Raw genomic sequence first — 71,529 nt, 5'->3', positions numbered from 1 at the left:
TGCTCATTAGAGAAGCCCTTCCCTCTCCATTGGTTTTTAGAGGCAGCCTAGGGAGATTATGTGCTTAAGTTAGTCATTTAAATTTAGATACCCAGAACAAACATTGCAGACTCCCCCTCCTCCCTTCCCAGAGCAAACACTTCATGACGACACAAGAACCATTCTCTTTTTAAAAAAGAACCGGCACCGCAACAAAGAAGTTGATGAGAAAAGAAGAAGTATTTCACTCACTCTTCAGTGTGGAGGTTGTTTGTTTGTTCTTCTCATGTCAATTGTGCCTAATAACTGCACAGGAACCGATGCAAATTAAGCAAGGGCATTTCTGATCACTGGCTGAGCATTCGCTTTGTGCTAACGAGAAACTGAACTGTAAAATCAAGTCAAAATATTTTTACTGTAGTTCCCAGTGGAAGTCAAAGCCAACACACATTTGTACTTCCGCCTGCTCTGCAGGCGGCTTGGCGCCCTTTCCACTGACATCGAGTCCTGCCAGAAAAGCCCATCAGGTCTTTCAGGTTCCCACTGGCAGGAAAAGTGCCCCTCTCGTGACACCAACTTTTGGAAAACAGAGAATGTGCTGAGTCTCAATGTCCTTCAAGCTTCCATAAATCACTCATAGAAAAGAGCGGAGATTAGTTGGGCAGCGCTTTGTATGCCCAAAAACCAGAGCTGAAGTGGGACCTCCAGAGTCGCTATAGAGGGATTTCATCACGAGGGAGAGAGGCTGAGCAAACAGCAAGGATGCCTTGTCACAACAACATCCTGTCCTTGCAAAGAGGAGAAAGGCTTTTGAGGGAATGACAGAGCTTTGGATCTCAGCTGCCCGAGGCAAGTTCAGGCAAGTTCAGACTCATTACTTTCATGCAATGGATGGTTTGGGTTTATTATTAGATCAAACACAAAGGAGCCTTGCCAAGTTTGAAAGTTCATGATGTTTCAAGCGAAGAAAGGAAATGTCTTTACCTCTTAGAGAGGCCAGTCTCTCCGTTATGGAACAGGCCGGGAGTTACTTAGCTCCCATTCCGAGAGATGAATGGAAGATGACTGAAGAACAGTCTGCTGAAACCTGGAGGCAGATCTGCCCTTCAAAGCTTGTGAGTGAGGGCACCGCAGCGTTCCAACTCTGGCTGAAATTCCCATTTCCCAGGTTTGCATTTTCTACTGTGAATGAGATAAACATTGATATAGTGCAGAGCAAACAGAGTCCGCTGTGAGGCTCATCAAGGGATTGCTGGCTACTCAAACAGAAGAAGATAGGGTGGGAATTAAACATGTATAACTTCAAGTCTTGCCCCCTTGCTTACAGTTCTTTCTCACCCTCTGCAAAATCCATCTTCATGACAGCTGGGCATTTGCCTCTGTCTGAAGGCTGTCCCAGAGCCTCACTGCTCTCAAGCTGGAGACATATTCTCATTTCCAGCCTTAGTTAACAGCAGACACTTCAGACATATTTGTTTTTGTGTCAACCATCTGCCCAGCTTAAATCATTTGTATCCCTCCTTTGGGGTTACCTGCATTAGTTCAATAGACAGCAACCATAACTACTCACAGCCACAGTTTTGCTAAGGAAAACAAGCCAAATATTTTACTTACCTTTCATCAATTAGGTAATTTTTTTCCCCTTAACCCAGTTTTGTATCTTTATCTGCAGTTGATTTCAGTAAAATATCTCTCTCCTGAAAGTGAGTTGTATAATTCAGGGCTTGCCAGTGCCTTTGTTAGGACTCTGTATGTCCCTCCTCCATGCTATCTTTTGCACCTATTCGGTCTGCTTTGCATTTTCACGGCCACCTTGCTTTTGTTCTCCATGGTCTCTCCAGGCCAGATGCTTTTCAATGGACAAATTTCCCAGAGCATAGCACAACATTTCCTTTGTGCATCACTTTGCAGTTCTGTGTTACCCCATCTCACCTTCCATATACTAGCCCCCTCCTCAAACTCAGCCAGTTCTTCACCAAAACTGCCCTGATCCTGCTCTGTAGTCACAGTGAAATAAAGAAGGGTTCACCAGGGTGCTCCCACTTGTCTGTGCCAAAAGCAGTCCTGTGAGTATTTCAGAAAAGCAAATCGAGGACCAATGCGTAAGGAATGCCAGTGGCAGGTTCCCTCCAGCTTGATGCTCCCCTAAAACACAAGAGCTGTTTCTCACTGTGAGCCATACCTTTACCTATCTCATCATTCTTACACTAATGCCCATCTTCTTCAACTTCCCTGATAATTTTCCAGGTATCTACACATCAAAATCATCTGTTGAAATTCAGCTGTATTAGGTCTATTTAATCTCTCCTGCCTAGAAAATCAATTTTATATCAATTACCTACCCATCTATTGTTTGTCATTCAGACTAGGCTAGCTTGAGCCACCCCTGCTAACCCTAGTCTGAATTTTTTCAGACTGAGGTAGGGTTTTTTTCACCCTGAACACACTTTTAATTTTTATTTGCCCTTCAAATTTTGTTGTAGGCCTTTTGTAACATCAAGGCAACAGTGGCCAGCTGGCTAGGAATAATCTCCCATTTTATGTGGGTTAGCACCTCTGACTGAGTAGGTTTACCGAAAAAGTAGTTAATGTTGGATTAAAGATTTCATGCGATCTAGTGAATGAGGCTTTAGGGGTTCTGGCATGGAGATGATTTTATCTCTGTGGTAAGGTGCACTGACTGGCTTTGTTTTTACCCATGGTGTGTGTCCCTGAATTTTCAGGCCCTAATTCCTAAAATTTTCCCTGATTTTACCCCAAGTATTTAACATCTGCTTGTAGAAAACTGAATTATAATGGGTTTTTAACTTGATGGACTACCTGAACACCTCCTGCCTCTTCCCTCACTGCTCCTTATTCACCTCTTGTTTGCTTTCTCTTTATACCACAGAAAGAACTTAGATTCTTGCTGCATTTGCAAGGTCTAACTCAGCTTGATTTACAGCAGCTTCCTTTTTTATCAGTCCATGGAGACTCCTTTCATTTTCCCAACTTATTTTTGGTCCTTCTTCTTCACCAGTGTCCCTCTGTTGCTTGTCCAGGTAGGTCTGAAGTTTTCCCTTGCTAAGTCCATTCCAGCTGAAAACTGGAATGCGTGACACACAGCTTCTGGCACATCTTGTTTTACAAAAAGCGATGTCAATGTCAACCCTAGACCAGGGGTGGAGTGTCCGAGAGGCTGAGCACATGGCCTCTCCCCAGATGGGGAGGTGCCACCTCCTTCCTGTCCCAGCACAGGAACAGCCTGCACCCCTGTGCTCCCCCAAATGGGCTTTTCTGGCTCTCCAGCATCTCTGGCTCATCTTAACCACAGAGTGGCCCCCGTGCAGGCATTAAAGCAAAGTGTGGAATGTATCTCCCTGCTCAGCTCTTCCAGGTTTACCTGCTCGACAAGGTGCATCATTCACTGGAATGGCTCTTCATCCCCACAGCTCCCAGACTTGGCTGTAGAAAAGGGGAGCAGCTGTGCGTGTACCCAAAGCCCAGGGAAGTGGAAGTTGCTTTTCCTTGTTGTTTTGACAGCACTTACCGGTGGCAGCATAACTCCAAGAGAGGTGGCTGGGAACAAGGGTCAGCTAGAGAAGACTGAAGAAGTTCAATCCTCCTGTTGCAAACTGGGATGCTCAGAACAGTCAACAGAGACTGACACAATGCTGTGCCATTTGTTTTGTGGACATTCTTCTCATCTCCTGTGTATAGGAAGCTCTGACCTAAAATGCCTACTGAATTAATGAGGCCTGACTCAAATAATGCAAGATTTTACATAGAAAAGCTTGTGCCATTGCCATCAGCCCCCTTTTATCTCAGCTGCAGTTGCCCCTCCCTTTTTTCCGTGGCTACTCCTGCAAACTGCAAAGTTGTTTTTTTTTTTCCTGAGGGCCCCTCTCTATCTGCTGTCCTGGATCCAGGGAATGCTCCTGCTTGGAGCATCCTTCTCTGTGGTGCTGTATCTGCGGCACTGTCCCACAACAATGTCCTGTTCTGGGGGGGGGCTGAGCAGCAATTGGGTCTCTGCTGGTGTCTCCTTTCCGGCATGCTAACTCTGAATAATGATGTGGCAGCAGCGCTGATGTTACATGCCAGACCAAATGAATGGGAAAGAAATATTTTCATTATTTTGAAGTGCCAGATTGATTTCACATCCAGCTGGCACTACTTATATATCCTCCTTTCTCCCCCACTTCTTTTTTTTTTTTTAAATACTGCCCTGATTTCCCAGGCAGTGATTGTTTCTGCAGCCCCTTCTCAGGCCAGAGCTTTTGAGAGAAAAAAGAAAACAAACACGCTTTGGGTTTTTTCCTACACTGACATCATTAGCTGCCCATCACTTTCACAATGAATGTGCTAGTGCTGTCATAAGGCATATGCTGTCAGTGGGGTTTTCTTCCCACCCCTGCTCTTCAAACACAGCAGAAGTTCCCTTTTCTCTGTAATAAGAAGCTGAAAAAAAACCAGCCAGTACTGACACCAGCACAGGCACCAGATACATCCTCACTCGATAAGAAGCGAGCAAGCAGGCTCAGATAAGCTCAAACCCTTGGAAATCAGACCCTGACTGTCCTTATTTGGTGCATCCATCTGTCCTGTGTCCTAAACAGGGTTGATGTTGGGTTTATCTGATGTTGGTTATCTTGGCCCTGGCTCCTTCCTGTGAAATGCAGTGGGCGTCCTGCCAGCCTCCTGCCCGTGTGTCCCTTGGGAACAGGAGAGGCTAAAGGCAATGAAGAAGTGCTGGGAAGGGAAGCAAGTCACCGTACACCAGCTGGAGCCCACAGCCCCTCACCTTCCTCCCGTGCCACCATGCTGCCAACACCATACTTGGGGAGAGTTTATCTCATCTTGCCTTGAAGAAATCTCCTGTTTGAATCATAATTACCTTGCTAGGCAGAGTGCTCTGTTATCTGATGTCCTTCTGGTGGGCATTTTTTCCCAGCAACATGAAGTTAGTTGGGCTTCAGTTATTTATTCCTCTTTCTGCTTGTGGTATCCAGCACTAGTAGTTGCTTTTTCTTCCACTCAAGTATTGCCCACCCAGTAACTGTTATGATCCACCCCAGCGTATCAATGCAGGGGAAAAAACTGAATTTGTAACTATTTTACAAGCTTTTGCAGCTGCATGTCTTTTATTCAAACAAGAAATTTCCAAATTTAAAAGCTGTAGAAAGGACTGCACATGAAAATGGAGTTAAGTCTTTCAAATGTGTAAAGGCAGCTGATTTTGGATATGCGGACAACAACCTTTAAAATAAAGTGCACTCACATACTTTCAGAAACTATTCAACACCCATCCCAAGCTGGAACTTCAGAAAAAAATGACTAGAAGGAAACAGAGTAAGAACAAGAACACCAAATATCTCTCTCAAATAATTTCTGAGGTTTCAAGCTAATGCTGTTAGAGCCCTCAGAAGCAAGCAGGAATGCCCTAAAATTAATAGGAAATTTCATAACTAACCAATGAAGAGATTTCAAAGCCAAAGTAATCTGATTAAATTATCTGAATCCAGCTGGCATCCTCCCATATCACTCTGTATCAGCTGCAATCTTTTAATAGCACAGGCTGTGAGGTACAAAAATAATGCAGCAAAATGGCATACAGTTCCCTGAAATATAATTAAATTTTCATTAGTCAAATTATCCCATAAGAATAGTAACTTTTGGATGACCATAGTCATATTCCTTAGCCTTTTTTATAAGCCTGATCTAAAATATCTTACATGGTAGAAAAAGTTATAGAGAGAGTAAGAAAACCCCAAATACAGTGGTTATGAAAATCAGACTTTTCTTGAGGATGTGAGAAGGTGAAGGGAAATTACCCATAAAAAGTGTTTGGAAATTCAGCACCTTGGCTTCAGATTGAGTGGCTTAAGCAATCACGGAAGCAAAACTGTGGCTCACTTGCCTTTTTTTTTTCTCCCATTTTCCTTTTTTTTTTTTTTAATTTTGATAAAAACCAGCTCTGTTTAAAGGGAATGAGCACTCCTATGTGCTGGTGTACTGGAACCTCTGATGTGAGAACAGAACTGTTTTCATAGTTCAGGCATGATTTCTACACGTCCCCCAGATCCTAACCAGAAGGCGTACGCAGAGGACGTTGCCTGGCTTGTCAGAACCTGGCATTTGGCACAGCAGAAACCAGATCTTCCTCTGAAAACACCAGCCATAGAGTTCCCACTGCAGGAAGCAGCTCCCCTTGTGCTCATGTGGGAAGGGCAGAGCTCAGTACATCCTGCCACAAGATAGGAGCCTGGGGGGGTTTCAGCTCCAGCCAGCCCCCTCCTCTTTCATGGCTGCAATAAATCCCAATAAACTAGATTTGCCCTGGAACTTTGCAGTTTTACTTATTTTTGGGTGCCTTACACAGTTTCAGCAGCAGCTGAAGGCACCTGTCATGGCTGGAATTGCACAGACCCTATTGATGCAGTGATCCTCTGAGAAAAATATATAGAAACAAGTACGCCATGCCGTAGAATAAAATTAGAAAAAAAAGTAAGGGCATCTAGGCTTGGTGTGGGAAAACATCAGGAATGGAAACTGAACCACACCGTGTGTTTGTGAGTGCTGTAGAAGGAGCAATGTGCTCATTGGAGCTGGGGAGCAGCTTACTCATCCAGGGTATTTCCTGCCACGTTTAAGGACCTGAAACACATTCTTAGGCCAGCAATAAGGGAAACTGTGGAGGTACTACTAATGGGAGGACTATTTTTTTCCAGACCAAGCCGTTGGGGTTAAGTGCCCCTCAGTGCATCCAGTTGTGCTGGAGGCAGCCATGAGATTCTTCCTTGCCTACACACCTGAAAAGACTCATGGATCCTCCATTTGCAATAATTATGCATACATAAAGGGTTTTTTTCTCTCTCAAGGCCCATATCTGCCCTCCTTTTTTGTGAACAATTGCAGTTCCTTAGGAGTACATGACAACTGTGTGCAAGGTAGCCAAGAAAAGGTCTGAGCCTAACCCCAGACCCATGGCCCTGGACACCCAGAATCCATTAGAGTGAACCAAAACCTTAGTTGCTGTCTCACCCCCAGAGCACCCAATAAGCCCCTGTTTGCCTTCCAAGAAGCCTGGCATCCTATTCCTCTTGCATATGACTCCAAGGAGCCCCGCCATGAGCAAGTCGGGGCTTAGCTCCACCTAAGCAGGAGGTGAGTTCAGCTTTGCCACAGCTTCCAGGGCTGCCCAAGCATTTCCTATTGAACACTCCTATTCTGCCTGCAAAATACTTACAGCACATTTCTGCATGGATAGGAAAGATACTTGTTTTAATTAAATATCAAAAGTCCTATTATTTTGCCATGCACAGAACATTCAAAATATCCAGGACCTAAAGCATGTCTTTGCCCTCAGTACTCCTGACAGAGGCTGGTTACCATGGACTTCAGGACTCCAGCATTAAGTCTGGTAGCTCACAACTGCTCAACATCACTTCCATAAACCCTCCTGTAACAAATCACACACGATTTTGTAAGTGCTTGGGAGAAAATAAGGAGATTAATAACAACCAGCATGCATCAAACAGATCTAATTGTATTGAGTTCTGCCAGACCAATCTAAATGTTTTTTTCATGACAAGTTAGGGGGAGAGTCAGTAAATGTCACACATCTTAACTTTTCACAGCTGGGAAAGTATTGTGTAGATTAAATTATTTGAGGTGGTTGCAAAAGTGTCTGGAAAACCATAGCTGGAGACGAGTTCTCAGTGCCATAGTCTCATCTCACAGGCTGAAAGGGTGCTCAGGCACATCTGTGGTCTGTGCCAAGTCTGATGGCACTTCACATATTCAGTGACAACCTGGGAATAGAAAAGAAGGAACTTTTGCTAGTGACATGAAGCTAGAAGAGGTTGCATGTAGGTTAATGCATAGACTAAGAATTTAAAAAAATAATAGTTTAGGAAACATCCAGACTCACATTTGACTGGTCAAACACAAAATTCTGTATTGCACAGCAAAAAACACCTTTGCACAATCACACCAGGGAATTACCAGGAGGAGTTTTGGGGAAGTGGGTTACAGGCTGAACATAACTCAATGGTATCTTGTTGCTGTAAACAAGGTAAGTCTTGTACTGGATGTATGAACATGTGTCCCAGTGTGGAAACACGAGGTAATTCTGCACTTCTCCACTTGATGGTCTTCTCTCAAAGCGCTCAGTGGGACTGAACTGTGCAATTTGGGCAAGAGTACTGCAAAGACAAGCTGTAAGATGGATGGACCAAAAGGGCAGTCAGGGAAGGGTAGTCAAGTCTAGTGGAAAATTATTTAATGGTAAAAGTGAGAAATTAGACGATAAGGCATGGAAGACTTTTAAAAGTGAATATAAGGAAACACTGGAGAAGACCAAGAAAGCTGTGGTTTCTCCATCACTGAAGGTCCCCACCATTGACAGGGGGCAAACACCTGCCAGGAACAATGTTGCCCTTGTGCAGAAGACGGACCAGAGACCCTCCCCCTGCACAGCAGGTGCATGTCCTGGGAAAGGCAGCATTTCAGAGAGACCAGTGCATGAAGCCAGAGTCTGGGTTCAAGGGAACCAGAATGCTAGCCTTAGAAATGTGGCAGATGCGCTCCATCCCTGCCTGCAGATGTGCTGCAGATGTAGCCTACTGCAGCTGCATGCTCGACGCACAGCAGATGGACCACCTCCAGAAGGTAACTGCTGATGGAGAAGAAGGGCTGTTAGCAGGACAAACTAAAGCTGTAGGTAATCTCCAGGGAAACAGATAATTGGTTCACCTCTCCCAGCATGTAAAGTTGGGGAGGATTGTAATGTCCCATAAAGCTGTGTTGACAACAAACCTGTAGCTCTTGCCTGGCAGCGTGGAGGCTGGCTGATTCAACTACAAAGCACATGCACCAAGAGCTTGGTGATGCCAAATCTGGCAGTGCAGAGTAGGGCTGAGGCTCCCCAGGCAGGGATAAAACAAGGGCTGATGTCTCTCCAGCTCAGCTGCAGACCTTTTGGCCAATGATTTTTCTCCATGACAAGGTTTTTATTGTGCAGCTAATCACTGCATTTCACCACTTCTCAGCACACATCCAGGGACAATGTCTGCAGGCCAGTGAAGATGGGATTAGCTCTACATCTGGATTGAGGATGGTCACCTGCAGCCAGCTCTGTGTTCAGACAACATGGCCCTTGTCTCAAAGCCCATCCACCTCCATCCCTCCTGTGAGGCACATACATTTTTTGGCTCAGATTTCAGACCAGGTACCCGTTGTCCCAAAACCCTCTGAGGATCACTTGTTGCACGAGGTGGTGGTGGCCAGGTAGAGGTCCTGCCCTTGCAGGGAGCTCTGGTGAGACTTCCTCAAAATAATATGCATCACTGTGGTCTTTGCAATTCAAGCTGCAACAAGTACAGAGGACACAGGTGGGCAGAGATGGACAGAAACCTTTTTTTAGCCTTCTTTAGCAAACACATTATGAAAGATGCAGAGAAACCCACATGCCTGCATCCAGACATATTTTTCATCCTGAAGGAAAAAGTTCAGCTGGTTCCAGTTTGGAAGGTGAAAACCATGTGGTAGCTAGTTAAAGAGCACATGTGATTAATAATTTACCCCAGCTATTTAGGAACTGAAGCCTTTACACAGGTGATAGTGGGAAGGAGTGAAAGGGAGCCATGCAAGCCATGCATGCTGCCCTGGGACCCAGGGATAATGCTTTGCCTGGGTCAGAGCAGGAAATGATTTCCAGCTGTTTCAAGATGGAATACCAAGTTTGGAAGGAGTGGCAAACCTTGCTAACTACCATCTTTCTTCTCTCCTATCTCTTGCATTAGTCTCTAATTTTAAAAGTCAGTTTGTTTTAAGAGCCATCATTAGGTTTTCAATCTCCAAACCTTTCAGTTTCTCTGGAGAAACAAACGAGGAAAGAAACCCCAGCTTTTCAGAGCTCATGAAGAAATGATGGGTTTAGTGTGATAATTTCCTTCTAGGAGGTGGGTTGGTAAAGGATTCCCAAGAACAGAATCAAATTGGTGTGTGCTTTGTGTTCAGCAGTATTGCTGGGGAATTTACACACATGTCACCTAATTGCCACTTCCTTTGTAAAACAGAAATGACAAGCTCAAGTCATTTACTTTTATTGTGGGGTTGGTTTTATTTTTCTTTATAGCAAAGTGCTCGACACCCTTTTGAAAAGAAACAGCAGATTTCCTCCACGCTTTGTGATTCAGCACAGGCTGCAGTCTTCAAGGTGTAAGCAGAGTGAGTTTCCTTTGGTATCAGACAGTGCAATGTATTATTAAAATCCAATTTAAACTTCCTAGTCTCAGGTGCCAGATGGCCAAACTATGTTTGCAGTCCTGGAGGAAAGCTAGCATGGGCCTCTCACATGCCTCTGCCGTTGTCACATCTATCTAAATAGAAATTTCTAAAGTCACTTTGGTTTTTAAATAGTTGGAAGCCTGTTGGTCATTTCAGCTTTAGCACATCTAAGTGCTTTGTGGGTCTCCATCACAATGCTCAAACATTCCTGAAACTGTAGAGATCCTGCTTCCTTCTTGCAAAACTGAGGTTGTCCTTAGCCAAATGGAGACACCATTAATATTTCTGTATTAATATTAATTTGTATATTGCGCTGGACCTTGATATTTGTACCTTGTTCCACTACAAAGCCATGAGAAAACAGAGATTCGACATACACAAAGAGACTACATTTCCAAGGTCTGACCACCTTGAAACCAAACATGAGGGTGGGGACTACTTGTTAAACAATAAAAAGAGAGAGAAGTCCAGGAGAGAAGTTTCTTATACCTCCAGGGTTCAGGAGATTTCTCCCAGGAAAGTTTTCTTATTTTTTTCATCTGAATGTATTTCTCACTGGTGTTTTCCATGCTCCATTACATTCCTCATTGCTTTGTAATTGAGGTTTTTAGAAGATGGGACAATTTTTGAGCTGGCAGGGTAAGAAGGACTAGAAAATTGTATAAGATGTGGCTTGGATGAAATTTAGTCCAATGGCATCCTGGCTGCATTACAACCCCTTCCAAAAAAAAAAGAAATAGCCTCCAGATCCATATGGAGCAGGGCATCCTCTCTGGAAAACTATCCTGTGGTTGTCCCTGGGACAAATGGGATGGGGCAGATGCAGCTGCAACCTGATTACAGGGGAGATGGGCTTGGAATTACAGTCCTGTGGCTGGAGCTCCTTCACTGTGCTCAGCTGCGCTCCTGTCTCCTCTGGGGAGGGATGCTCTGCTGCTTTGAGCCCATAAAGAGCTCACAGGCTCTTCACCACTGAAGGCTCCATCACCTCTTAGTACTGTCTGCATCTTTCTCAGAGAAAAGGGCCAAAAAACTCTGCCCCATGAGGGTGTCTCATGAAGCCTCTCGCAGGTTTTCTCCACGTACTTCCTGCAGAATAAAACACAGATCAAACTGTATTTCTCATCTGTATTTGGGGGAAAGGCAATCCCCTGTGGGAAGGAGAAATAAGGAGAACTGCAATCTTAGACAGCAATCATCATACGAGGATTGGGAAGCACTCAAACGTTTTGGGGGCACAATCTGCCCCTCTCACAGCTAGCTCAGTGTGTTCAGCAGCACAACAACACGACCAAGTCATCCTTCTTGAAGCTAATACCACATGGGGGGATTAACTGTAAGCAAGCAGGCAACAATAATGAGCTCATTGAAATTCAGGGAGAGCTCCATTTGAACCACACTGAGATACCCCTTCTGCACTTTGAGCTTCTCTCCCTGCTGCAGGAGTAGGTGCCCTGCCTGCGTGGCACAGACCAGTCCCCCTGCTACGTGCCAGTTGTCACCTGCATCGTGCCTGCACAGCACACTGCCGCACAAGAGGTGTCAGAGAGTGGTGTGAGACAGTGGGACAATGGCAGGGGGAGTCCCCAATCCATCACGAAGTTGGGGCAGGAAAAGGAGAGCGAGGAGGAAGTGTGAAACTGGCAGCAGGTGGCAAACTGGGATGCAATTCCTGGCAGAGAAGAGTCTGACGGACACAGTGCTGAGAGGGGATTTATCCCCTCTTCCTCCTCCTCCCTGCAGGCCCTGGAGTAAGTTAAACAAGGCATCAGATGTTTCTATTTTAAGAATAACCAGGACGGCTGGCAACTACAAAAGGAAAAAGAGGGGAGGGCAGAAGTTGTCTAGTAAAATTAGCAACATATTTTCCTGCCTGCCTTCCAAAGAGCGTGCCCCCTTCCAGCAAGCCAGGATCTGCACAGCATAAATTATTGCTGTCTAAATTTGAGCCTGTGCTGTTGTTTCTGCCAAGTGTTTACTCTTGAATGCTATATTTTTTCAGGCACAGATGACAGTGGGTGACATGTGTCATCACAGTACATGCTCCTGAAAAATAGGCGCTGTGAAATTGCTCTGACATTCTCCAAGAAGGGCTGCTCACGTGTGCAGAGACAGGAGTCAGAAGGTCTTGGTGAAGAGATGAGTCTGTCCCACTGTGGCAAAACCGGACAATGGGCTGGGGAAGATCCCTGCTGCATGTGGCACCGAGTTTGCGGGTAATCACTGAGCTCTACTTGTACAGATAAGACTTGTGGGCACCTTCTGCTTCAGATAGCTCTGCACTGTTGCTTCCCCTGTGAATGAGACCTGTCCTCATGGCAGTGAGTAAAGCCACAACTTCATCATCTATCACAGGTTCTATAATATCCAGAAGCTGCATGAGGCACACCATGGTGATTGTGCATCACTAGCAATGGCTGCAAGGATGAAAGAGAGATGCTGGATAAATATTTGACAGCTATTTTCATTCTCCCAAAACCATGTTCCCATCAATTCTTTTTGGCCACATGTCACCTGCCAGCAGCAAGTCCAGAGCTCTTCGAACAGATTGGATGATCCCCTTTTGGTCATATTCAGACTGCTGAAAGCCCAGATCTGTGCAGTGTGACTGACAAACCAAATCAGCCAAATAGTCTGCGGGTTTGTTTTGGTTGTGTGAGGCAATAGACTTTTGTGGCTGTGGATACAGTGGCTGTATTCTGTCATTGAAACAAAGAGCTCTGGGCTTGGCATGCTCACCTGGCTCCTAATCAGCTTTGGTCTTCACTTACTCACAGGTTTCTCTTCAATCTAAAGCACACAGATTAAAATAATCCACACTTTTATAGAGAAGGCTTTATTCCCCCAATCAGGCAAAAATGTTTTACGTTGGTATCTTAAGCTCTGGCATATCAAGGTTAGAAATGTTCTTGTTTCATTGCTCTGACAATATATGGCCAAAGTCAACAAGAGGCTGATGTGAGAGTTTGATATATGGCAGCCCAGCATGATCTCATCCTTGGCAGGTCACAGGATTAGAGCACAAAACAGTCAGATATGATTAACATTAGGTACTATATCTGTGTGAAGACGTACGGGTCTGTCACTGTAACTACGAATAGAAAGCCAAAGCTGCATGAAGGTCGGACTGTTCGGACAGCCAAAACCTGTGACACCCTACCCTATGTGGTGTCACTGGTAGAGGAAAGCCACTTGTCCCAAAATGCCTCTCCCTGCCATCAGCATTATTGTGCTTCGCAGCTCAGGTTCACCCAGCACACCTGTCTGCTCTAAGAGCACACAGCAAATGGAGCAGGACATCTGTGCCAGGGAAGTGGCTTCTGCCATCTTCTGCTATTTTTACATGGTGGCTGTGAAAGCTTCCAAAACGAGATGCATCGCCACAATTAAACTGAGAGCGTTTAATAGCAAACTCTATCGCAAATTGCAGAGTGAAACCACTTCATATTTCCATGGGGCTTGGTAGAAAAATAGCTGCAACTAATGAGGCACATTGTAGACTTGTTTATATTCAGCTGACTCTGTTCAAGCACCAAATTATCTGTGTGTGATTATGAGGCCAAATTCACCCTGTAATTTTTCATTTAGCGTTATTTTACTGCCTGGCCTGTTCTGCTGAGCTGAGGAGTTACTCATGGAGCAAAACCTCCCTGTCCTCACTCCTAAGCTTCAGAGGACTTTACAGGTGTTGCACAAAGTCACAGCCTCCTGTAAATAGCCACCACTTGGTAGTATCGTCTTCCAGGCTCAGAGTTAGCAGGCAGAGGGCTGGGTCACCCTTCTGGCTTGGTTTGCTTCTCCCTGGACGCCGTAACCAGAAACTAAGCAGCAGGGATATTCTGGAGTCAGCCTGGATTGGTAAAATGAATTTCACAAGCCTGCACCAGCTCCAGGCAGAATTTGGGCTTTAACATTTGGAGGGAAAGGGCCTCATTTGCTTTATGACCTGCCCCACGGCATTCATGGTGCAGCGCATCCCCGGCACGCCCAGGCCATCCAGGTCCCAGTGCTGTAAGTGAAACCAGCATGTCATGAAAAGCAGCAGAGGTTACATTTCATCCCTAATCCAGCAGTTTTGCTCACAGCTACAAGTAGCATTCCCAGTGAGAGAGGCACAGGCAAATTTTTGTGTGCCCTTTGTGCACCCACATGGGTGGGACTCTGGGTAGAAGCTTGTCCAGTCTTGAGTATTTTGGGGCAATTGAGGCCTTGTAATGAAGTTTCAGTGCACGTTTTAGAACAGGCCATGTCCCAGCCACTCATTGCCATGGGCATACTGGGATTTCTGTGCAAGCCATGATGGAGTAAGGATGAAGGGAGACAGAATAGCCCTGTATTGCAATCCCAAATTAGGACAAATGTTTCCCATCCTTATATAGCGCCTTCACTTGTGCTACACAAGCAGCACCAACCTCAAAGCTTCTCTTTTCCCTCTCCTAAGCTGCTGGAAGGCAGGGCCCAGCAACAAAGCCCTCCACGAGAGCAGCAGCATCCAGTGCATACCACAGTGCTCAGTCCCAAGCACAGGGACATGGGACCCCTCATTTCCAAAGTTACAATTGCACAGGCTATATATTTACAGCCTCCCACAAATGTCCTGAAGAGGAAAAGATCACATAAAAGTGCCAAGCAGAAAAGCAGCGCTGTGATTCCACTTGTTGCTCAGATGCCTTTTATTTTTGGTGCCTGTCCTAGCAAGCAATCTCCCCCTATCCTATTTCTACCCCAGCCCTTCAGGCACAAACTGTGAGGACAGAGTCAGGCCATGAGTACAAGCCTGTACTTATAATCTGAGATGTGAGTGAGGCCAGGTCACCGGAGCAGGCTAGTTTAGTATCCGTTTTAGTTTTCCTGAAAAACTAAAAGATACTTCAATGGTCCCCAGGATGATCAGGAATTGCCATTACAGTCCTGCGGGGCTGGGTCTGCAGGTTTGCGCCTCGCAGAAGGGCTGGGTGGGGAGATAGTGGCCTCACTGCCACTGGGCACACCTCACCCCCTCCTCGGGCAAGCCTGCACCACTCAGCAGGGCTCAGCAGGGCTCAGCAGGGGACAGACAAAACTGCCTAGTGATAATTCAAGTCAGATCTCGAGTCTCTGCTGTTTCATCTGTTTTGATTTTAGTGGAAATACTCACATTTTACTATACTGGTAAAATCATGTCAGATAACATTCATTGTTGTTACTTCCACAGGATTAAAGCATGGGTACTTTTTGTTATTTCAGATTTTTCCCTATATTACAATTTGTATAGTTCATCCATTTCTTTTCAGCAATAAAGTAAAACACAGGCAGACATTAGCAAGACATACCAGGAGCAAACGTACTCAGGAGCATTTCTGCAGGCAAAGTGCACCCAAGTGCCTCCTTTGTTTTTAAGTATCTCAGAGAAATTTTAATGTGTGGGAAAAAATCCACCTCTTAACCTCTTAGGTTCCACAGGTCCTGTCCATTTCTCACTTGGAGCCATAATCCTTTCCAGTGGCAACTAGTTGGGATGTTACAAATAAAGGATTATACCTTCAGGTGAGGCAGAGCTCCTTATGAGCTTACTGCTTAGCTATTGTAGATCCTGTTCTCATGCAGAAATTACATGCACATAAGGACGTGTGCATTATTTAAGATGGAGCAGCAAGAGTGTGGATGGATGGGTCTTCTAGCTCAGGAAATGCTAATTATTGTTCCTCCCATGTAGCCATCCAGTGTTGAGGTTGGGGAAATGATGTGTGAGGTATTCAATGGTCTCACAGACACACCACTGAAAGACACTATTCAGCAGGGAAGCAGAAGTTATTATCAGGATTTGTTTCTTATAGTCAAGTGACCAATGCTGGATTTAGGTTGATGTTTTGACAGGTTGCAGTTGTTAATCCCACAGTCGGGTTATTCCATTTGGGTATTTCTGGCATGTTGCACGATTTCAAGAGGAAAGTGCACTTACATTTTTAATGCACATCCTGCTGACACACCACCTTTCCCTGTGGGAGAAGCCGTGCTTGAGGAGGGAAAAGTAAGAAAGAAGATAATTAATTCCTCTCAGTTGGATAACTCATTGATTTCATGTGCACAACTTTAAAAAAATTCGAAGTCATCATTGTATTGTGTTTTTTATTTCAGTGAGTGGCAAAATGTCATTCTAAAAATAATATCAATTTACTATGAAAAGCCACATCATTTTTATCAAGATAATTGATAAATCAGACCTCTATCTAATGTTTCCCCTCATAGAAAATTACAGCCTTGGAGAAGAACATTTGTTGCAGAGAAAGTCAGAGTGCACACTGAAGAGCTGACAGCCCAGGCTGGAGACAGAGATTGCTTTTCATGGATAAAGCAATGTTTTACCAGCACTAAACTGATTTGGACTGTGTGACAATCAAAGTAACAACATCTGTGGAGCTCAATCTGCCCTACAACCCAAAGAGTTACAAGAAGATTGCCCTTTCACCACACTTATCATTGAAATATATATATAAAACCACAAACTTAGCTGAAGTCTCCAATAATCACGCTTTCCATCCTCTCTCCCCTGGATAAGAAGGACCTGTCACTCTGACACCAGATGAAGCCATTCCTGGCTCTTGTTTCCTTGCATCACCCGGGCAGAAAGCCCACTGCGGCTGGTCTGCAACTGCTTCCGACAGCCTCGGTCACGGCTCCTGTTTTCCATTTCCTCTCTCCAAAAGAGAAGACAGGCAGCTGTTTAGGAAGCTTTGAAAAAAAATCTTGTGCAAGTATTGAAAAGAAGAAGGAGACGGTGTGAGAGTGTGTGCGTGTATATCCAGGTGTTGGCCCATCTCCAGCTGGCTGATGGTACGGCTCTGGCTTTCTCCTTTGTTTCCCAGATGCAAAAATAACCATAAATGCCCCAAAACCTAAATAATATATTGATGGCTTGATTAATTTAATTTTTATTCATGTATCCCAGTACTTGTGCAGCCCCAGAGATGTTTCACTGTGTAACTCTAAATAAAGGAGTTCTGTGACTGTGGAAGAGGACAGAAGCCCTCGTGTGAGCTCACAATAGCAAATAGCACTCTGCTCTTCCACACCTACAGCCTTAAAAAAAAAAATAAGGAAAATAAAAAGAGACAGTTCAGGGAGAATTAAGTGTTCTCTGAATTTTTTCCTGAATGTCTGAGAGCAAAATAAAATGCAAACAAGCATTTCCAGGAACGCCTGAGAAGATGGGTATAGGCTGCCTTGGATTCCCGAGGACAGCCATGTTTCTTCACAGCCCTGGATGCTGCACAGTAGAAGAAGAGACGGATTTGTACTGTTGCTGCTGATCTCAGGATGGTCATTCTGAAGGCCAGGACAGCTGGTCTTAACAAAGCAAATATTGCCAAGAAAGGAAATAGCGAGTAGTTTTTGTTTTGCTCCATTGCTTAGCCGAATTCTGGTTAATATTTAGAAAGATCAATCCAGAATCACTCAAAATTAATGTCGCTCTTCAGCTCTTCATAAGGCAGCATGAATGTTGCATCTTGTCCTTGACCAACCACTTTGTAAATTCCCCATAAATTTACAAAACTAAACCAAATTTAATTCAGTTGAGGTGTTAGCTCCATGTCCAGCAGAATATGTACAAGCATGCACATGGCGTTTTAAGTGACACAAGACGCCACTACCACAACTGTGTTAGGCAGCACAGGCAAGTATCTTTCAATGTTGCTTTTATTTCTTCTGCTTGCAAACGATCATTTCTCATGGTGCATTCCCCAAATCTTACTCATACCCTGTCACCGAGCTGCAAGAAGTCATCTGTCTTCTTTCAGAAGAAATCTGCAGAGAAAGACAGACAACCTAAATCCTGACTCTGGTCCTCCCCCAGAGAATGGCTGTGTTGAAGAAGCGTGGTTTGACATAGTCTACCATCCAGCTGGATTTTGTGCTTTGCTGGCTTTATTGGTAGTGAAATGTCCGTGCAAAGCTAAAAAACCCTCCCAAACACTTTATTTGCTTTGCTGTGAGTTTTTTATTCTGCAGAAGACCATATGTAGAGCAATGCTACATAAGCTACTCAGTTTTTCCCAATACATATTCCTAGCACTTTCACTTTCAGAGTCCACAAGAGCAGCACGATGCCCTTGCCTTTTAATTAGGTTAAGCCAGAGGGAGCAAAGATCTGAGGTCTGGGGCTACACCAGAGAGAATGAGAGCTGAAGAGCTGAGACAGAGCCACTGCCACCTGCCATAACCCCCCCTCACCATCAAGTCCCCATCAGTGTGAAAATCAATGTGTTTACTTCCCATCAGTGTGTGAAATCAGAGCCCTCATGCAATTTCTGTCAACAATTGCTCGATCACCCTATTTTTGTGCAGGTCTGGTGATTGTAGTGCTGCCAGGGGATGGGTGAGAGGCTGGGAGGGATCAACCTCTTGCTTAAAAAGAGTGCAACAGCTAGAAGAACTGCATTTTTGCAGAGCTTTTTCATTCACAAGCTAGAATTGTTTCACATTAAACAGGCTAGGCTAATAGATGTGGCGAAATAAATGCGAAGTCAAGCCTGCCTTGACCCGCCACTGCAGCTGTGAATCGGATTTTTGCAGCCACCAGCTTGCTGGGCAGCATGAACACAGTTTGCTGGATGCTCTCATGGCTGGTGGTGCAATGTAAGCACAACACTTGGAATACAATCCACCAGTGTCTCCACGCCAGATCCCAAAACCTACTTCCTAGGCCTGCTGCCAGTGTTGTGCTATGAGTCACGAAGAGAAACAAACACAAGGAATGTCAAATTAAATAGGACGCAACGCTTTCACAGGATTTAAAAGCGGAGCAATTCCGCCGTAGAGTACAAACCTCCCTGGACTCCTCTTGGACTGCTTCTCATCTTGGTAATAAGAAACATCCCTTTAATTAGTTCCACCTAATGAAATTCATAAGTCAGGGAGTGGGAGTTTTGCTCCTGGGTAGAAACCGAAAACTTCTCTTCACTCGATCTGCCCATTTTCTGCAGCAGTCATTAGCAAATTTTATCAAATCTCTGCATTAAACAGTAACAACTATTGTTCACTCAGAACACAAGTCCATTTATGAGCTGCAATATGACACATCTTGGAAACCCCAGACCGAAAGGCACTTTTGAAAAAAAAAAGATTAGGACTGGCAAGAAAAAGTAGTTTCAAATTGTTAAGAAGAAACAATAGAGAAACTTCTACCTGATCTTTCCGGCTGCTGAGATCAGAGAAGTTCCTTTACCTTTCTAGGTTTGGGTAAAATAATTTACAAAATTTATTTGTCTTTCCTTACAATTAAGGGGTACCCATTACCTCTCCAGCTGAACCTCTGGCTGCTTCATTCTCCTTGCATTAGGGACAAGTAAAATAATACTAGGAAGCCTCAAGCTGTGCATTTTCTCCTATGGAAATATTGACCCACAAGCATCTGTTTAAATTCATTTTGGCTATGTGTCTCTCAAGACAAAGTGATATCCATGGCAACAAACAATTTCACTGCAGAAGAGGGAGCACATCCAGAAGGAGCGTGTAATCGCTCTGTTTATCGATGACTAAAAGCCTCAAAGCAAAAAGTTTGGGATCTGAGGCACAATACCGGTGCTCTACAGCAGACCAGGGCCTTTATCAGGACACTTTTGCAAATGTCTGTCATAGAGGATGGAGACGGAAACTGAAGCCTTGCCTGCTGTTTTCCTTTCCAATCTTCTTTGCAAAGAGACATGGCTCACTGTGCAGTTGTTGTTGCAATTGCCCTTTGAGAAGTTTTACAGAGGAGAATGGGCAGGAGGAAGACAATGCTCTCCTACATTTGGAGACAGCAAAAGCACAAATCACCACTAAGACAAACTGATAGGACAGTCTGGATTTTGGTACAAACAGTTTTCAGCACCTACGGGGGCCCCTTGGTGTATCTGCATGTTCCCCTTAAAGTGGCTGCTGACCAATGCATTCATCCTGTCACTCCACATTGGGCCCCGTAATTACAGAGCTGATTTTCAGGGTTGGTTTTAGCTGCTATTATGGGAAGGTATGATGTTGGACACAACTGCAGTGCTGTTGGGGGAAGGAAGGAGGAAGGTGGCACGTGGCAGCTTGCTGCACTAGGCAGTGTTGGCAGAGGAAAAGGAGGAGGAAACCACAGCCCTCCTAGGATCTTCCCAAGAATCCTTCCCACTTATAAAGCTATCTTTGATTTGGGCTGCATGGAGTAAATTTCTAGTTTAACACTCAGGGGCAACAGCTTGAACCACTTCTGTTCTCAGGGCCTGCTAGAGAAAGGTGTTGGTGCAGAGTGCATCTTGCTATGGCCCTACTGCACCTGAAGGATTGCTTTGCAGGCTTGGTACATTCTAAGCCAGGAGTGTCTTACCCTGCCCTGAATCCCTTCCCCTCCAAACCTGGCTGCCTGATAGCATTTGCTCTGTTCTCCAGTCTCCACTGCAATGAGACAAAAAGCTCCCACCCACATTGATTAAGGCCTCCAGGATAATTTCTTGAACTTTGGGGATCCTGCTACCTGCAAACCAGACCCAGCACTCACTTTTAGCCTTAGATAACTGTGGAGGGCCATATGAGCTTGCCTGAGAGACACTGCTGTGGAGACACCCAGAAAGAGACCCAAGGATAGATTTTTCAAGCAATGTCTCGGTGCCATAACCTATGTAAATGCTACACAGCCACTTGAAAATGATGTGATTGATTACAAATTACATCAACACCATCCCATCAGACGTTCTTGCCTACAGTGGTACTGACAGAGCACTCGCTTCATTTCTGAGAACCCATAAATGCAAGAGCTCTAAGGTCATAACACTCACAGGCAAAAGAAGGAACCCTTGTTTTGAGAGCCAAAGTAGCTCTGTTAGAAATTCTAGGTCAAGGTACTCAAAGGGGCACACACTGTCCCCTAAAGGTGTATCCGAGTTGAGCACACCTCCCACAGAAAACACAAAGTGTGAGATACTTGCTTTGTCATGGAGAAAGGACCAGGCTAATGGTTTCTTTCAGGGGGTTGGCTTCTTACACTGCGATTTTCTGTCCCAAAGAGAAACAGCTCCTACTTCTGGAGGCCAAACCTCATCCACTGAGGGCAGCAAATTATTTGAAGAACAGTAATGAATTTAGTGTCTCTAGTTGAGATCAGGAGGCAATTTTAGGGATTAGGTTCACCTGAGTGAAAAAATTGCAGAGGCACTGCCTCCCCCACCCACACACTTGCAAGTACCTACAACTGACCCTCCCATACCTACCTCCCCCACACACCATCCCTCGGAGAAACCCCACCCCTGTTACTGCAGGGGTTTCCATTTCAGCTGCAATAGAGGGTGGCCTCTCTCTCTCTGCAGCAGCGGTGATGTATTACCCACCCAGGTACTGACCAGGCTCCACACATCAGCTTATCTGCCAAGGTCTGCTTCCATGACCCTTTGTCCCTGCTCTCCTGCTGAATTTATGCTCCTCCTCTGATGTACTGCTGCATGTAGCTGAAGCAATGATGAAGGGGCTACAGCTAAAACCATGGAGAAAAAGAAAAACAAAACTGTCTCAGTTTACCAAGATCAGGTGGGATCTTACTCTCTTGTTTGGAATGCAGCAAAAATTAGTTGATCAAAATGGCTTCAGGTACAGCATTCTTAATACAAATCTAAAAAAACTATAAGAAAACATCCACACCGTCTCGGGAGGATGCCAGCCTGAATTTAAAGAGACCTCCAAGTGAAAGGAGCTCAACTACACAGGCCAGAGTTAAACTCTCTACTTCAGTGACTCTCAGTGGAAAGATACAGTGCCAAGCTAGGGTTTTATTATAGTTAACCCTTTTGATGCTTACTGCTGGAGTTATGGATTCAGATGCATATTTAGATGCTGTTGGTGTAAACAGCATCTTTTTTGGGTCCAGAAACTGATGGCTGGTCGCACAACTGTCTCTTGGGTCTTTTCTTCCAAAATATGGTAGATATTTATAAGTCATCACTCTCTCATTCACTTGCCCTTAATAGGGCAATGCATTCCCAAAGCAATCTATCAGAGCTGGGCTGGCTCTGGAGACTGTACCATCTCCTTATCTTCCCTCCCCTCCTCTCCCACACCATGCCCTATAATGCTTCTCTTAGTGGTGGCCAAGATCCTGCTGAAGGTGACTGAATTTCAGACTACTCAGCAATCCCAGCTCCCAGGGGAGCACAAGATGCAGGCTGGAGAAGCCTTTTCTGCCATTACTCCCTGGAGCTGTTAAGAGCCAAGAAGTGTTTTTGCTGGATCTCAGCTCCTCTCCAGTTACATCCCTATCGCCTGTGACCCTAAGCAGAAATCCCAGGCTTATAAAATTAAACAGACCTTTCCCATGAGTCATCCTGGGATTCTATGCTTGGATGGGATCAGGGAAAAGAGCAGAGGCACATCTGCTCTGGGAGCAGTGCAGAAAAAGCAGTGTACTGATCCAGGCTCCAAGACTCCCTAGTCCCAGTTTTTCTCATAGCTGCAAGTCAAACCGGACACAGAATATAGCAGAGTAACCTATTGAACCAGATCCTGTTAGCTAACTACAGAGAAGTCTAGCAGGCCATTAAAAATTAAACTAAATATAGGCACATATCAAAAAAACAGTGACTCTAAATCTCTGTGCCTAATTCACCAGGGAGGACAAAATCCTAACACATGGGATGCTCTTCAGACGATGCAACTGCAGCTCTAGTGAGACGGGAAGCTTTAACCAGATCTCCCCAGAACCACAGGGAGGATGCTGTGCCTCTGCTCTGCTGCCAAGAAGACCCAGCTTCCCGCATGCCTGGTTATTTTCCGCACTCAGACACGTGCAAGTTCACACAGCATCCGAGGGATGTGCTACCCTTTCCAGCCTCTGGAGGCTCACTCCTGCTTTCATGGCTTGCTTAGAACAGTTCATTTCCCTCGAGACCAGAAGTGTTGGTGGCAACTGGTGATGAGCAGGACAGACAGCCGTGGACAGCTTTTGAACCGCGGATGTCACCAGGACAACCTCCTGGTGTAACCCTGTGAAGCCACTGATGTCACTCCTGCTTTTGGCTCTCACTGGAGCAGTAAGGACACCTGACTAACAGTGCAAAGAAAACGTCTTCTAACTGAGAGAGTGTTGTGCAGTGGTCTAAGCACAGGGCTTGGCAGCAAGAGCAATGGACCTCCCCACCTACAGCCTTCGGGTTTTATCAGGCTCCTATAGGGGCAGAATGAAAGAAGGAGATTGAGGAGAGACTCTACCAGAAATAAAACAGGACCTTTACAGTGGTCCCACGAGGTTAAATTAGTTTGTGTGAAGACTTCGGAATCACAAATAATCTCTTTCTTCAAATCCCCAACATTATGTGAGACACGGTGCTTTAATAAGGGCTGAATTACTCCAGGAAACTTCAAAGCCATCAAAGTACTTGTGCTCGGTGACATTTGTGTGCAGTGCTCTGAATGAGCTTTCTCTGCTTTCCCCAGTCACTGCACAACAGTCAATTAAAAGTGCTGCTCTCTTTGTAGCCTTCACTGCAGTACCAGGTTTATTGTCCTATTTGTCACCATTGAACTGGCTCGGGGTGAATTATTTATAGCACCAGAGAAGATGAATTAGGTGCTAAATTCAAAGTGGGTCAGAGGGATGTTGACTTGGCCTTGAGACACAGGCGGGTCAGTGGGCTGATGTCTCGGCCTGCTTTGCTTAATGGGATGGAGCATCATCATCTGCACTGCTACCAAAACCTTGAGCTGCCTGCACCCAGCCAGTGCTCCCGCGCCCTTGGACCGGAGGGGCAGGAGGCGGATACCAGTAACCTCCATTTTCCTCCACAGGTGACTTGCCCCTGCTTTTTTTATCTGTGCATGCTGTGGTTCTTCAGTTAAGAACACCATTGCAGCAACCTCATCAAGAGACTCCACTACAGAGCTGCATTTTTAGCACTTGGCATGGCACGTCAGTAGATCACACTGCCAGTGGCGTGATGCAGGGTGAGCCAAAACACCCCAAAAATCCAGAAAGCAGCCTACTAGCCTGCGGTTTTTGGTTTTTAGTGTAGCAATAAAAGAGCTACTCAAGCACAGAGCTTTTTAAAGAAAATCCTGCATGCATTTCCATCCCTAAATCCCAATAGAATCTTGTAATCCTCCACCAAGAACAGCCTGTGCTCCACATTGCCTGTAACTTAAATGATGGCAATAAATCAGTTGTTTCCCAAAGAGGACATTCACTTTTCACATTACTGCTGTTTTTACGCCACATCTGACTGCATAGCAGAGGCTCCAGCAGGATGCTTATGCCAGGGTTCCCCCAGTATTTTCCATGACAGAAAGTGAGGAGGACTCCCACAGGCAAAGGCGATGGGGGTTCCTGCCTGGCATGCCCTTGGAACCACCAATATGAGGATATTAATCTCATAAATATTTCAAATTTACATTATTTTATCAATATCTATGTTCAAATACAATGCCCAAACACTCTTTATATCCACTTTAAAAAAAAACACATACAGGAAGTGAAACGCTGCTCCCTCCACATCACCCTTGTTCTTGGAAAGCACCAGACGTTGATTCTGGTCATCTTGGGGATTCTCAGGGGACGTCACAGAAACTCAGACACTAGCTCTGATCTTCCATGTGTGGATGGAAGTCACAGGCTTAAAGACATTAAGTTCTCTGAAAGAGTCATCTGAAACTGAGATGGAAACCGTGCTCCTGGCCATGAAACCAAAGGGCAATAAAAGAATCTTTGTCCCATATTGGTATTTTCTCTTCATGGTGCAAAGGGCAGACAAATTTAATTCTCTCTTGTGAGAAAATATCCATCAACAGTATCACCTAATAACACAAAAGACCAGACAGGCATCAAAATTCAGAATGAATTTTAGATGGGTGGGGAGAACTTTTGGAAATCTGCAGTAACATTTTGCTGCTATATGATGCAATCACCTTTCCTCCAATGTTGCCTGGTACAATACTGACATCTTGCCCTTGGAAGTCAAAATCTCTTTGCTAAGGGACCAAAAGAAAATAAAGAGGGTTTAGATTTAAGCACAGCAGAATTAAGAGTTTTACAAACTGTGAACTTGCTGAGGAATGTGGTTTTAAGTAATCCCACTGCTATTTTCCAATTCAGGTTGAGTTTACTTAGTAGCTGCAGCAAATGAGAGAGGGCATGGACTACACTCTCCATCCCTGGCAGAGGAGGAGCAGGAGGAAGAGGAGAAGGAGGTGAAGAAAGCAGACAGCTTTGATTAACAAGAAAATTAGCAAAAAAGCTTGCTCGGGAGATGGGCATCTCAATGACACAAAGCCTCCATATGTCCCTGACCAGGAATACTCCAAGCATCCCCTTGCCTCTCTCCAGCATCCTCTGGCTTTGGTTTTTTAAAATTCCACTTTACAGAGGTCTAGCCTCCCAGGCAAGAGATGCAGATTTCTGGAATTGAAAAAAATATCCCTCTTGCCCAGATTCATCCCTAAGTCAATCCAGTGGGAAATCAAGTTTTTTCACCCCAACTGTTTGCCAAGGAAACAGAGTTCAAAAGGCACCCAGCTCTGAACAGAAAACCACTAGTCAAGAGAGTGTGGATCACTATAGACAAATACTGGTGCAATTTTCTTTCAGCTTCCCCAAAGCCAATTATATACTTCCACCATTCAAGCCTATCAGCTCATGTTTAGAAGACAAGGTGGTGAGACTGGAGTGGGGGAAGCAGGTTTAACAACTCAGTACCTGGCTTGCTGTGACAAATAGAAAATAAATTTGCTGTTTCCCTCTAACTACGCTAACTACTCTAAATCCACACTGGATTTCCCCTCACCCAAAACAACTGCTCCTATGACCACCTAGGGGTTTTGATGTGTCAGATACTCCTCAGGACAAGATTTATTTTACTGAGCTGGTATTGCTTTCATACAAGAGCCCATGCTCACACACAGTCTATACAGCTTCCTTTATGTATACAAAAAAGATGGAAAAATTATGCCATGCCAAGAAAGCTGTCTTGCCAAACAAGAACCACCCCCTGAAGGGTATATTTAGAAGTCAGAGGACAATTTAGGAAGAGAGTCACACAACATAAGCCAGAAGAGTAATGGAAAGTAGGGAGAGTGGGAGTTTTTTTCAGGTATTGAGCACTCCCAGACTGCACCAGTGAATACCCAGACCAACACGACTCTTTTTCACCTCACCAAGTAACAGCAAAACCCAACACTTACACAGCATTTTTCATTCATCCATCTCAAATTGCACTGCAAGGAGAGTCAAAGTGTTGAATTTAGCATCCCTCTCTGCAAATTGATGCACAGAGCTGAAGTTCAAGGTTGCACAAGGGCGAACACTAGGGACAAATGCGGGCCATGGAGTCATGTGAGCTGTTGTGGGTGCTGAGTTTGGACCTTCTCTTCAATACTTGATGCAGTCCATCAGCCTTGTGCAGGCAGGGCAGCCTGTGGGGTCTGTCTGCTCTGTCATTTCATTAGGGACAGTACCTTCACAGCAAGTGTTTTACATCAACAAGCAAATCCGAGCAGCACATCCACTTCAGCCTGCAGAGTCCCAGAGCTGCTGAGGCTGGTGAGCACCTCTGGAGATCATCCCTCCCAACTCTCACTCACAGCAGCCTGCTCAGGGCTGCATCCTGTCCGGTTTTGAATATCCCCAAGGATGGACATGCCACAATGCCTTTGGGCAATCTGTGTCAGTATTTGAGCCCTCCCACAGTAAAAACATTTCTTCTGATATTTGAAAGAAATTTCCTGTATTTCCATTATTGGTGCATTTCTCAAGTCTTGTCCATGGGCACTACTGAGGAAATCCTGGCTACACATTCTTTACTTCCCCCACTAGGTGTCTATCCACATGGATAAAAGCACCCTGAGCCTTCTCTACTCCAGGCTTTCTCAGCTTCTCCCCATAACAAAGATGCTCCAATCCCTTCATCATCTTTGTGGCCCTGCACTGGACTTGCAGTATGTCCATGTCTCTCCTACACTGGGCAGCCCAGCACTGGACCCAGTGCTCCAGACACACATCAACAGTGCTAACAGAGAGAAAGGATCACTTCCTTCAAACCTGCTGGTGACTGATCACAACTCTTTGAGCCTGGCACTTCAGCAAGTGTTCAATCTACCTCATCATCCACCTACCCAGTCCATAGCTCACCAATGAGGATTTTATAGGACACAGCATTAAAAGCCTTGCCAAATCTACAATAAGCAATATCCACTGCCCTCCCCTCAGCCAATCAGGCAAGTAATCTCTCTGTAGAAGACCAGACAATTGATAAAGCATTCCTCCTTCAAAAAACCCTGCTGACTAAACCCAAACACTCTCTTGTGTGTTAGATATTATGAAGAAATTCTCTACTGTGAGGGTGGTGTGAATTAGAACAGTTTGCACAGAAGAGCTGTGGATGCTTCATCCCTGGAAATGTTCAAGGCCAGGTTGGATGGGGCCCTGAGCAACCTGGTTTAGTGGAAGGTGTCCCCGCCCATGGCAGGGGGCTGGAATTAGATGGTCTGTAAGGCCCCTTCCAACCCAAACCATTTTATGGTTCTATGATTGTCTTTACTATGTCTGGAAATAGTTTCTAGGGTCATCTGTTCCATCTTCTGTGGGGTCAAGGTGAAGCTGATGAGTCCATAGGGCCTGAGATCCTCCTGAACTGATACTTGTTTTCTTTCCAGTCCTCATGAACTTTCTCCAGTTGTCTTGTGCTTTCGCAGATAGTCAAGAGGAGGTTATGGATGATGCAGTATGCTGGACAGACAGCTTGGGGAATGCAGCATTCCAGTGCAGACTTCTACCTCTGACAGAACAACCTGCCCAAAGAGCCTGTATTTGTTCCTCAACATTTTTCAAACATCTAAGATCTGCTAGGACTGTATGACTGTCATTGTGAATAATGGCTGCACCATGTGACTTGGATTAGCAGTCGCAGCAACAAGGGGAAACACTAGGGACACCCAGTTGTGACACAGAGGACCAAAGTTCTGGCAGCAGGGACAGCACCTCCCTTTGGTGCAGGGCTCATCAAACCACCCCCTCTGCTGTGCTTTCAGTGCAAGGACTGTAACCTCAACATGTAAAATCAGTTGCAAAGGCCCTCACTGACCAAGGAGTCACACGGACTAGAAATGCACACCACCTGTTTTCCTTAACCCCTCAGGAGCAGCTGTGCTGTAGCACAAATGATTTTGTTCACAGACAAGCCTAACTTGCCTAAGATGCACCTCCACAAACGAGTAGTCTTGATTTTTTTCTACCCTCTCTCAACTCTTCTAGCTTAGTAGGTGAGATGGGTTTAAAACAAACAAAAAACACCAAAGCCCAAGGGAACTGAATTTAAACTAGACGCCTACAACTACATTTTCAGTAGCTAAGTTATAAAAGAAGAAAGATAAAAAATAAAATTTCAGAAGTGTGAAGATTGTCAGTGGAATATTTTTATCTATAGTGAGTCACAAAGACTGAGCAGTAGGATTCTTTTTTTCTTAATAACACTGTAAAAAAACTTTAAGAAACTACCACCCCAAATAAAAAAAAAAAAAAAGAGAAAGCAAAAAGCTACAGAAAGCTTACTAAAGACATTGGCTCCAGCAGCATGCCAGAAACAACAGGCTCTTCTCACAGACACAGAGAGGTATTTTATTCCAGTGAACAAAATCCACCTCTGCTAACCCAGAGCAGATAAACTGCAGGGACCAGAAAAGCCTGCAGACATTTGACAGTACCAGAGAAGGTCATTATGGCACCTTCCTATACAAAGGCTGAATCCAAAGTACTAAGGAAGCACATCCTTGATGAGCAGGAAGGGGTATGTGAAGTCTGCACGTGGTCTGGAAGAACAGGAAAAGAAAAGTGGGGGAGAGGAAGGGACAGGGACCTCCTATTCATTGGCCAAGACTGCAATTCAGGGCTTGACATCACTGCAGTGTCTGTCTCCACGTGGCTGCTATATGAATGGCAGAAATGGCTTGTTATGAGAAAAATGGCAATTCTTCATGTATGCAACAAGTCCTAGGTTAAAACTTATGGTTTATGCCATTTACAGATCCCCCTATAAAGAAACCTACTTCTTTCTATGTATATGAAACAGACTTTTTAAAAGATTTTTTTTTCTGACAAAGTTTTTGGTTTTGTGTGAAAGTTTAATATTCTTAAGTCATAATGACAACAGTATAAAGAATTCAGGATAAAGGTTTTGTCTTTTTAAACACAAGGTCAAAGTGTACAGTCAAAGAAAGCTCTGCCATCACCTTGATAGGACACAGGTTGTTTAAAGTGCAGTTTAGTAGCAAATTTAAGACATCCATTTCTTTTCCTGCAGCTGTTACTTATGCTTTCAACAGCACTGGTACCACTCCACTCTGAAACCAGGTTCTGCTCGAGTGCCAGATCTCTGTGGCCAAGTGTTCTTTGTTGGTATTTTCATTGCAGTAAAACTGTAAGAGCCAGAGGCAAGTCAGGGAGATTGAGATGGCTCGTGAGATCATCATGGGAAGAATGAATCATCTGCCTTGGAAATATAAATGTTTATGATCACTGCTTCTATTCTGCACATATATCCTTGAGACACACAACTTTTACAAGGGTGTTGGTATTTATATAATTCCATAAATTTAGACAGTGCATTACCAACACGATATGCAGTTGTAGTTATAAATAGCAGAGCAGCAGGACAGAATTTTCAACTATTTCTTGTTTCCTATACTCCACAAATGAGATGTGTGGCATCTCAACTTAAGGAACTAAAGGAAAGAAAATACAGCTATTAGACAATAAACCCCCCCACGTGAGTCTCCCTATTTCAGATGGTGGAATGGAAGGCTAGACTTCTACCAAAGAAAAAGAAAATAAAGCCAGTCCCTGAGAGTTAACTGCTACATTTAACCATGACTAAAAGACAAAGAGCAGATTCTGAAGCGGAGGTTTTGAGAATAGATTTTTTTTTTGTGGCATGTTTTCAGTGTCAATGTGACAAACTAACACCTGGCCTTGACAAGAAACATTCTGGCAAACAAATGCACAATATAATCAAAAGACTAAATTTGTCCCTAAACCTTGACTGATGCTTTTTTTTTAGCGCTCAGAACACTATGGATGTACGCACAAACCCATGAAAAAAAACCCAATCACTGGGTGCTGTAGCAGCATCATAACAATGTACCAAGGCATCCTTCCAGAAGGCCAACTAATAAATTCCCAACGCATGAAAAAGGTAACCAGTAACTTGTAGCAAGCTTTCTAAACATCGATAATAATATTAAGGGTTTTAATGATATTGAGGGTTTTAATAATATTGAGGGTTTTTAATAATATTCAGGAGTTAATTTGTCAGGCAATAACTGTAACAGCAGTTACGGCCAAAGGCTCAGTATTGGGTACCTGAGGTCAACCAGCAACCCAGCACTGATGCAAGCAGTTATAGTATTTTTATTTACTTGTTTTTTGAATAAATAAAGCCTGTGCCCTTGTTTTCATTCTGTGCTCAATTAACAAATTAATTCAGGGAGGAAGAGATTCCTGGTACAAGCAGTACTTTTTGAACCAGGTCAGTTATATCTTCCATATTTTACACTGGATATATTAGATTTATATTGGATATATCTTATAACAGCTTTAGTAAAACAACGGGTGCACTCAATTGTCATTTGAAACTACACTGAAATACTTCTGGACACGCAAGATACTCCACACACACCGGACCATGACTTCACATGAGGAAGATCCATCCTACTTGGCTCTGGTGATGGACTCACACACATTTCCTAAGAAGGTAAGACACTCCAAGCTCTGAAGCTCTAGAGTGGGGATCTGCACCTACTCTAGGGAAGGTCATACTCTGTGCCACTGCTGCCTTTGTGCCATGTGGAAATGGAATTACTCAACATGTTTTCCAAGGAAATGGCCACCGAGGGCAGAACAGATCAGGAAAGTGGTTTTAACAGCTCTCAGTATGTACTTTAATGACTTTTTGTTACACTGATGTCTTTCAAAAAGCATCAGTTGGGTAGAAAATGTGAGCCTTTGCTTTGCTGTCCATAACAGACATCCTCTACGGTGCTCCTTCACACTGAATTGATGGGGTTTCCCACGTGTCCTCATCTGCCAACTGAGCCATCTGTGAAGTCTGATCCACAGGTTCTTTCTCACCCTGGGCTATTAGTAATGCATCTTCTTGTGCTCCTTCCAACTGAAGGTCAGAGCTACAAGAACAATTAGATTCATCGCGTTTGTCCATCGAAGGCTCTGCTGCACTTGTAGAGGACTGTTCAGTTTCTGCTTCAGCCTGTGGTTCTGTGTTAAGATGAAGTCCAAACATGTTATTTCTGATGAGGTATCGAACACACTGCAAAATCACATTCCTTTCGTGTCGGATGTCCTGGGCCAGTAACTGGAAATTAAAAAGAGGAGAAGATGATGCACATTTCCCTCTATTGCTCTGTAGCAGATACAAGCACAGCAAGATGTACTGATCTACTCAGTAATTTCCAACATCTTTCAGTTTAAACAGTTGGCTCTCTCACACAGGTCCTGGACACATGGGGCTGGAGACTGCCATAGCAGAGACAATGCTGTTCTCATATGGACTGTAATACCAGACCATGCATTCCAGTACACCAGGGTAGCAGGTCTATTAACATCTTTCACACCTTCTGAGTTATACTTTATCTGCAATTTAATATCCCATGCATTTTTAATTTAAACCCCGTATGAGTAAAAGATAAATGCAAGGAAAGGGCATCTTTCTTCAAGTACCAGACCATGGATTTAAACAGCAGCAACTGGTTTGGGCTATAATACGCCAACCTAATTCTAATAGCTTAATCAAAGTGCTAGAGGCCTCCCTCATCGACTTTAATCTCATTGAAGTTCATTTTGGTAGTAGGAAAAAGAAACCTATCAGTCAGAGAGCTGAATGAACCTTTTTCATTCCAAGTGTCAGCAGCACTAGTACTCTGAACAAACACAAAATCTGAGGTAAGTGGCTAAATCTGTAACTACCTGATCATTTGCAGGAGAGCTGTATTACACACTGCAGGAGATTTGGCTAAGTTTGGCTTGTAATGTCATCAAGAAGCTTTTTTTGTTGTTACAAGTTTCAACAGTGGTTTAACAGGACACTTTTAAGTCTGAATATTTCTACTTAGACTAGTTGTTAAGAGGTGTTACAAGCAGCTGACACCTAGAATGAGCCTTCAGGAACCTTTCATCTGAACTAGACGTACTTCAGGACAGACAAGGGACAGCCAAGTGGTGTTCTCTTTGTTCAACTGGGAGACAATGGTGAATTTGCATATGGCCAAATTAGGGCCCAGCTGGGCTGCACCCTATCAAAAACCCTATCTTTGTATTTCATTTTTTAATGCAGGGATGGGTATCAGTGGAGTGACAGTACCCAAGCTTTTGATTTTGTTAGCATAGAGAATGACTAAATAGACATTAGTGTTTGCATGGCTACAATAAACATGTTTTAGTAGAGCCCAAGCTCACTGCTGAACAACTGCTGAGAGATACCTGCAGCTATTCTCCTACCTCCCTTTCTTTTTTTTTTAAAGCATCAGTTCATTGATACAACGTCCTTTTTTCAGCTTTCTGGATGCATCCTATACAATTTCAACCTTGCTCCCTCTCAAGGTTTTTACACACTGACCATTTCTGATGACAGTGGAAGCCTACCTGCAAACCTCAGGCTCTCTTCTGTGATTCATAGCCACAGTACACATTCTTTAAAAACAACTCTGAGCAACTTGAAAAAGCAAAAAAACCTTACTAAAATGCAATTTTAAAAATGGTCTATACTGGGAAGCTTCAGCTCAGGTTTCCTATGTACTGTCAGCTGCTCTCAGCATGTGGGACTTCACTTGACTTTCTTCCAGAGTCGTCACTGCTTTCTTTGATCACCAACAACTTTGAAGAGCAAGTGATAAAGGCAACTGCATGCTTAGGGAGCTACACAAAGGACAAACACTTCCTTTTCGGTCACTAGGAACTTTAATTCTTGGCAGCAATGGTACTATGTGCTAAAAAGACTACCAAGGGATTTCTCCCACATCAGCAGCTTGGGAGGTACCTTATCACACATCTCTTGCCGAAACATCCTGTGCTATTTCAGAGCTCTGATGTCAGTGGCACCCTGCTTTCCCATGTATTTTGCCCACTGCAAGTTTTCCCTTGATGAAGGAGCTTTATGCTATTTATAGAATCACAAGGGTAGTACTGCTTTTGAGTAACAAATACAATAAAAGCTCCAAGGTTTTGTTGGAGCTTTCTAAGGAAAGACAACAAGCTTTGTGGCCAAATGGGTTGCTTTGCACTGCTACTGGGAACACCTTGGACTCACCCATACAAACCTCTTTCTACCCTTCTGAGACACCAACCTGCTGGCTCTTCAAGGTGATGTCCCTTCCTCAGATTTATCTAAACCTGCCTAGGAAGAAACCCTCATGCACGCAGGTCACAGCTCAACACCACTCTGTAGTTTAAGTCATCAACACACTTCTCAACGAGATCTCTTTGCATGTGCAAAAACAACCATGTGCTCCTCCAGCAGAGGAAGGTGGCTGAACAGCAAAGATGGGAGCAAAAAGATCAGATCATGGCCGCTGGGATTACACACAAACAAAACCTACTGGATACTACCACAGGGAAGGGAACAGAGAAGAACAAAGGGTTTGTTCCTTGTGCAGCTCATTTCAGACGCATGATTCAGCTGTCATCTCTTGCTTACCAAAGCCAGTCATCACCTGAATGTATGCCAGGGTATTTCTATTTGTCTATTAAAGCATCTTCACCTTCTCCAAGTGAAACAGTCACTTTACTGTTTTTAAGCCAGGCCCTGTGCTAACACACTGCTCTAACTTCCTGCAGGGAAGAGGAGAACCACCCACAAATAGTTCTACTCTTGTACAGGAGGCACTATTTTAGCCTCTTACCATTTCCAGCAGAGTTGGACGGCGCTTGGGAAGGCGAGGTAATGTTTTCCTGCCCCACTTATCAGGTCCTCTGGCGGGACGTGCACTCGAATTCGAGCTCCTTAACGTTGTGCCTGCACATTCTGGGCGGTTTTGATTTGGTTTCTGACTCCGAGGAGCAGGAGTAGTTTGAGGCGTATTTCTGAGCACAGCCTGGTTTCCCTCAGCTTTTGTTGCAGTCTTGACAGGGATTTCTTAAAGAAAAAGAACACACTTTCATCTCAAACTTAAAAGCCTCTTTAACATGCTCATATCCCTGTGCACTGGCAGTTCGTTAGTACTTTTCTTGCTCACACAACCTGATGTGAAGCTGTTCAAGGTTTACTTGGAGGAAGGGAGGGTTCTGTTTGGTTTGGGTTTTCTTTTCAAATACAAAAAATAATCTCTAAACATCCACAGAAAGGAAAACAAGGTATTTGAATTCTGCAGCACAGAAAGAAAAATAAAAGGAGTAAGACCTGAACAAGCTTTTCAAACCTCTGCTTTCTTATCACTTATGAAGTACATTGCTTCACATTGTAGCTTGCTGCAAATTTGGCTGCTGAGAAAATCATGATACAGTTAGGACAGAGGATGCCCAAGTTCAATTCACTGTCTGCTAGATGGTTTTTAACTTTGGGTAGGCCACCCAAGGCAAGTAAGGCAGAGAAAATATCTGCAAAAACAAGCAGCAGCAGAAGCAATTCCTCATCACGCACTAATGCATACACTCGGGAAGTAAAAAAATCCATGTGCTTCTTGCAGTAGGACTTGAACAGAGAGTTCAAGTACTACTGCAACACCCAGCAGCCTTCTATAGAAAAAGCCCTTAAGGATGTGGAAATTAGTTCACAGGGTGACAATAACAGCTTTTTCCTAGCACTATTCAAACATGATCTGAAGCAAGACTGAAAACAGGTTCCTTATTTTCCCCCAACTAGGACAGAAAATGCTTGGGAAATTTGATGACACACAACCTAATCAAAGACATTTTATGCCTCCTCTCTCAACCCACGACATGCTGCTGAGAAAAGGACAGCAAAAAAAGCCATAGTCCTGTTTGCAGTCCACATCACTGCAGTGTGACACAGGGTAGAAGAGGAGAGGAGAAGGGCAGAGGCTGTTTCTACACACCTTCCGGCTCGCTGTCGGATGCGCTGCCATAGTTGACCGACAGCGCGCTAAGGGCAGAGGTCACCTGCCTGGGGACAACTGACAATCCCAGTCTCCCATCTTCCTCAGCTGCCTCCTCCTTGTCGGATTCTGCAGAGAAAGAAAAGGCAAGAGGGTCCCAACAATCCTGCATGCCAACAGCCAGCCTTGCTGCTACATCCCCGTCTCAGCACCACGTACACCTGGTGTTGGGCACCATTGCTCAATGCTGTGGACTGATAGAAAACCCCCCGCATTTGTCTACCTTCTACAGACAGGTGGTGGCAAACTGGTGCCTCTACTGGTTTATAGTCCTGCCAGCAAAGCTACAGAAACAAAAAGTTTCCTGAACACAAGCTTGAGCTTTCTGCTTCCTTCTTTGCATACCAAATATAATTACAGGTTTTGTTACCAAGTGTAGGTAAAGAGAAAGAGAGAATTTCGTGGTATGTTTTGAAGTCTTGCTGGATTTAGTCCTGAGAAGATGGAGGAGAAGGATTTAGAAGCCAATCAGGGGGAATTAAAAAAAAAAAAAAAGGGAGTCAAAAAGATGCACCTATACAGTAAAATCATGGATTTGGGTTGTATTATTTTTTTTTAATTCTACTTAGTTATATTGTGTTTCTTATTATTTGTTCTGGCTATATTTCTTAATTGTATAAAAAGTTGCAACTAGCTTTAATAATGTGTAATAAGCAAGTACCACATTCCTTTTCTACCTACTATAACAGAAGTCACTAGCTGTACTTTGGCATAATTAGATCTTTTATCATTAAGTAAAACACAGATGCTGCAGGGAAATACAGATATATTTAAGCATACTTAAGTTTCCCAACACGCAAAGATTAATGGAATAAACAAATTGCATAGGGATGCTGAGTTCTTGTTCTCACTAATTGAAGATTATGTCTTCAAGAGGGAAAACTCAGCATCAGACATCTTTCCAGGGAATGTATTCTACCCTTGTTGCTAAAAATAGCCAGAGTATAAGTCAGCTTACATGCCATATTCTAAGAGCACTGCATCACTGCCAACTATATTATAAATAGTTACATCTGAAGAATTTATATTGCTGCCAGTATGAGGAAACAAGACATGCTCACAAAAAACCCAAACCCCAACAAAAAACCAACCCCAAAAAAAAGCAGTACTTCAGAGAACACACACATATGGAGAATATCAAGAGTAATAATACAGCAAAGAACAGAATTAAAAGAAAAATTCTGACATTTTAAGTAATTCACTTAACTCATACAAGGAAATCCATTTGTTTTCACATTCTAAATACTGTTATTTTCAAAACCCAAAGGGATATTCAACAGTCTTTAAAAAGTAATTTGACTGTTGCATTACTTCATTCTTCTTATGGTTTTAAAAGTATTTTCCTATATCACTGTCAATCTAGCAACCTAAGCTGGTGTATGTCCTTTAGACTATTGTACAATATTTACATCAGAACATGTAATGCTGCACACAAACTTCACGTCAGACTTCCAAAATGGTGACTAGCAAGCACAAAGTCTCAGCATCCAAACTTAAAACAACTATTTAAAACAAAACTTCTCCAAGTTCCTTCATCTTACCAACATCACCGTTTGCCAGAAGACCAAGAGGGTCCACGTCTTTCTCATATGCTTGGCCTGCTAAAGGATTTTGCTTCTCATGTTCCTTTTCACACATGCTGTCTTCTGCTCCATTGGCTTCATTTTGAGTTCTATGTGCATGATAATTGCCACCATTTTTCCTAAATTTCTTCCAGAACGGGCGCCATTGTCTTCTCCTGTGTCTTCCTTGACGCCCAAAAGCCTCTCCATTTTCTGGAGGTTTCCACATCCCTTTCATTTTTCTGGAGAATAGAAAGCAAAGCTCATACAGATGATAAGCTATGAGAATAAAAACAACTAATGTAACCAAATGGCTCAGGCCCTCATTTAAGGTTCAGCAACACAGAATGACGCCAAGACTTACACCAGCTCAGCTAACACAAGGTGACAGACCATAAAATCAGTGACACCTCATCTCAGGCAGAGCAATGGGACAAAGCTGGAACCTGAATGAACAGTTTGAAGTTCATGAGTTTTGGTTTTTAGTTTTTAACAAGGCCAAGGGTACATTGGCTAAGAAAGTTCCTCGATAATCTACAGTGCGAGGACATGGTGTTTTCATTTCAGATAACAAAGTCAACAAATACTCTATTCACATAAGCATTTAAGTCATTCAAAACAGTGGCAACAAGAAGTTAAAAGCAAAGCATCTACTATAAGCATACTTCCACTGCTGAAGTCTTTTTTCCTAGTTACAGATCTGAGAAACATCTTGCTGCACCAAATCCATTCAGCCATCTGACACCATCAGCTGCAATGACTACCTACTCCCGCCTCCAACTAATATGCCATTAATCTTTTCCATTCCAAGGAAAAGGAATAAAAGAAATGTCCATCAGGATAATGCATTTTTAAAAACCTGAAACAAAATAACAAGTCCTAAAACACAGGAAGAGCACAGCATGCTGGTTCCACTTATCTTTCACGGTTCCATAACCTTCCATGTTTCCCTATAAACACATGCTGATAGGAAGATACCTGAAAAACTTAACAAACTCTGGTCGAATTATACAGATACAAGAATAAATGTGACCAAGAGAAAAAAACAAATATAGAAGGGACAACTGAAGCTTCCTGAAAATACTTATTTCCAAGCAACAGAAACTTAATTCAGCAAAACAAGACTGTAACTAATCATCACTACATTACAACATCAAAAACTACACAAGATCTGCTGTCCTGAATAAGCCCCATGGCTGGTTCTGATCAGTTCTCCCTGCCTCAGCCTCACCTCCAGCATGGCTGAGGTCCTGTTATTCCTAGTCAGCCACGTGCCTCACGTTGTGAGATGTTGCGCTCATGTCTGGCATCCCTGAAATCTTGCAGCAAGGTGTTAATATTTTGTGACAAAGGACTTCTTTTTGTTTGTCTTCATTCTGATGTCTAAACAAGTCATTTGGTACCCCATCCTTCTTGAGTTACACGAAATAGTGTATAATCACACTTCATGCACCTCTTCCACCTATGCAATTTTTCTAGGCCTCCATCATACAGCCCTTTCAAGCCACCCACTACTTTGCAGAAATGTTTCCATTACCAAATTCCTCTCTTCCATGCTCTTCTGGCCTCATCAAATCCTTAAGAAGAGAACAAGGCCTGTCATAGCACTTAAAATTACTTTATATCACAACAAAACATATTTAATTTCATTCTCCAGTCATTTCATGACAGTATCTAACACTGCTCATCCCTGATGGCATCACCCACCACAGTGCTCCTGTGGCACAAGTGGCAAGCCACTGCCTTCCTGTGCATCAGTCCCTCACCCACAAAAGAAGGCTAATATTAACTCTTATGATTCAACTCCAACAAGAGAGAAAACGGCATTTCTGAATTTGTACAACCAGGCTCTAAATTCAGCATGTTTCTGTATAACCTAGAAGATATTGAGCAAATATAGGCTCAATTAGAGGTGTTGTCCTTGACTGAGGGTTAAAAACAACTTTCTGAGTTCTATGGGGCCTCAAACACCCAGAAAGAAACTCCAAGGTCACAAACACATCCCAACAAACATCAGCCTGGCATCTGCCTTCTGACATTCCCTCGTGAAAGATATCCTGCTCTTAGTCCCCATTCAGAGGGGATGGAGAGCTATGTACTATTATTCAGGTGCTGTAAGACACCAGACAGACTTCCAAAGTGGTCCTTCTGCATCTCTAATCTCCCACACAGGGATGCTGAGACTTAGGAGTTGTAAAGCACTTCAGAGAACCACAAATGGAAAGCACCATGGAAGTGTTAAGCATTTAATCCTTTCTAAATCTTACTTAGCTATTTGCTTTAATAGTACAGCTTGCAGGGAACAAGCTGTATTCTATTTTTGCCTCATGCATCAGTAAATTTGCCAGATAAGCACCAATTCCAGAATCTTTACTGCTGTTATACAAAGCAGAAATGACAGCTTATGGACAGTTCACCGCTTATGGACAGTTCACCAAGTCTAGAGTGCTACCAGCTCAGCAGACTGAAGGGAGAAAAAGAGATTTCTATAATCAACTAGAGTAAAAAGTTGCTAAGTGAAAGTAAATAACCTGCAATTTTGAAGGCATTTTTTCCCAGATATAAAGCTGCTACAAATGTAACAGCATGGAATTGCTGATGGATGTTTAAGACTACTTGATGCATCTGACTAGCCGACACAAGAGATAGCCAATAAAACCTGTAGACATCAAACAGTTTGTTACTGTGACAAAGAAAATCCATCTAAGAATCTCCAACCATAGTATCATATGCGTTTTCAGCTTTAGTTTCAATGCCCAGGTTTGGTTCCTCGGGTGCAAAGCACTCCTGCCACTTTATATCCTTTGAAGGAAGTTTTACTTCAGTCTTCTATAAATCTTTCATTTCAGTCATGAAAGGCAATTGGTTGGATGGGGGCAGGTAAGTGCTGGATCTTCTGAAGCACATGCTGTACCCAGGTAATTTGCACTGTCCACATTTAATAAATTACACTAGCTTCTTATTCTGCACTAGTTCAACCATTTCACCATGGTGCAAGTTTTGTGCTGTTTGCTGTCATCCCCTATACAAAAAGCTAGGCAAACCCCAGTTTGACTTCCATGCAGCAGAAAATGGCATTTAGCAAGAGCCCCTTAGGACTGAGTCCACTCCTGCCTTCCAGCTCAGCCATTCTAGTTTAAACAAGTGATATTTTAGGAGTGTGCCTCATTATAATTTTTTTTTTTTTTTTTAAAAACAATCTTCCCACAGGTCCTAAAGCAGAGCTAATGAAGTTAGCTGGTTCCACCTAACAATAAAACTGAAAGAAAAGAACAAAATCATACTGGAAAATAATTTATAAGGCAGAGAACAGATAAAAATCCAAGACGAGTAAGTACTAGCTCAGAACAATGGTAGCAGATAGGGTTAATTTTATTTTCATATAGTTTTCATTACAACTTAAATAGAGCTGCTTCTTTCTTCTATCCTCCATCTTTTCTCCCTCTTCAGTTGATTATTGATTTATCATCAGAAAGGAGAGAGAGTAAGAAGTCAAATCTGCTCATAGAATCTCTGTTGGCCATTTTCAGGCAATAAAGGATTAAACCATGTGGAATTGTCATGTTGCATGACTTTTGTCCCCATTACTACTTTTTCGGAGACCAAGGTTATGCTGATCTAATGAATGGCCACTAGAATGTGGTTTTCTCAAACAAGCCAGAATACTGGATTTTTAATGTAGTTATTCCTTCATTTAACTGAAGTGGACTTTGAAGCACTATGAAGTAAACAAAAGAGTATTACATCAGTTTGTCAAATGACCTGTTCTCTCTGCAAGGGCAGCCAGATTGTGTATGCAGTGGAAGCAGTAAGTGCTGGGAGACTACACCAAGACTTCTGAACTCAGTGGGAGGAAAGCAACAAGCTTGGTTCAAACCACTTACCCAAACTGTTGGGTAGTCAGCACTTCTCCCCTTTCCTCCTTCTGCATCTGCATTTCCTTCTTCCTTTCAATGTTTGCCAACGTAGGAAAATTTCTAGAAGAAAAAAAAATAGTTTTGCTGGCTCTTAAAGGATTTACTGTACTTTCTCAATTCCCCCTTTACCAAACCAGCTTCCTCTATAACATTGCAGATTTTTAAAAATTTTCAAGGAAGTTTAACAGACTGTTTCTTTCTTAAAAAAGCATTAGTGAGGAAAAGAAACCTGAGTGCATTTATGCTTACATATCCAGACGCAATGAACAACAACAACAACAATAACAAAAAAAAAAAAAAAAAAATCAAAAAATCTATCACATTTGCATTCCTGGATTTACCAATCCATCAAAAGCAAGGTACAGACAAACAGTTTGCTTATAGTCATGGACTCTCTGTTTGCCCCAACACATAACCGCATGATTTAGTCCTCCAATTTTATTTTTATGGAGCATCAACTGGGTTATTTAAATGACATGCCTTTAGCACACTAACTGCTGAGTTCTTGTAAACTTAAAAAAAAAAGCTTATAGGAACAGCTTCTGGGTGCACAAGATTCCTTTAATGTGACAGGGAAAAGCACACAAGTTCCTTCTCAAGCAATATTCAGCACTGTTCTTGCACACTGACCTCAAGTTCACCAAAATTACTGCCCCTTTTTAATTCCAGGTTCAAGAAAAATTGCCAAATTACGCAGATGGAAAGAAATCTACTGTTACAACCATCTCCCAAACCATCCCTTCTCTTCCATTCCCCACCTCCCTTAACATCCTTCCCTCCAGACAAACGCCTCACTGGTTCTGACACGCAGAGCCTGTGCAGCAGGCTTTTTACCACCAAAGCCCAAAAATGGCTACACTCCTTGCTCTGCAAACATTAGTTAGCTAAATCCCACTGCTTTGAGATAAAGGTGGTAAATGAGAAACACATGCACACACTCCCCCAGCTTCTGGATAGAAACACAAAGTATAAACATTTGATGTCTATTAAAATGGAGTAAAGAGAAACATAGAACAGCTCCTCACTATAAATAGCTATCAAAAAAGACACATCTCTTTCTTTAAATATTTAATCTTATCACATGCATTTCCCCCATATTACAGCATGAATGTTAAGTGTCACATTGATTCAAGACAGCTTCAACCACATACCAAGGGAAAAAGAGAATCATTTTCTACAAGACAAACCTAAACACACTACAGAACTTGTCTCCTTTAAGAGGATTTGAACATGAGCTGTCAACATCTATTTTCATTGGATTTCTCCCAGAAATCTGCCATACAGCTCAAGTGAGCACAGGGATGTGATGTTTTACCTCTGCTCTTCCCTGTTAGTTAGATTTGTTCATCCATGTTACAACACTCCCAGCACACAGCAAATGTGCAATGAACTCTTTAATCTCAAGAGCTTTGCATTGACAAAGACCCCGGTGCTTGGCACCTCTCCGCAGTTTTAAGATAAGGTGCTTTTCTTCAAACACAAAGGCTCCCAGAAGGACAGCAAGCTATAAAATAAGTAGTTATGCTCAAAAAAATCCCCAAGCTTGTTGTAGAGATTGGTGTGGGGGGGTGTTCTAACTATAAGGGAAGACCCTAAATACTAGAGCAAAGGAGTCTTCAAATGCTCCAGCACTTATGCTGATTAAGGACGCATTCAGACACGCTCTCCCAACACGATTTGAGACATGAATGCCTCCCACTTTCATTCCTGTGAGTTACCACTCCCTCCACGAGCCACCGTAATGGACAGCATGAATGCTTTCAGTTCCACTCACTGCCAAGACTGACAGATTTCTCCTAAACCACCCTTCCAGCTGACACAGGCAGTAACTGACAGCTGGCGAGAGCTCAAGTCACAAGTCCCAGTATGCCTGCAGAAGCACATCTGAAGGCATCTGTAGTGGCTCTGTTTATTTTCTCCAGCTCTTCTCAAATGTTAAATGGCATTTCACTCCCTGCCTTTACCTCATGCCTATACTGACAGAGTCTCTCCACATAAAAGGCCATAGGCTTAAATCCCAAGAGTTGACTTGGGTTTGCACCCTTCTAAGATGGCAAGCCCTCCTCCTCTCCTAAGAAAATGACATTCTTAAAATATTACCTACAAACACCACTGAAATAGAAGTAGCCCAGCACCTATGCCTTGCAAACAACTTGTCAGAGCTTGAATACAAACAACTTCATCAGTCCCCACAGGGCTTTACAAACCTGAGAAACTTAGCGTAAAAGGGAGAGTTAAACCATGATGTGATGGTCTGGCACAGAGGACTTCATGAAGCCAGTACTGCCTGAGACGCAGCCCCATTTCATAGCAGCCGCAGTTCCCAACTGTAGACACTTCTACAATCCAAGGTTTTCCAAAATAAATTGATAGTATCAGAAAACTGCTTTTGAGACTAAGATGAGTATATCACATATCCCTCAACAAAGTGAGACATGCAGGTAAAGGACACCCTAAGCTTCTAGAGACACGGAACAGTGACACTGAGCATAATCACTAACATGTGTGTCTTAGTGTATAGATTTTTTTTTCAATAAATAAGCACACTAGCCAGAGCCATGCATTTTTTTATAGGCCAGCATATTTTATCTTGCTACATAAACATTGGAGTAAAGCAGCTCTTAGTGAGCAGCGAACAAACAGAGCTTTGCCAACATCTAACAGAAAAGAGACCTGTTTCTATAGCAATTTACACAATGAATTCCTGAGTCAAGAGCTATATAAGTTCATCATTTTAATAGGAACAGCACTGTGTGCAAAATGCCTCAATAATTTCTTGAGCTGGTCTTAATTGCATATGCACAGCCAACAGCAAAGGAGACATGGATAGCCCAAAGGGAACAAAAATGACCCAACAGAGCTGATAAAATCTTCGCTTAACTTTCCCACGTCTGATTTAATCACGTTAGCTGAGGCAGTTTTATTGCTAATCTATCCCAGCAGAACAGAGTAAACTTTATCGGATCTACATTTACCTTGATCTACTGACACGTCCCTTCTACTTTGCTTCTCTACTTTTACCAAACTCTAAGAAATTATTTTCCATATTACAGATTTCACTACTACCAATGCAACACCAGGGAGGATTCCAAACTATTCTAGGATTATCATTATGCAGCTAGAAAACCAAAATTTAAAAAAAGTTTAAAATTTAAATTAAAATTTAAATTAAAATTTAAAAAAAACCCTTAAAAGTGGTGTGATTAACAGTACTGGACTTCAAGCACTAAGCACACACTCAGCCTATGAGATGTATTGCAAGGAAATACAACAGACAATTCCTATCGGAACAAACCAATGCCAAGAGATTAAAGAAAGCAGGGCAGAAAGGGGAGAATTGACAAGCAACACGCAAGCTCAAGAAAATCCCCCAATGTTATATTAGGAGCTAAGCAAAAGTAAGTTTAACGAGTCGCTTTAACACTAAAGCAGCTTTTCCACATTCTTACTAATAACCATTGCTCAAGAAATGTTGGTGAGAAACAGATGGGCTGGCAGGACCCAGATCTCACTTGTGGAGTAGGGAAGACAGCAATACCTCATTCTGACACATTAAGGAAATGCATTGCAGATAATTCTCTTTAAGCTCATGTTAAAGAAAAAATATGCTGAAGACAGCACATTTCTCAACACTTGGAAGGCACAGGACAAATCAAAACAAGAAAGTTGATGTCAGACCTCACAACCATCTGTCTGCAAAACACAGGGAAACCCTGAGATCCCATGGAACTTCACCTCTATTGCTCTTTGCTTAATTAGATTTCTTGGCTCAGCAGGTTCAACAGGAAAACAGCATTCCAACCCAGCATGCTTCATCCAGAGATACTTTTTACCAGCTTCCCCCTCCTCTTTCCTCTATTATAGTAAGGCTACACTTTAAACACAAGCTTTTTCTTAAAGAGTTTAAGCAGGACACACAATTGAGCAACACAGCAGCTAATTAACAAAAAAAAATCTCAACTGCAAGTAATTATTTATAACTGCTGAAAGAACAAGCAAGGCGGGATGCAGCATGGAAGCACACATATTAAATCACTGCAACCTAATTAGAAACAAACTATCAATGACCTAAAAAGATTCATTCTTAGCTCTGATTGGATCTTCTAGAAAGAAAAAGGTTCTTTCCTGTCACCATAAACCAAAACTGCTTAATAGCTCAGACTCCCTCTGGTGTCCCTTTTTTCTGTACAACGCAATGTTTACTGTGAGTCAACAACAGACCTTCAGTACTAAACTGATGCTCTGCTGGCGACCCAATTAATGCTTCACAAAAGTTCCAGCTGGCTTTCTCTCTCTGCCTGCCTCCCACCCCCTTTTTTTTTAATTAAAAAAGAAGGATGCTCATAGAGCTTCTTTGCTGTACAAAGAGTAACAAAAGCCACCCAGGTAGTCATTCTGCACCCATCCATCACGGCTAAACACGATGCCCACAGAAGGCCTGAAGTACCAAGATAAGGCACAGCACTACTCCATCTAGTGGCCTTGGCTCAGACAGTCCTAATCCCATTTCGCCTCTCCTGGCTGGTGGCTGTGACCACGCGACTTTGTTTCCTTTGATTTTACTGTGCTGCAGCGAGCAAAGGCTTTCAGCAAAGTTATATCACAGCCAAATTATATGCACCTGTAAAACCAACAATCTCTCCCATGAGATCCTTCAGAAGCTCAGCAAAACCATCTCAGGCAGAGCATCACCTTTACAATCAAGTGTAGATAAAGGGTGCTGAGACACCCAGCCCCTACTCCCCAACCCAGTGTCTTAACCACAATTCTGCATTCAATTCCCACTTCCCTGATGTTCTAGCATACAGGAGAGCACATATAGACATATACACCTTAAACATCAATTCTACACTTAAACCTCAGCATCAGCCACTAGACAGGAATTCTCCAGAACTTCTCCCAAAACAAAAAAGTGTATGGGAAGTTAAAAATGAGTAGGAAAGACTGCATACAAGCATGGATCTTTTTCCTTGGAGCTACTGTTAGAAAATTAGGTCACTAAAAAAACACAGCAGCAACATGTAGACTGAAAACAAATAAAAACCAAGCCCTCTAGCATCTTTTGAATAAAAGGAAACCTTGGAATGAAAATTAGTATTTTTAATAATTGCCTAATCTAACACCAGACTTGTATTTGCACAGATGAAAACCAAAATTTTTGCCTGGTTAACGATGGCATTTTAAAAATGGGAGAAAAGAATTTCTTGTTTCTGTATCAAAAAAAGCTTTTTTTTTTTTAAGAACCTATGTATTATTTTCATTTGTAAAAAATGAACAGCAGGTGCAACAGTTGACTTCTGTGACGTGCTGACACAGTGGTAAGATTTCCCTTTACCTTTCTACCTTTCTGAAATGTGCAGAAAAAGCTGAAACCAAATCAAAAGGAAAATTAAAACTTGAAAGAATGAACTTACATGGGGAGAAATTTTGCTTCTCCATACAGAAAAAAATGGATGGGAGGCAGTTAAAAAAAATATACAACAAATACCATTCATTTTTCTTTTTTAACAAAAACAGTGTCAAAACTTATTAAGGGAAGTCGAGTTCAAAGCAAGAATGCACTAACATTGCTTTCTGACACGAATGCAAGGTGGCTACATCAGTAAGATTCCATCAGACCACTGGGTTTATTTTCACTAAAAAAACCCCATGTGACTAGTACAGTGCCCTAGCTCATCACCACTAATCTCAAAATTAAATTTGTATCATTTCCCATTCTGCATATAGAACTGTTGCTCATGGAAACAAATCATGCACTGATCACTTGCAAGACTATATCCACATTATGAATAGAAGTGAGGAAAGCCTGCAGCATCTTTCTCCTGCTGGGCAAGTGTAGATTCTAATCCGTTCAACTCCGATGGAAAAAAAGAAATCTGTGAGATAAATACTTCAGTCCTGGTCAAGAGGAAAAAGTTATACCCTCTCACATCACAGAACAAGAAATAATGAGAAACACTGTTTCTGTGAGAATTTTACCTTGCACCTTGCATACAATGTAAATTAGACTACCTGAGAACGTATCATTCACGGTTTCTGATCTCTTTCACTAGAAAAGAGTCAAGCAATGCAGAAAGCCCTTAAAAATTAGGAAAACTCCCTGGTGCACTCTACTGGGACAACTTAAGCTGGAGAAATCGGCACACAGTGTTACAATTATAGTCAATACAATAGTTCCAAATTTTTTAGCTGTTAAAAACCACCACACAAATATTTCTGACCTAAAATGTGATCAGGGTAAGAGGAATGAGACATTCACCTAACCTGAGGTACCAAATCAAGCATCTGGGAAAGCTACTTCCTTCTCAGCTGATATCTTGTCTTCTAATTTTCCAAATTATTAGAGTCTCTGCAGTTCACACTCTTCTGGCTCAGGCATTCTGACACTGATCACTACTGAAGGAGTTTTCCAGGGTCAATGGAACAGCAGCAGCAGCAGCAAGTTACGTGCTGCTCCTGCCCTTCAGCTGTCATTTAATAATCACACAGGGAAAATACAGAAAAACAAATTTATAGCCCACAAGTCTTACCTTTTTCTTTCTTCTCTCCATCTAGCAATCTCTTCTGGGCTATCCAATTTTATTCTTTTAGCACCAGGTGCATGTGCCTAAGGAAAAGGTATTTCACAGGTGTTTAAAAGGGGAAGGAAAAAAAACACAAGTTAAAAAAGAAAACATCATTATGTCAGCTATAGTGGTACCACACTGTTTTCATCTCCAAAACTGGTGAGGCTGTACACAGAGATGATAAAATGAATCCATTTAGAAAACCCCATAGTATTTAACATATTTTCTTCCACAATATTGTCTTAAAACAGATTCTCCTCAGAGGTGATACATTTTCTTTCCACCTGAACAAAAGCAAACCACTGAAGAATGAGAAAAGGGGCTATAGTAAAGATAGCACAGACTCATATTTTGGGCCCAGAGGGTTACCTACATTCTTCCAGTGTATCTGAACAATCTTCTCATGTGCACTGAAATTGCAACCTTCTTCTGTGCACTGCAAGATAAGAGGGTGAACTTTAAACACACCAATTTACACAAATAATAAACAAGCCTTTGAGCACACTTCAAATAAACTCAGTGCCAGTTGCCTATAGAGTTTGTTACACAGGCTGTGTAAGCTACCCTGTTTGCAAACGAAGGTGACTGTAAAAGGAGCAAGCACAGATAATGTAGCTTTAAATTTCATCTGATTTTAGAATAACCAGTGTAGCCAATGTATCTCATAACTGAAGAGAAAGTGAAGTTTACCTAAGATAAAAATTTGCAAGACTCTCCAATTTCAAATTTAGATACTTTTCAATAAATGAGATTTTTAAAAACGTTTTTCACACAAAAACTGTACATGCTATAGTGATGTCAATGAATTAATTCCTACGACTTAGCAATACTTCACAAGAAAAACAGTTTAAAAGGCTTCAGTAATAAAACCAAAAATACAGCTGAAGCCTCCCCTACATACAGCATTCAGAAAAAAAATCCCCCACTAATACTTGACATAGCTCTGGAATCTCTTTCCTATGTCTTGTGTTCAAAGAGTGACTACATCTAACAGCTTGCCAGGCACAAAGGTAAAAATCAAAGTGCAAATAAAAGAAGCCAAACTCATCAACCTGTTTATGCTGTGAAATATGTTCATCATACTTCTCCTGGTTTTTATAGCCACGGTCACAGGTATCACAGTAATGAGAGAAGACTGGCTCTTTTTTCTTTTTGGTCTGAAAAAAAGAAAAAAAAAATAGAAGAAATAACCTCAGGATTGCAGTTACAAGATATTCCTGTATTTAATTAGTTGTGAAACACTATTACTATTTTTGTTAATAAAGCAGCTGCATGTTTCAAAAGTTTCAAAGATAAGCTAACATAACATCAAAGTTAAGTTAAAATTACTAATCTTCTAAACAAAGTGCCCTGCACCCAGCTCTTCCCACTACCACCTTTCAATCAATTATTGCTTCTGCAAACACACCAGTCTGCTGGCACAGACTTACTGAGGGCTGTGGGATTTAAGCCAAAGCCCCACATCTCTTCCCTACCAAGACAGACCATGACTGTTCTCCCATGGTATGTACAAGTTCAGAGGGCAGCACAGACCCTTCCTTCTCCCACTACACACATCAGTGTCATCTGGCTGGCTGGTTTTGACCATGTAACAGAGCACTAATGTAATCTAGGCAGTCGGGCATCACCACGGTAAGGTGACATAAATCTGTGTAAGAATTTGGTTGACATGCATCTTTCAAGAGTTACAGACTGTCACATGTTTGCTCTCTTGTAAGGGCAAGCATGTTAGACAGGAGAATGGGATCTCTATAGTGCCTTGGGCCAAGTCCCATAAGACTGATACCATCACAGAATGACAGAATGGTTTGAGTGGGAAGGGACCTTCCAAGATCATCTGGCTCCAACCCCCCCACCACAGGTAGGGACAATCTATGACTGGGCCAGGCTGCTCAAAACCCCATTCAATTTGGCCTTCAACACTTCCAAAGACAGGCCCCAGTCACAGCTTCTTTGGGAGATCAGTATCTCATCTTCTTCACAGTAAAAAAATGTCTTCCTTATGTCCAATCTAAATCTATTCTCCTTCAGTTTAAAACCATTACTCCTCTTCTATCACTACAGGCCTTACTATAAAGTCTGTCCCCATCTTTCTCCTAAGTTTCCCTAAAGTACTGAAAGGATGCTGCAAGGTTCTCCCTGAAGCCCTCTCTTCTCCAGGCTGAACAACCCCAGCTCTTTCAGGATAGGTGCTCCAGCCTCTGATCATTTTCATGGCCTTTCCCTGGAGCCACTCCAACAGCTACCTGTCCCTTTTGCGCTAGAGACCCCACTCCATACCTTTGGCTTGTTACTTTCTTCTGGACAATGTTTACTAAATGCAGGCACTTGCTTGCCGTGCCACTTCTGGGAGAAATTACCATTTCCACCTTCAGAAGAGAGAAAAAAAGATGAGCCATTCATAGATACAGCTGGTAAAACACCCCCTTCCTACCTAGGAGGGCAATGCAGAAGGGTCTAGGGACGAGACAAGAGAGGGCTGCGTGACCAACATGCTTGGAGGTAGAGTCCTCCAGCCCCAAGGGTTCAGGGCAGCCCCGGGGCCCCTGCCTGCGTGGGATGGGAAGGAGCCCATGGGCCCAAGAGAGGGCTTCTCCCCTGCCCCTCACCAGCGTGCGGGCCCTGCGGTCGCGCTCCGTAGGCCGGCGGGAACCAGGCGGTGGGCGAGGCGTAGCTGTGAGGGGGAAGGAAGCTCTTGGGCTGCGAGTAGCTGTCCGCAGCGGGGTAGCGCTCGGGCTGCGGGTAGCTCTGAGCAGGCGGGTAGCCCTCGGGCTGCAGGAAGTTCTGGGCAGGCTGGGAGTAGCTCTCGGCGGGAGGGATGCTCTGGGCGGGTTCTGAGTAGTTCTCAGCGGGCGGGTAGCTGTCGGCGGGTTGCGAGTAGGACTCGGCGGGCTGGGAGTAGCTCTTGGGCTGCGAGTAGGTGTCGGCGGACGCGTAGGTGCTGGGCGGCGGGTGGCTGTCGGGCGGCGGGTACCGGCCGGACGGGGGGTACGGCACGGGGGCAGCCCAGAAGTTCGTGTCCCAGGAGGGCGGTGGGCAGAAGAAGGGTGGGGGGATGCCCGGCGGAGGCAGCCCCGGCGGGGGCGGCGGGTACCAGGCGAAGGGGTTCATGTCGGGCGCGGAGAGGCCGCTCGGATACAGACCCTGCTCCGCGGTGCGCTCGTACCACCACGTGGGGCCGCTCCGGCGGCGGCCGCCAAACGCGTCACGTCCGGGCTGAGGAAGGCGAAGCCTCCCGGGCGGGCGCGGCGTCATCCGCCAGCGCCGCAGGGTCGGCAGCGGGGAAGCGGAGCGGGGCGGCGACAGGGAGCGGGCTGCCCTCGGAGCCGGCTGCGCCATGGCCCGCCAGCTCATCGGCCCCGCGCTGCCGCCCGGCTTCCCGCGCCGCGCCGAGGCCGAGCCGGGCGAGGACTTCAGCCAGGGTGAGAGCACAGGGATGCGGCGGCGGTGGCGGAATAGGGAGGCCCCGCAGGCGGTGTTCCATAGCGTGAGATGCTCTGTGAGCGGGATAGAGCGGCTCTGCAGCCCGTCTGCCACAGCACGGGATGCTCCGTGGGTGGGATAGTGGGGCTCTGCAGCCCAGTGTGTCACAGTGCGGGGTGTGCCAGTGCGGCACCTGGATGGAGCTAAACTTCCCGGGGGGGTTATTACAGTGACTTCTTCACAAAGCAAACAAACAAACAAAAGAAAAATAAGGCGCCTTATGCGATGGAATGCTACAGACATGGAAAGCTCTAAAAGTCGCTTTAGAAAATACTGCCTTGAGTCGTTTACTTTTGTCCCGCGTGCGCTTTGAAGCCTCTGCTCTTCAGCAGCTCCAAGTGTAAAATTAGTGGGCAAAAAAGGAGGCTGGGCCTATGCAGCGTGCTTTCCTTTGCCAAGCCAACCCACTTCATCAGCTGTGGTTTTCCAGGCAGTGTAGCTCAGGATGTGGGGCAGACTGGCGCTCAGTGGGGCTGTGGTGCCTCGCCTGCCAGGGTCTCTCCTGTTGAGAGCAGTCACATCAGAAGTGGGATCCCACCGAGACCGTCTGACTGCCAGGCTGGCTCTTCTGCAGTGGAGCTTAGTCCCCCCACTAAAAGCCTTGCATCTTCTCTATCAGTAGTATCTCTGGAAGCAGCACTTCGAGCGTTTGCACTCCTTGTCTTTAATCCCGGCTCCAGGCACTAGTGCATGTATTCAGTTTCTGGCGGTGTGTCAGTGACCATTCGATTACTCTGAAGAACGCTCTGATGGGAAAGGTTTGCTGTGCTTGTCTGCTCTCTAATTTTTTAATCCAGAAGAGGGAGCAATAGGAAGAGGGACAAAGCTGCTGCATTAGCTGACACCATGGCAACATCAAGCTCTGGGTCCGGATCTCAGCTTTGTGCGGAATCCCTGACTACATGAGCTGATGCTGCCTTTCCTGGTCATATCTGTGTTAGTGGCTCATTCACTTTCCATCAACACACTGATGCATGTTGCAAGTATCTGTATCGTGTACGAATCCACTGAAAAAAATAAGTTTAACTTGTCATTAGGCCATGGGTTTGTGACATCAAGTGTTTCAGCAGTGTCTAGTCCAGGTTACTCAGCCGAGTTTGTCCACTCTTTGTCCCAGTGTATATCAGTTCCATGGTATTACAGTTGCACTGGCAACTGATCCAAGATCTGCTTGTAAATTTCTGTGTGAAGTGGGTGAAGGACTTTATTTGCCTTTGAAAACAAACAAAAGCCCCAAACTCCAGCTACTGGGAGGTTGTTTGTCTTTAAAATTTTCACAAACTTTTCCTGACTTTGACTTACAGCAGCTAAGTGTTCCTGCTCACCCCATGAGGCAGACTGCTGCAGTGCAGAGGAAGAAACGAGAGCAGGTACTTTGGCATAACACACTTTGCTGTACAGAACTACAGCTCCATCTGGAGCCCTGCACCTGGAGTGACAAAAATCATGCGGTGGGGCTGCCACAAGTACCTTCTGCTCTGGAACATTTGCTGGGTCTTGAGTCAAATGGGTCTAGAATTTGTTCTGTAACAATGTCCCTTGTGTTTTCTAGTATTTTAAGAGAGGCTTCACCTTTTAAAGCTGAGCAGCTTTTCCAGTATTTTTCCTGTCGTAGTAGTCTTCGCTGATATTGGAGCTGCTCATTGCTTTTCTTTAAGAGCACTTGTTTTTTTATTCTACTTTCATAGCTTCTGACTCTGAACAGCAACAAAGTAGGACTTTGAGCAGCCTGTGGCAGAGAAGGCTCTCAGACAGGCACAAGAGAAGGCTTTCAGACAGACACAAGAAATAGGAGAGTGATTATGTATGATTATGATTAGATTTATTGCTAATACATTCCTTCTGGAGGCAATCCACCTGGGAGCTGTCTGCAGCTGTGGGAGACTAGTTGGCCCACTCTCCAGCAGCATTTTATGCCCTTGTGCAGGCTGATTTGCACCACAGTCAGTAGCAAATATCTCAGCCCCCCTTGAACCCCACTCCCACCACCCCTTTGGATATGAGCATCCAGACACTTTCTCCCGCAATACCCACTGGTGTTCTTACCATGGGACAAACTACATTGCCCATGGACTACCTCTACTTCTCTGGTGTCAGAGAAGCAATGCTAGTAATACTTCTGCGACCCTTAATTGGGAACAGAATGGAAGCAAATGGTAGTTGGACAGACCCAAAAGCTCATCCCTGGTAAATCCTTTACCTTCTTCAGCTTGTCCAACCCATGGGACACACTCATTTCCTGATTCTCCACTTCATGGTGGTGCTTTGGAGCTGGCTTAACTGTGCTCCTGCTGGAAGAATCATACTTCCTTTGGCCCATTTGTCCCTGCCTCTGCACCGTCCTTGTACCAGCAGGAGAGAAGTGCTAGGGAATGGCTAAAAATAGCCAGAGATGCAGAAGGGAGTTTTGTCTGTTTCAGCATTGAGGCCACATTTGTTACAAAACAGATATGTTCATGTGATATTTCTGAATTGATCTACCACTATGCTGGAGGTGAAAGGCCCTGTCTGTCCTTGAGAGCTTCCCAGTGCGTGTCTGGTGGTGTGGTAGGTTGCTTAGAATCCCAAAATACAGCAGAAATAACCCTAGCAAAACAAAACAAAAAGTAGCTTTTAGTTTGGTTTCTGAATTGAGTTGACTTAGTTTTCAGGCAGATAGTCACCAGAACGAGCTCATTGGAGAAGACAAGTCCGAGAAACATTAGTAGGATGATCACTTCTAGTAGCTGTGAAACATTCACTTTAGTCGCACTTGGTCCTGTTTCTCACCTCTCTATCCCCAAAATTTTCTTCTCATTCTTTTTTATCCCATTGTCCTACTCTGAATTGTTCTGAGCTCTGGTTACTTTGTCACTTTTCTGTTGCTCTACCATTGCTACATCCATTTATCCTCCTCACCTCATTAGTTTTAGTTTCCTGACTCTTTGATCTTTCCTCTGTTCTTCCTTTCATCTGTATTTTTCCACTTTTCCCTGGCTTTTGGGGAATTTCACAGACTTTTGATTAGATTTTGGACTCCCTCCTCACCCTTTTCTTTCTTTGCTCCCAGAATTTACACTTAGCAATTCCCATTCCTACCTTTCTACTCTTTCTTGTGGCACCCCAATCATCCTGATCCGTATCTTTGCCTGTGCTGATTGTTAGTGTCAGTCAGTACCATGATCATATTAATTTTTAGTCCCAAGTCTTTTTCCCCTCCATTTCTTTTCACCATGTGCAATGACTTTTTCTTCCTCAAGCTTTAAATGCCATTTTCCCTTCATTAGTCAGTCTCTCTCTCCATTTCTGGTTGTCCTGCTTAGGCTGCAGTTCCGTGAACAAACAGTTCTTTCAGGGGAGTGCTGTGGTTTGCAGTGTTCTTTTTATGCCTCTTAAGTTCCCTGATCCAGTTTATTGCATAGCCCATGCAAACAGTTTTGCCAACATAACGGAGAGGAATTGGGATGAAAGGATGTATGTTAGCCCTGGTGTTGGACAGCATGACAGTAGGACCAGTCTCCTTCCTTAAATAGTTTTGGTTTTACTAGTTCTGTGCAGCTCACAAAGCTGCTCCTAATTTCTCTCTTCCTCTCTGGTAGCAGACTCACCAAACTGCATCTGAGTTTGTTCCTTTCACTTCTAAGTCCTTTCTTTTGCATTTAGAGCAAATAAAGTCTGCTTGCATGATGTCAGGGCACCAGGTGGCTGGAGAAAGCAGTTGTGCAGGTTTTGTCTAGGCTTTAAGTGCTTTTTTCCAAGTGGTGCTTTTTGTACCAAAAGAGGAGACTTCTTGATAGCAGTTTTTATTCTTATTGATCATTCATCTATTTGTTTCCTTTCATCTTGAATTTATTTTACCTTTATAGGCTAGGGTGTGGTGTTTGGGTTTTTTGGGGGGAGAGAGAAGTGGTTTGTTGGGCTGGTTTTTTCCCTTCATAGTGCTGAAATGGATTTGTATGTCCCAGTTAAAGTCTTTTCCATTAAAACAGGAAACAAAGAAGTGGCAGATCTGCCTGGATGCTTTGTAACTAGTGGATTGTCCTTCTGTGTTTCTTGTGCTGAAGATGATTAAAAGCTTTGTGAGGCTCACTCAAAGGACTCGATTTCTGTCTAGCCTTTGTCAGCTAACAATGGAACCATAATCTGCATCAGGCTGTATTTTGTACTATCAAAAGGTTGTAGTTCTTTAACTGGAGAAGTCATTTCCTGGTACCATTTATCTTTTCATCTGACCCTTGACTATTCATAAAGGGAACAATGTCTTTTCCTCACCAAAACACCTCTCTGTCCTGCAAGTCTTGTACTCAGTGCTTGCGATATTAAGAGGAGGAATGGTGTCTGTGTCTCAGGATGCTAAATCATCAGTAGAATCAAATCTCCATTACACGGGAACATGGGCTGTTTGTTTGTACTGTTTGTGTAAATGGGTGCTGGCCCTGTGTGTGTTGCCCTGCATTGGGAAGGCCTTGTCTTGGGACCATTGCTGGTTTTTGCTTGCTCCAGCTGTCTCCTTGTTGATTGAGCCTGTGAGAGTATCTGTGTTAAGGGTCTTGTTTGGGGGGCATTTGCTTTTAGGATCAATGGCTAAGCTGCTTCTGAATCCACTGCACATGGTACTATATCCAAATAAATGTATAAAGATCAGTGTCTGCTGGTGGGCACAGTGCCAGAAACAGCTCAGGCCTGGTAGCAGTGTTAGTGTCTGAATTTTAACTTCGCTGAGATATTACCCCAGAGGGTGTAGGTTTGACTGGAGCATGAGAGCTCCATCCACTGCCCTGGCCTTCTGACAGCAACAATTCTTTGAATTAATTCTCTGAATGCCTAAATCATCCCTTTTTCAGCAGAGTACTTAAATCTGTCCTTGCTCTTCGCATTTAGCTGAACTGGAAATAACCTTAATAATAGTTAAACCATTCCTAAAGCAGGCTGGCAGTTAATGTAATGCTTTATGGTCACAAATGCTCCAGTTTAAGAGTTTATGGTCTCCCACGCTGTGTATGTACAGATGATGTGTTTCTTCACTAGTAAGCTTCAAATGCTTTTTTAAGGTGGTTGTTTCTTTTAAATATACTGGTTTATGCCACATCCATTGTACGGTAGTTTTTATATAAAACAGGGCTTTCTAGTCCTGTTCCAGAAGATGCTCATGTAGTAAAGGATTAGTGATGTCCTAAGTCAGAACAGTTCAGGACAGGATGTTGATGGAAATACTGTGCTGAAAGAAGTAACTTCTAGAAGTTTGTTTAGGTATCTTCTCTAAATGCTAGAGAGAACAGTGATGGAATAAACTTAATTCCAAGTAAATACGTGTTTTGGAAATGCCATGATAGATCATGGCATTTGAAACCTTTAATAAGTATCCTTATTAAACCTGGTCTAGTAGAAGGTTCCCTGCCCATGGCAGGGAGATTAGAACTAGATAATCTTTAAAGTCCCTTCCAGTCCAAACCAAATCAAATCATTCTGTGATTTTATGGTCCCAAATAACTCTGGATGTTCAGTTGCAGGACCAGCACTGCCTCCAGGCTACAGAAGCAGCTGTAGCTCAGAAACTCCTGACAGTGATGACGACTCAGAATCGCTTCCTCTACCCAGAGACACAAACAGAGATTCTGAAGAGGAGACAGAAGGAGATCCAGCACCCAAGTGAGTGTGTTCTTGGGTTATTTGTATATTTACATTGTATTGCAAATGTTATGTGTCTAATTTATGAGAAAGGGACAATGTTGTAGAAAAAAAGGTAAACTGTTCCTGTGTAAAGCTTTTGCTTATGTGTTCTGCATATTCTTCATGGCCAAGAATGTTCAGCTGACCTGTTTGACACCCCTAGGGTGGAATTAGGTTATTTGGGGCAATCAGATCTTTGCATTTATATGTTTGATTTTAGTTCTGCAATTTTGCATGTTTACGCTTAGGACAGACACCACTTACCATGTACATAAGTATTTGATGCTTGAGTTTTGCCCTGGTTTTTGTATACAAGCTCACTTTGAGAGGCCATAAAACTGTTTATGGACAGGAATTTATGCATTCAATTAAGTCAACTCTAATGAAAAAACCTGAACTGTTTAGCAAGTAACAGGAGTCTGCAGATACTCTCATTTGTTGGGTTCGTTACTCACAATTTCTGAGTTAAGAATTTGTATGTGTTTGCTCTAAGCCTTGTGTAAGAGACTTGAAGGCCAGTATGCCATCTTAATGAGTGCTAGAGTAATTATTATTCACTTTTTTCTTGTTTTCTTAGTCAATAGTTTTTCAGCTAATTAGAACTGAGCAGGAAAAATACTACTCAACATGCAGACAGTGTATAAAAATGGAGAAAGAAGTGTGCTGAATTTTAAATTACTTTGTGACTAGAAAATGGTATTTCAACATTATACTAAACTTCTTTCTACAGCAAAAGCATTCTTAATGTTGTTTTTTAATATTTTTTTTCTTTTTTTAAATGTCAGAACATTTTTGAAGTGAAGCTTAGACTCCCAATTTTTTAATTGCTTCAAATCATTTTGGATCCTTTTGCACCGTTTCCTTGGTAACGGCAGGGTATTTAGTACAGAAGACCCTATGAAATAATGTTATGTGTTTTTTTCTTTTTAAAATGTAGATAATTGCTATGCATGTCAAGGTAATTATTAAGTGAAATCTGTATTTGCAGAAAGCCAAAAAGTATTAATGAAGACGATGATGATGATGGCTTTTTTGGGCCAGCTCTTCCTCCTGGATTTAAAAAACAGGATGATTCTCCAGAGAGGTAATTAAAATGGAGTTTTATTCAGATTCTTTTCCTTAAAACACAATTATTTTAGATTAAATATTTTGTGTCACTATTACAGAACACTTCAGTTGTGCACTTCAGGTGATTAGAGCTAATGCTTCCTCCATGTTCTGAGAACAAGAACAGCATTCCCTTGAAACAGAACACACAGCCCTCCTAGAGCAGGTTGGAAGGAGAGTGAAAGAACTAATGTGAATTTTCTGAGATGTACTTTGGATGTCAAATTTCCTCCATTTCTTTTCAGAGGTCTCAGATCAGTGGAGAAAAAACAAATTACGGGTACAAGGACCCATAGTTCTGTAGTTCATGCTGGTCTGTGAGGAACTGGGGCAGTTACCTTTTGTGTGATGCCATACCATGTCATTTGCTAATGCATCAAGGAGTATTGCTTACGTGTCTCCAGGTACAAAACTACCCTGAACACTGTAGGTTTCTAGAAAAGAGGCTGTGAGGTGTACACAAATAAGCATTATTTATGGTCTCTATCAGGAAGCTTTCCATTTGATTGCTTACAATTATAAAATACTTCCCCCAAAAAATATGATACGGATTTTCTATACTGAACTCAACTGTGTCTCAGAGCCTTTTAATCTTTACATCAATCTGTGCACTTCCTTCTTTAATTTGAAGTTATAGTCCATAGTGGAATTGGTGCTTCCAAGGGGATACTTCTTGATGAGAAGTCCAAGAGTCCCTTGATCACTTTTATCTTCCTCAGAGCAATAGGGAGTTGGTAGATAAAATAAAGCAATACTTGCCTGTCAAGGATGAGTTTTCAGTTCCAGGAAGATGACTCAATTTACTGTTGAGCTGTGTGTGTAATATACCATCTCAAAAAAAATTTCAAAGTTAAATTTCTGGATTTTAGTTTGCATAAATTTTTATGATGCTTGGCAGCAGCTAGGAAAACAAGAATTTATGTAACTAAGGCTATTTGGAAGTATCCTCCTTGTGTACGTTTGGTTACACTTTAATCAAAAACTCTTTGGTAGTTATGGGTATCATGCTCGGTGGGATCATTTGGTGCTTTGATGGTCCCACAAACAACTAATGTTTTTTCCTTTTTCTTGTGTTCTGTATGCGCAAAATATTACTTTAATTATAAAATGTAGCAGGTCATTAAAAAGAATGTATTCTCTAATAAAAAAAAATAAATGCTTGTAACTTCTAGTATCAGCAGAGGTAGCCTTCTTGCTTTCTTGATTTTTGACATGAATACTTGTGGTAAAATGGAAGAGGAAGGGGCCATTCACTCAAGAGTTGGACTTGATGATCCTTTTGGGTCCCTTCCAACTCAGAATATTCTGTGGCTCTGTGACACTGAGGCAAGAGTCTGCTCTGTGTCTGTGATAGATTAAAGCACTAGAAGGCACTTGGCACCCGCTCTGTCCTTTTCCTACCTCACCATACAATTGCTCCTAGCACGCACTGAGAAAGCAGATTGAGGAGAGCTGTTTCGCACCAGCCTCATTCCCTGAATAGGTGGGAACGGTGTGATGTGTGGGAAGAGCCTTGTCTGCCTTCCGCCCCCACACACCTGGGAGTCTGGGAGGCTTGTAAGCTGTGCAGGGCGCAGACACGATGCTGCTGTCTCCCTGCTGCATTGCCCTTAGCCTTGAGCAGATTGCCAGCTGCCAACTGAGCCATGAATAATTGAAAAAAATGCAGGTCGTTTGTTTCAGTGTATGGACAGGCTGTTTATTAGTTCTGTGTGACATGCTCGTTCTTTAGAAAAGCTTTTATTCTCTCACATCTTTTCCAGACTTGTCAAAGCAACATGTTCATGATTAGGGGCAGCTCATGTGGCAATCTGCAGCTTGTTGAAAATGGTTTGAATCATTCCAGAATTAAATATATATGTGAAAAGATTTCCTTCAACTTTGGAGATTATATTACAGTTTATCAATGTTAGACAGAAGTGCAGCACTCATAAATATTTCTGAAGTGTTCACACATCAAGGGAAAAAGGGAAGGTGATCTTAAAAAATTTTATGTTATACATCAGAAGAATGCTGAAATACCCATCTTAAAACGTGCGTTAGCAAGGACTTCAGAGTCCAACAACAGGAAAACGTTCTTTACCATATGTGAAATGCAGTATTCCTTAAATTAAAGCTTGGTCCAAAAGTTTGGGGGGTATTTTTGAACATGTGTAGGTACTGAAGTTGCCTCTAGCAGTAAAATGTGTTTATCAGTTATTTATTAGTAGCTAATGTATTATTAAGTATATTATCAGAGTTAATATATTACTAGTATTTAGATTCAGTTCACCTGTTCAGAGACCCTTTGGACATCCAGGAAACTGTCAAGGATCATGTCCCCTGTGTACTGCTGAGGAAAGACTGAAGAGATGGGGTTGTTCATGTGAGGGAAAAAAAAACATAAGAAGTGGAAAGCATGGGAAGGATGAATATGAGAACTACTTTTCTGTTCCCTAAAAGAGCCTTTGAGCTGTGACAGAATCAAGACAGAGCATTTGAGATTGGTTCTTTATCACAAGTTGCACAGATCCAGCCCACAACAGAGTTGTTCGTATATATTTTAGTAGAGAGCATTTTTATAGTTTGGTTTATCTGTCTCTCCATGCAGAATAAAGGTACTTCTGTACTAAAATAAAAGATTTTTTTTTGGCTGTAGCTGTGTAAGTTTAAACTCAATCTCTTTAAATTACATTAGGAATTTAAAACATTGTCTTAACAAGAGAGTAGTCAGGAAGGAAGGAAGGAAGGAAGGAAAATAAAACTGCAGCAGCTAGGTTGGGGTGGAACTTCAGAATTAACCCAGACCTCTTGCCTGGGTTTAAAACCTCACCAGTGCCCTTATCCTAGCCTGAGCTCATATTTATTGCTCATGTCTGTATATCTGTGGTTGGTTCTTCAGCAAGAGTTTGTATCTTTTATTTCCCCTCTTTAAACCCTGACAATAATATCACTACAGCAGAGCTGTGCTGATTAGATTATGTGGGATTGAGTAAGAGCCATAATTAGCAAATTCAGTTCATGTGTTGTTACATTTGATAACCTAAAGCTCACAACTGAAGGTCATAATAAACCAAGTCTGCTGTTATATTGTGAGGATGCTGTCACTCGGATGTCTTCAGGTGACAGTTGTTTGGGTTTTTTATTAACTTTTATTAGCTTTAAAGAATATTATGGTGGATTATTAAGAGGAACCCGCATTCAGAAGACTTTCAATACAGCAAGAGCAGTTTCTTTGAGCAACAGTTTGTAGTATTCTTTTCACCTGTGTAAAAGAGATTCTCACCTTCCTGTGTTTGTGGAGACAATTGAGTCACATTGCTTGCAGAGCTGCTGCTGCTTAAAAACAAATCAGTGAAGTTACCTGAAATCACAAAACTTTCCTTCTCTCTTTCCCACTCCAAGGTAAAATAAAATTGGAGCAGTTCACCGTTTCTTCTTATCAAAGGACAGTGAAACTGAGGTGCAAGACAAGAAGGACAAAATTGGGTTTGTTGATTGAGAAGTAGGAGTGTATATTTGTCTTATCACCTTTCATTGCTCTTGAATCTGGTGAAGGAAGCTAGGGAAGAAAAAAATTTATTCCCTTGACTACATCCTGTGACTTTCCTGGTTATTTTGCATCAAAATTGTCTGCACAGGTCCTCCTGGAAAATGGAGACACTCTTACTCAGTTATTTCTACAGTGTGTATGCACAGGGGCACACTTGGCATGGGTAGGAAGGAAAGTCACACTTCTCATTAGTGTTTTGTTTTTATTTTTGTATTGATCTGTTACATTTTTTCCCCCTCAGCTAAAAAATCAGGACTTTTTTTTTTTTCCCCTGCTGTCAAGACCCATTATAGGTCCTGCATTACCACCTGGCTTTAGGAAACCTTCAGAGGACACCAGGAGTAGCAGACGTTTCATAGGACCGTCTGTTTCGTCAGAATCCCGTCCCCAGGTTTGTGAAAACAGAAGCCTTTTGTTTTAGTACAAGCTATCTGAAATGGTTAAGTTGCAGCCTGAAAGAGACTACTAGACATACTTCTCAGGATGACAGTTTAATTTTGGACCAGGAAGTGTCTGGCATATTTTTGCTGGAGTCAAATACTGGAGCATAAATAAGCCTTAAGAAAAAAAAAAGAAACCAAAAAGACTGGTCTGCTTCGTTGTGCTTTTTGGCTGGTAGATAGATGGTGCACTCAATGAACACGAGCTATCTTGGCATCCTAAGCTGCAAGCAGAAGACACATCTTCACCTCCTTAATTTATTAGTGGCTACGACCTTTAAATAAGTTTATCCAAAAGAATACAATCAAGAGTGGCATTTAGTGTCACTAAATTGTTCTTAGCAATTGCAGGATAATGCCTGTAACTGGGAGTGAGGTCGTGCAGGACAGTGACACTGGCACACCTTTCTGGTTCATGCTTTTTGATTCTTCTGGTCATGTTAGGTAAAAACTAGGTAGAAGTTCTGTGGTCTGCAATCCCTGGTTGAAAAATGATGTGTGTGCTACTAAAGAACATTCAGGAACAAGATGTGTGATAAAATACAGCTATGGGGAAGATTGAGCTCCCTAAACTTGGGCTTCCAGTACCATTCTGGGGGTTCCAAATTGCCTGTGGGAGGGGCTGTCAAGTAGGGAGTAGCACCTTTAGAGAAGGTCATGCCCTTCTTGAGCAGCACCTTTTAAGCCAGGTAGGAGACCCAAAGACACCAAAAATGGTGCTGGATACCAGTGCTTAAGCAGTTGAATCTCTCTCATGCTATGATAAACTGAACATGAATTCCTTGGGAGAATTAATGGTTATTCTGTCTATTTTTAAATACTTACATTTTTACATTTAACTCCCAGACACTATGGGAGATGATAGACACGCCAGGAAGGAAGGATGCAAAGGCTGCTTTGAAACTTCACTTTTTTGGTTAGTGGTTGCAAAGCATATAATTCTCCAGCCTACTGCTGTGAGTGATGTTGTAATTCATCGTGAAGAAAGATTACCTGACATTTCTGAGATACTCGTCGTCTTATAACTCCAAATAACGATTAAGCAATTTATCATAGTGACAAATCTCTTGAGGCAGAGATGTCAAAACTGGTCTGCCTTTATATTTTGCAAACAAAAAAAGTCTCTTTTCTCATAAATACATCTTCTAGCATCAGCTTTTTCAGAGGTATTACAGAACTTACCTTTTTTCTCTTCCTAATAATTATCTTTTTTTTACCTCTTCCTAATAATACTCTTCTTATTATTTTTGAATATGAGTAATTTCTTGTTGGCTTTTTAAAAAATTTACTTAATTATTTTGTATTCAGGTACATCTTTAGAGGCAGCTTATTCCACGCTGACTCTTCACTTTGCATCAGTGAATCTAATGACTCACCACCTTGTGTACTCTCAAGTAATGCTTTGCGCTTCCTGGCTGCACATCCTTGTCATCCTACTCCCATTGCTTTATCACGCACAGTCAGATTGTAGCGAAATCTTTGCACTTTTGTAGATATTGGGCACCTTAGCTTTGCTCCCAGGGCACTGTGTCATCACCATTTCTGTTGGGTTTTGCCTCCCTCTGTATCTGTACTGTTTGAACTTGGAGGGAGGCACCAGTGAGCTTTCTGTACAACCCCTGGCAACTACGAAGACTCTTATTGACATCTAGTCCCTTTCAAACATATTGTTTTAGCCCTTCTCCAAATAATTGCTTAGAATGCAATGTTAGAATCATGGAATCATTAAGTTGGAAAAGACCTCCAGGACTGTGGAGTCCAACCCTTGGCCCATCACCACCTTGTCAACTAGACCATGGCGTTAAGGGCATGTCCAGTCATTTCTTGAACGCTTCCAGGAATAAAGGAATGGCGGCTCCCCCACCTTCCTGGCAGCCTGTTCCAATGCTTGACAACCCTTTCAGTGAAGAAATCCTTCCTGAAGGGATCCATGAGGGATCAAAGAAGTGAATGACCCAGGGGCCTAGTACCCTGCATGCCACTGGTACCCTACCTTGCACTTTAATCTTTTTGGCATCCTTTCAGAATCTGAGCTTGAGACAGTTCTTGCAGTGTGAAAGTGTGATCCTTATTAGGGAGATGCATCCAAACGCTGCCAGCAATGGTAAAGCCCAAAGTATGGAAGTTGTATGCTTGTGTGTTCCAAATTTACCCACGACCAGAGGCTGCGTGGCTGTGTGCAGAGCAGTGTAAAAGGAGCAGGGCTTAATGTGGTTCCACTGCCTTTACCAGCAGTCTTGCCTCAGACAAGAGATGCTGCTTTTGGCAAAGTGGAGATGAAGGATCCATGTTCAAGTGCTAGCACAGGTCTAATCCAGAGTTTTAATCCAGGTTTTTGTTGTCTGGGTGATGCATTGCGTTAGGTTTATATGCTCTTCTAGACAAAGTCATTCTAATTCTATAAAGCTGAAATGTTTCTTGATGTTCTTAACACTATGGTTGAAAGAAATGTTTTATTTTTGGAAGCTGACAGATAGTAGTGAGGAGGAGGACAATCTTATAGGGCCGATGCCTGCAAAAGGACCAGTGGAGTCTGATGTGGCTAAAGAATTTGAACGCAGAGCTCAGAGAATGAAAGAAAAACTTACTACAGCAGACAGTGTAAGTTGGATTTCTTGGTTTCTAATATTTTGTTGCTGGAGTGTATTTGTCTTTTTCCTTGCCTGTTTCTGTGTGAACCCGGTTGCAGTTCTACTCGGGATGCTACGTGTTTGCAGGAGTTAACACAAAGAAAATAATATATGATTTCTGCTGGAAGCTGAGAGATTCAGACAGTAATTTTTGATTATGTTTTTTTCACTCTTCCCTCCACCGCTACTTGTTTAGGATGAACCCAAACAAGTTACCAGGGAATCATGGATGACAGAGCTCCCACCTGAGTTGAAAAGCTTTGGATTTGGCCCAAGAACATTCAAGAGACGAGCTGATGACAAATCAGGTGATAGATCTATTTGGACAGATACTCCAGCAGACAGAGAGAGAAAAGCCAAGGTGAGCATTTATTTATTCATTCATATACACCTGCAGGCAGTAGGTGTTACTGATGATCTGTGAAAACAAAGATACCATGGGCTGCTCAGTGAAATTTTTTTTCCCAGATTTTTCTTTGTTATCAAAATTTACTAATTCAGGCTTAAAGATAAAGGCAATGAAATAACAACATTAAGTATCATTGATAGGCATTTTTTTCTGCTCCCTTTTTGCGGTAGTCAGATACTCTGTATCAGCTCATTGACTTTCCAATTAGCATGTGCAGTTTTTTCTTCTATCAAGCTGAGCAGAAAATATCTGATGGCCTCTATCATGGCCTTTACCCTCCAGATTTAATTAAAGTAGATATAGATTTGCTTGCTTTTACTTCAGATCTTCTGATTACTATAGCATGTGATTTTCTTCTACTCATCAGGAAAGAGAGGAGGCAAAAAAATCAAGCAGTAAGGATAATGAAGAAATGGTATTATCTGGGAGAGACAAGAGGCTTATTGAGCAGGTGACTTTGTACAATGTAAGTGTAATCACAAAATACTTCCTCATTTCCTTTAGTTCTTCACTCTTTTCTTCTGGTTCTCATTTCTAATGCTGCTGGTTTCCATGGTGATGCCACTACAGTTTTCCCTTTTAGTGCCCAAACCTACTGCTGTTTTGAGACATTAGAACACTTGGCATTAACGTCAACAAGAGCAGCATTGGGTCCTCTCCAACGTGACAGAATTTGGGTTTGTGTATATCGTCTCAGTTTTAGCTGGTGCTTTCCTTAAATCATCCTTGTGTCAGGACATGGTTGCTGGGACCTTAATGGAAATATTAGCTTCTTGCTTCATCCAATTACTGACATCCCAAGAACAAAACAATAGTACAGGTTTAACTTCTAGTCCAACATAAGCATTAACCTAAAAGAGGCTTGATGGGCTAAGCAGGTCACTGCATTAATTACCCTATGTCATTAATTACATTAACTACTCATTACAGCAACTTCATTACATGTAGTTTTTCACAATCTCTACAGGAGCAGATAATGTTCATAGACAGATGCTGATTACTAGAAATCTGAATTCCATGTCAAATTCCCTCTCACTTTTCTGTCTGTCAGCCCTGTCCCCCAGAGTGTGCAGACCACTGCCTGCTTACAACTGTTCATTCCAGTTCTTCCCTGATATATGGCCTGAACTCTTATGGAAGGCAGTCTTGTCTCTTGAGAGGACAATTAACTTGACAATCACAGCTTTGGCTTATTTTACATGGGTTATGTTTATCTGGCACTTCTGATAATTTATTTGTAGTTCATTAAATCATGTGTCCCTCCTGACTTGGGAGACTTGCAAATCCAAAGCTATTGGCATTCTGTCTTAAGGTTCTTCTTTAGTGTTTGTTTCTACTGTCACTGTGCATACAGTAAAATAATTTTCATGTAAAACTGTGGGTTTTGCTCTCTACCATTCCATTGCCAGAATAAAACATACTCAGGCCTTTGCTGTTTCTAAGATTCATAGAGTTGTCTCAAAGTTTAAGAACCATGTTTCTTGGGTTGTTTTGTTGTTTGTTTTTTCTTTTTGTTAAAGCAGCTCTTTTCTGGTTTTCAGCTGGTTGTTATGGGTGTTTTTCTTTTAAAGTTTTTTCCTCTATTCTTTCCTATTTCTTTCTCCACTGACATTTACCAAGGATACTTCACTAGAATAGAAGATTTCATACTTAAAGTGGTTTCTTCTTTCAATGCTGATGCCACATACATTCTCTGGTGCAATTTTGTCACCACTGACATAGTTATGTCATGAATAAGTATTGTCTATTTTCTGTTTTCCGTGAGAATCTTTTCTTAGTTCATGCATAAAGTACTATTTTCATGTGTGATGTAGTAAGTGTTTGCAGAGGAAGCGAAGGAAAATCATGAGAAAACAGCTGCTCGACTTTCGTACTTTTTGATGAGAGAATTGGTTAGATACACTAATGCACTGTATCTGAATAAATGAGGGGCCATATGGAAAGCTAATCCTGCTCCTGTGTGAAATCAGCAGAAGTTTTATGTTGTGTTTGGGTTGGATCATGCTCTTTAAGAAATGCAGCTAAAGTCCTTGAGTTGGCAAAATACATGCTCCAGCTCAAACCTGTGACTTCGTCCTGTGGCCTTTCAACAGATGATTCAAAGTTAGGAGCACACATTAAAAAGCCACCATAGTGCATGAAAGATTGAAAGGGTGTCTAGCTTGTTCCTGCCCCTAGCAGTCACCAAATCCAGGTGCTTTGGGGATGTTTGTAAGAAACTAGGCCTGTACTTTGAGGTATTTCTTTTGACATGGTGTCTTCATTCTGACCATAGCGGCAGAGCAACTTTTATATTTCTTTTGCATTATTTTTATAATTTATCTGCATTGTCTGCAGGGATTCAATGACATCGTGGCTATCTACAACATTATGGCTGTCTATATCAGTGAATTATTAGTAATTTAGCCTGGACAAGATTGCTCACACTTTCTACTCCATGTATGCTAAATTTATCATTCTATATCCAGTTACTAAGCTGTCTTCTTTTTCTGGAGTTTTTAGCCTTCCTAACATCAATCTTTCCATTTGGATTTTCTGTGCTGTTGTTGATATTCTTTAATACTTTACTTCCTCTTCCTTCTCATTTTTTCCAGGAGTCAAAGAGGTCAGAGTCTCTCATGGACATCCATCAGAAAAAGCTGAAGAGCAAAGCATCCGAAGAGAAGACCAAACCTCAGGAAAGAAGGCCATTTGACCGAGAGCAGGATCTCAAAGTCAATCGCTTTGATGAAGCACAAAAGAAAGCTCTTATAAGAAAATCCAGAGATCTGAATAGTAAATTTGAGCATAGTAAAGGCAACATGTTTTTATAAGATGAAAGCATTAAGCTTTTTTGAAGTGAAGTCAATTAAAATTTGAATACTTAATTTTTGTAAGTATTTTTCTGTAAATATTTGTATACCAAATAAATATCCTGATGTTTAACTACTTTTCCTTGTCTGTAAATACTCTCTTAGGGAGGATCATCTGTACTAAAACTAAAGTAGTAAAGGAAAGTCCTGGTATAAAAAAAAAAAATATAAATTTGCTACTTTAAAACTTTGATACATATATTTTTTGTTTCTAGCATAAAAATAATTAATTAAAATAGGTGAATTTTTAAGGAGCTCTAGATTTGATCTTGCAGTGGAGTTGGCAGTTTTCCCTTTTCTCCTGCCATGCTTAAGATAGTCTTTCTGAACCTGACCTGAAGGCCATGGAAAAATCCCCTTTACATTTGTGTGCAGAACATTGCTTGACTGGAGTTCCTGCTGGGGAGTATAAACTCAAATGGCAACTTTTACATTTGCCCAGGGCTTTTATTTCTGTGATTCTGTGTCTGTACATAAATATAGGTTTATATGTATGCAGAATAGTTTCTATAGCAGGAAGAGCTAGGGGTAGTAGGAGCAGTAAAACCTCAAGGTTTCTAGAGTTAGTTGTAAAATGGTAGTATATGAGAAGAGAAAATCTTATTCAAGTTTCAATTTGTAGGGATTGTCATCAGAAATCCATCTTTTTTTAAGCCCATACAATGTGAAAGTCAAAATAAGGCCTATTTTTGTCCATTAATTTGCAGAGCAGAACAGCTCTTTGTATCCAAAAGGAAATAAATCTGACATTTAAAAAAGTGTAGATTCACATTTAGAGTTCTTTACCTCTTCTGTGTGTTAGCAGCAGAAAGGGTTATTAAACACTGGAATGGGCTGCTCAGGGAGGTGGTGGAGTCAGTATCCCTGACGGTGTTCAAGAAACAACTGGATATGACACTCAGTGCTTTGGTCTACAAGGTGGTGATCAGCCAACCTAAATGATTTTGTGACACTCTGTGTTAATTATTTAAAATTAGACCTGTGCTTTCACCCTTTGTCTCAAATAATGTTTAGGATCCTTCTTTGTTAACAGTTACTGAAAGTACCTCTACATGAAAACAATTTTATATATGAGATGCTGGTAACTTGTTTGGAAGTATAAATACTGTGGGGTTTGCTGTAATTTGAAAAAATTCCTGTAATTTGGAAAAAGGCTACCCTGAGAGATGGTGTCTGGGTTACTTCATGTTTAATGGAGCAGTAACCTAACAAGCTCCAAAAATGAATAGTTAAAAACTTGGTCTTACTTTATTGCACCCGTGTGTGAGCTGGAGACACAGGCTTCGTGTGCTGAGAAGTCTTGGAGAGTTTCCAATGTTGCAAATGAGTGCTTACATGGAATGTATTTAGATACCACTTTTTCTTTTATAATAGAGTATTTATTCTGCCACCTGAAAAATCTGCTACCTTCAGGCAAAAGAGAGACTGATTTTGTATTGTGTTTGCTTTTTATTTAATCAGTTTTCAGTTTCTGAGCCTTTTGTTTTGAGATGAGAGGAGGGTTTAAAAAAGGGCTGTTTATTTTTCTTCCCAAAATATAGACTTCTCTTAGTGCCTCATGCTTTTTTAACTCAGCAAGCAGGGCCTCATTAGGTTTCTACTTTCTGAACAAATGTAGATTTCTTAATTGGAAAAGCAGTATTAGAAATGTCTGGGACTTTTTTAGGCAATGACAGGGTGAGCATGGCATGACCAGCTAAGTCTTCACAGTTGACAAAAAATTACTTCATGAGCACATCGTTCAGTCCTTGCTCATTCAAAGTCTGGAGCAAGGACGAGGGCTGCTTGTACAAAAATTTTGTTGTTATGTGCTCTGTTTTCATTTTTGTTCTTTGGCCCCTCCTCCTCCAAACTGAGGACTGGTCATCAAATGTCACAGATGGCTAGACCTTGCCATCTGGTTGGCTTCCTGCTGTTTGCTCAATGCCCTCCCTGGCCCCATCATGGTCTCCCGCCCTGTCCAAGGCCACGTTTGAGAGGAGAGTTCTCACAACGGGAGTGCAGGAGCCCCTTTGCCATCGTACACTACCCCTCCATATGTGGGACACGTGGTTCTAAGTAGTGAAGCCTTGATGTGAGCTGGGAACTTGGTTTTGACTCTTCCCCCTCCCCCCCCCCCAGCTCTGCGGCAGCTTTTTAAAGACTTGATGATGTCAGTGTTATGAACTTGAGGTGGGGGAAAGTGGAGTTGTTGAGAGTTCAACTTAAGCTTTTCATTACTTTGTGTAAATTGCGTGAACTTTTGAACTGAATTAATACACAAGCTCATCTCTTACTCATGCCAAGCCATTCCCTCAAATAGTCATTAGAACAAGCAGTAACTCAGTAAATTACAAGCTCTGTAAGCTTTTATGGGAAAAGATGAGACATCTACAATTTGGACAAGTTTTAAAGCATTTCTGCTGAAATGTTAGGAGGTGTTTTTTTCAGAATCTCATTTGAAAAACCAGAATCTATTTCCCAGAGAATCTTCACCATAATTACTATGCAGTGTTTCTGGTAACCAGCTCCTAACACAGATTTAATGTATGCTGTTGCTATTCTGCAGTGCCAGCCTGTGTCACAGCATATTGACTCGAGGCATATCAGGAAACCCTGTTTTGTAAAAAAAATTGTCAGAGAGGTTTTCCTGGATGTGAAAAGTCTACCAGCCTAGATTTTAGCATGCTTGCCTTTGATTTGTGCTGGCATAGACGCCTTTATTTATACTGACATTCAATACTCCTGCTGAAGAGTAGGGCCCCCTCCTTCTGAAATGTTAAATAGGTGTGTAATTCATAGTATAGCCAATAAAAAGAAGGCGTTTGTGGTAGGCATATGATAAATTGGGTGTTTAAAAGAAATTTTAAGGAACATTATATGTTAATAACAAAAAAGAAAGGGAAAATAACCAAAAAACAATCATTGAGTTTGCTGTTACCAAGGAACAATTAAAAGCAATAAAGACATTTCAAGGAAACTTATTGATTGCTTTCTGTGTGTCTTCAGGACAAATACATTGAGCTACCATGATGTTTGAGCTGGAAAATTTTGTTAGAATAAGGTACAGTAATACTTGGGTAAAATCTCTGTCTATGCTCTTCTAATGTAAACACCTAATTGTGGAGTTATTTTTTGCTTTTGCTGTTGCAGAATGGATATTGGTGGATGCCCTGTGCATGTTGGCTTTTCTGGATGAACTGCATTTCCCAAATAATCAACAGCAATAGAAATGTGTTTTATTTAGGGCTTTGATGGCATCATGTTGATAGCACCAAAGTGGCATTGTTAAAATCGCTTTCTTCTAGAAAGAAACATTGAGATGAAATATTGATATATTTCTGTCCAAAAGGAAAGGGTGTTTTCCACATAAAAGAAGATTTTAAATGCTCCAGAAGACTTCAAGAGTCCAGGACTAATTGAGCCTGGGGACTTGTTTTGTTTCTGAAATGTAAATTTGTTGTTATTGTTGTCCAGCCAATTACAAATCACATGTTGATTTAAGAGTCATATAGAATTAAAAATCAGAATCTGGGAAAACTTTCTGTGCATGCGTCCTCAACTCCTGCCACCCCCCTTGCATACAGTGCATTTAGTTTCTTATTGCATAATTACCTAATTTTCAAATAAAACACATGCATGTGATTTCCCGTCCTTATGAATTGCCTGCAGTGGTTTATATGGTGGGGGCAAAAAACCCCAACAAGTTATGCAGTGTCTTTCAGACAACAACTTCAGGTTTTTCTCATGTGCTTACAAACAAAGATGGTGTCTTTTTACCTGAGGAACACAATTGTGGCTCCCTGTTGTTATGCACCTCTGAAATGCATCTTCCTGATGCTTCCAGCTCTGGCAGGTGAATGGGAAGTGGTGACCCTCAACAGTATCTCACACAAATGTGGCATTTCTGTTCTTTTCAAACATGACATGAAGGCTGAGGCATTACCCATGCAGAGCTGATTTCTTCATAGCAGCCACCTCTGGATCCTCCCAAAGCTGCTGTCACTGCAACAGCCACTGGTTCTGGTCCTCTGTTTTCTTACATGAGTCCTTAAAC

At 42.5% G+C, this 71,529-nt stretch overlaps 2 protein-coding genes across 3 annotated transcripts; one reads left to right on the top strand and one right to left on the bottom strand.

Moving 5' to 3' along the window:
* Positions 1–29,391: 29,391 nt before the first annotated feature.
* Positions 29,392–50,661, bottom strand: NUFIP1 (nuclear FMR1 interacting protein 1). Its single transcript, XM_032099791.1, has 10 exons — positions 50,001–50,661; positions 49,672–49,760; positions 48,444–48,548; positions 47,765–47,827; positions 47,356–47,432; positions 40,793–40,885; positions 36,888–37,150; positions 35,287–35,415; positions 34,135–34,367; positions 29,392–31,592 (listed from the first exon to the last, which is right to left on the bottom strand). Exons 1-10 carry the CDS (start codon positions 50,644–50,646, stop codon positions 31,254–31,256), a joined length of 2,037 nt encoding a protein of 678 aa, XP_031955682.1. The 5' UTR covers positions 50,647–50,661; the 3' UTR covers positions 29,392–31,253.
* An 11-nt stretch (positions 50,662–50,672) lies between these two features.
* Positions 50,673–71,117, top strand: GPALPP1 (GPALPP motifs containing 1). 2 transcript variants are annotated; one of them, XM_032099792.1, is made up of 9 exons: positions 50,673–50,813; positions 52,179–52,244; positions 56,358–56,502; positions 57,512–57,607; positions 61,445–61,553; positions 64,069–64,203; positions 64,429–64,593; positions 65,009–65,107; positions 67,236–71,117. In XM_032099792.1, the coding sequence occupies exons 1-9, from the start codon at positions 50,729–50,731 to the stop codon at positions 67,452–67,454; spliced, it is 1,119 nt and encodes a 372-aa protein (XP_031955683.1). In that variant the 5' UTR covers positions 50,673–50,728; the 3' UTR covers positions 67,455–71,117. The 2 variants fall into 2 exon arrangements, with proteins under 2 accessions (XP_031955683.1, XP_031955684.1); XM_032099793.1 differs by lacking the exon at positions 52,179–52,244 and having other exon boundaries at positions 50,674–50,813.
* The last annotated feature ends 412 nt before the right edge of the window (positions 71,118–71,529 follow it).

The sequence above is a fragment of the Corvus moneduloides genome, chromosome 2 (assembly GCF_009650955.1).
Source record: "Corvus moneduloides isolate bCorMon1 chromosome 2, bCorMon1.pri, whole genome shotgun sequence".
Taxonomy (NCBI): Eukaryota; Metazoa; Chordata; class Aves; order Passeriformes; family Corvidae; genus Corvus; species Corvus moneduloides.
This window is presented reverse-complemented; position numbering and strand designations above follow the sequence as displayed.

Coding starts and splice junctions, on each gene's coding strand:
- NUFIP1 (XM_032099791.1), bottom strand. CDS start 50,646: ATGACGCCGCGCCCGCCCGGGAGGCTTCGCCTTCCTCAGCCCGGACGT. Junction 48,549..49,671: donor AAGAAAGTAACAAGCCAAAG/GTATGGAGTGGG, acceptor TCTTTTTTTCAG/ACCAAAAAGAAAAAAGAGCC. Junction 40,886..47,355: donor TGGAGAGAAGAAAGAAAAAG/GTAAGACTTGTG, acceptor TTTTTCTTCTAG/AAATTTTCCTACGTTGGCAA.
- GPALPP1 (XM_032099792.1), top strand. CDS start 50,729: ATGGCCCGCCAGCTCATCGGCCCCGCGCTGCCGCCCGGCTTCCCGCGC. Junction 64,594..65,008: donor ACAGAGAGAGAAAAGCCAAG/GTGAGCATTTAT, acceptor TCTACTCATCAG/GAAAGAGAGGAGGCAAAAAA. Junction 65,108..67,235: donor AGCAGGTGACTTTGTACAAT/GTAAGTGTAATC, acceptor CATTTTTTCCAG/GAGTCAAAGAGGTCAGAGTC.